Raw genomic sequence first — 72,089 nt, 5'->3', positions numbered from 1 at the left:
ACTGGTTAATTGGGTCTGACCCCTGATGCTTGAATTATTTAGGTACTTTGAAGAGAGAAACCCAACAAGCCTCCCTAATTGATACAAGCAACACACAAGCACACACACCGCTGTGAAAGGGTGTGCAGATCCCCGGCATTACAGAAGCTTTTTGGGCCCATTGCCATTCTTCTCTCAGCAAATTGGATGTTTTTAATGAGGGACCACCCTGTCTCTCCAACATTGTCTGAGCAACAGCTAACAGCTGGATTTTAGGGTCTAAAAGACTGAGAAGAACTGCAAAAACAGATTTTCATTCTGTATCAGATCAGTTCTCAATCATAGGTTTCCTCATATTTCATATATCAGTAACAATACTTTTTAAACCTGCAACAATATTTTGTCAAATTATTTTGTTTCTTTTTAATCAAAAATATTGTTTTTAATTAATGCAATTTTTGACTCTAACTCTTCTAAGTTGTCACAACCATTAAATCATTCAATGTCTTCCAATATGACACCAATGAAGAATCATTGATCAGCACGTGCAACATTTTGTCAGATGCAAATGTTAGTTCAATTTAGGACTTTTTGAATATAGTTTATTTATTTTCCCTTTGAAATTACTTATTTTATACAATCAATACAAGAAATTATGAAGGCACCTGCAAATGATGAATTAATACTAAATGTAAACTGTACTTTGTCTCATTTTAACCTCTTTCCTTATAGTTTCATTAAATTCTTCTTTTTTTCTTTTTAAAAAATAAAGTAAATGGCAGTTCTGAAAAAGGCTGTCCCCTTGTTCAAGTTGGCTCCCCTGTTGAAGCCGAAATGTGCTGAGCAAAATAATCATCTCATCAATAACATAACAATTTTGTTGGCCTCAGACATCACTCTGTAATTACATTCCATCTTTTCCCCCTCCGGGTGTGTCTTCAGAACATTTTGAAGGACTTGAAGAACTAGTGACCAGAGAGCAACAATGAGCAGAATGCCATTTGTGAGCTCCATGGTGCGTAGTTAATAACATAACAGCATAATTGCAACACTTTCTTGAAAATAATCTTTAAGTCTTTAAAGGGGCAATTGCTCACAAATATCATACCTCAGCTAAAATACAGTGTTCACATTGTTGTGTGGGTGTCGTGAGGGCTGTCATGGCTGTTGTTGTCGCAGAATGGGAGTCAAAGGGCATTTCATGGACCAGCTCTTTGTTGTCTCCATCAGAGCAGACATTTTTGGCGAGGACAATAAATACATCTTACAACATGTGCTGCTGTGGTCAATAAGAGGAGAATTTGTACCTGTCAATGTTAACCTCACTAAAAGCCTTGAGAACACTTGGGAACTTGAGAACTTCAAGTCGTATCTGTTGTTTATGAAGTTTTAGTATTTTTAACACTTAAATGTTACACATAACCATTTCTGACCAGGGCCCATTTTTCCTACTTATCTACCACCATAATCACTTTTGACCCCAAATCTCACCTACTGCTCCACAACAGCGACTTATGCCTCGCTTGCCAGTTCATGCAACTCCCCAGTACACTCCAACAAGGGCCAATCGCTCCAGCACTTCCCTGCTTACTCCTCAGCGGCCATCTGCTGCTGTCTGTTAATACGTGCCACTGTGTAAATAAGTTGAAGAATAAATAATTGTCACCCCATGCATAAACGGAAAATGTCTCATTAGAATAAGAGTCTCAGCATGCGTCGGGATGATGGACGTCAGAAAACTTCACCAAACGGCTCCATAGAAAGTCACAAAGTACAAGAGCTCACCTGTGATGAATGGTTTGTATAATGCTAAAAGCTGTATGTATTCTAACATTTACTACCAAGTCAAACCTTACCGCATGTAGAAAACACAGCTGAACAACTCGGCACTAAGAGGCCCGAGACTTCACTCAAAGATGCTGTTAATTAATTGTTATCATTGGTGATGGTCGTGTTTATCTTACAGACAATTAATGTTAATTTCTTTTAAATGGAAACTTGCCCGTCGATACACGCACCGAGAAGTGAAGGAGGTCTGCAGCTGTCTGTTTGTCAAGCAAGGTAATGGTGATTTTATGCTCCCTCCATATGCCTAATCATGTAAAACACACAAACATGGTAGTGATTTGTTGGCTGCCAGTTTTCCCCACAACCAGGGTGAGTCAGTGGATAGATCAAGCCAGCTGGATGCTTCATGTCCACTTTCACTTTAAAGCCATTTCAAATCAAGAGAGACTTCATTTAGAGAGGACAAATAAATGTCATAGAGCACAATAAAGTTAATTGTGTTGTGAGTCTTTGGCGATTAAAGGCCGTGGTGATATATAGGGGGGGGGGTGATGCCTCGGTTAGTACAGGAATATTCCCCCAACGATATGATTGATCGTGAACTGATCGTGAACTCATGGAGTGAGTCAAAGTCAGCTGACAGAGGAGAAGCCAGAGAGCAAGAGACAGTGAGATTTGTGAATGAATGAGCGCAAAAAGTCCTTCTGACTGAGCATCTGCTAAACTTAATTAATCCAGGTCTGTCTTTGTGTTTTTGCTTTGCTGTTATTTGACGGAAATTAAACAACAACACTTACTTGAAATTGAAAGTTATCGGGAAAATGCGATCTGCAAAATTCTGGAAAATTACTATCTTAATTACCATGGATGTCATCTTTGACAGGAAAGGTGTAGCTATAAAAAAATGTGCATGTTTATGTTCGTAATAAAAAAAGCTTCCAGTGCTATACATATTATACTGGCAGCCGTAAACTAATCTCTCAAAAATCTACATCTAAAATGTACATCTTTATGGCACAATCAGTTATCGACACCTATGTTAATTTTGACTGGAAGGGGAGTATTTATGGATGTTTAATCCGAGATTTGAAAAGGTTAAACTTTGCTGGGGTTTGAGTCGAACAAATATCAAACAAATGAAATGTCAAAGTTGGTACCCATGAACAAATGAAATGTCAGGGACAATACCTTGGCCCAAGCCCTCCCTCACCTGGCTCATCATCTCCAGGCAGTCATATTTGTAGTCAGACATAAGAGGGCAGACCAAATAGGCTTTCTTTCACTGAGCTGACCTATTAGCACCCTATTATTTGAACTGCTGAATGAAAAGTGCCAGGGTCCCTTCTTCAACCCACCGCAGACAGTTAAGGTCACAAAGTAAAATCCTCTGGTACTTTTCTCCGACCTTTGGCTCCTGACTCCGCGTTCTCCTATTTCCTCTGCCTGGCACAGAGCCTCGATTCCTCCCAGTGTGGACATTCTCCCATGCACCAACTCTCACTATCAAAACAACAGTCATTAGGCAAATTTGCCTTGGTGCAGGATTACGTTAATTATCATGAAATTATCACTTCATTAAAGCAGGCAGAGATAAATTATCTCTGATGAAACGAATGCAAAATGAGGAAATAATGATCAGTCCACACAACACAAAAAAAAAAAAAATGAAAAAAAAATGAAGAGACTGCTAGTTGAAGTCATTGTGTTCTAGAGAGTTGGTTCCTGCAGAGACATTGCAACATGACAGAGCAAGTGGGTTTCCTCAGAGGGGATTGAGGACCACCCACTCCTTTACTCAATGCAGTGAAATTTCCCTCCCCAAGCCTCAACAGAGCCTGTACTTTCCCAGCAAATTGCAAGCATCATTAATCATGCCAAATACCATTTTTAATGAATGTCTACATCAGCCCAGTAACGCTCTTTGTTTCCAGGCAAAAGGCTGTGGCGCTGCTGCAGCAGTGTGATTCCATAACTGTGCTGACGATTGTTCTTATTTCATGACCTCACTACGACCACGATGACTCTATCCAACCAGATTCATATTGTTCATTTGCTTAAAACCAAAAAAAAAATGATTCAAATCTTAAAAGATATAATCTTTGCTTATTTGTGAGGGCAGTGGCAAAAAGAAATCTGGCAACTGATAGTTATTCGTCAGACAGTGTGCTCCGTTTAAACATTAAATGAATCAGTGAGACAACCTTGTTTTTCACACTGCAAGAGAGGACTATGGGAAACATACTACATTTAAAAAAAAAAAAAAAATGGTGTCACATCATTAGTTCTTTTCCAATGATCTCTTTAAGGTGCGACAGAAGATAATAAATCCCACGGGGTGCTCAGATATTCTTTTGTTTTTGATGATCTAAATGACTGCAGCACAAGGACTCTGGTGTCTGCTTGATTTATAATCATTAAAACAACCCTATCGTAACATAACACAGTAGCCAACCTTCCATTGCTTAGCATTGCTGATGTGCAGTATGTGGCCTCAGAAATAAAGTGTTCCTATTAAGCTTCATTCACTGGTTGAGAGAGAATATTGTGAGAGAATCATGGGGAAAATATTGCCTCAAACCACGCTTGACCTTTTATCTCCTTCATAATTTATTCATGCACTCATTCGTTGTTTTGTAGCTAACACAACTGTGTTTTTTCCTTCCTGATACAGCAGGTTTGATTATCTATTTGGTGCTTATTCTTGAAGCCTAAAACTGTAATCTGATGTTATCTTGTCTGACAGTTTGTTGCCCTACAAACTGAGAAAAAAAAAAAAAAAAATTTTGTCTGAATGGAGCCTAACATTTTGGTGATACGAGGGGGGCAAGAACAATTCTCGTCTCTTGTTGCCTCCATTACTGTTTCCGAATGCGTTGAAGAAAAAAATGTATTTACTAGCAGCTCCCTGTCGTGCAAAAAGCAGCGAGCCTGTCTCTGACAAAGGTTGTAGGACCGTGTGAGTTCAAGTACAAACCAGTGTTAAATGCCTAATTATTTATAAAAAAACAACATGGCAGCTAAAGGGGTTGTTTGCAGTTGTCCTACTATGGCCTAAACCTGGGGGGTATGTAACTGAAGAAAGATCATTGACTATAAAATCTCGGTCTATCCTCATTGCCGTTTCCAATAACCTTCCCTCTTCCACTGCGATAGCCTGTGCTGGTCTAGGGACTTGATGAACTGCACCACTGAAGCTGTAATGCAGACTCCACCGAATCCCTTAAGGACCTTCTCCTAATGGTGGCACACTGTTCCATGAAAAAAATGCTAGTTTGCTTTGGAAATTGAGGTGCAGGTTCATTAGAAGCCATTGTGTTGAATTTGAGAATAAGTTCCCAAGTGATTCAGGGAGAGAGGCCAAAGGAATCACCAGAGACGGGGGGGGGGGGGGAGTTTCTAATACACACAGTGAGTATTTCTGGATCTATAGTAGGTTTTACCCTCTCCCCCTCTCCTGCAGCGTTGGTGGTATCACTCAGGCCTTCCATTGTTTGAGTGTTTCAGGGTGAAAACCTCACACCAGGTTACTTATTCTTCATGAGGTCACATTAATCAAAGACTCTCTCCTGGGATTTATGAGTTCTAGGAGCTCCGCGTCGCTAGAATGAGCTGCATCGGCAAAATGAGTCAGAACACAACTTTCTAAAGGGCACATAATACTTTGTACACATCAATTTGAATTCAATCCCCAGAACTGAAGATTTCACAGTTTAAAAAAAAAAAAAAAATCGATTGGAAATAGTAAGAATGGAATTTGACAACACAAATATAATCAGCACAAAATTGCGGCAGAGATGACTTGCATGCATGGTAAATCAAAACATGTGTGGCCACGCGTCTTGGTAATTCTTCAGCCATTGTATGCTGAACTGAAGGATTTTAGCGATACAATTCTCACAGCATGGTGATATACACACCGCTGTGCTGAGCATCCCGGTGTCGAGTAACAAATTACATAAACCACCCACAAGAAATCTGTGAAGATGTATTTTGTGATGATGCAGCTACTCGCCACCGTGGCCGGAGCGCACTCTTTCTATCCTGACGCTTCATTCCAAGACAACTTCATGATCTGCTTTTGTGCCGTGGACGAATCTGTCTGCAACAATTTCTACAACTTAGGCTCAGCAAAAACCGTGTCTAATGTTCTTCCAACCAGCTGCTCTAGAAGCTGCACACACACACACACACACACACACACACACACACACCTGTAGTCAAAAGCTCCAGGCGATCCATTCACTTTTGTTCAGAGACTTAAATAACATAGAGAACAATAAGTAGCATGCGCTCTACACAATGTTCCAATTTCAGCTATTTCAGTAATCTCTCATTCTTCACTGCAGAATGGTGAGATCCACTGAACCCTTCTCGTCACCGCCTCTTATAAGAAGTGCAAAAGCATTTGTTTGCTGCAGTCATGTGTAATTAAATGTGCAAATGTAAATGTGTTAACATTTACATTTGCATACATTGTCGATCTCGAATAGTTTGATCATATGGAGTATACTGTATGTACATTAGGCATGCACCTTTTTTAAACTAAGACTCAATTGGCTACAAACTGGCTGTAACATATGAGGAACCGGCTTTAGAATAAACCCTGAAATAAAGTGGTAAAACTTTTTTAATCTCTTTGAAAAATAAAGTTTTAATGATCCCTCACGCTGTTCTCTAGAAATTACATTTATTTACTATAATCTGCAAAAAGAAAATTTGTTTTGAAAGAAACATTTTTTTTTTATCAACATAATCAGGAAATGTTCTTCATGGGCGCTAATGGCAAAATGTTGATATTGAACGTATTTGCAAAATGCATACAATCTCGCCGTACAATTATAGCAACTGCTGCATGATAAACACATTTGGCTGGGCTGTGTCAACAAAGCAAGGAGAAGCTCGGATAAGAGCACACACAGAGCGACTTCATTCTCTGCTCGGGGAGACGTTACTTCACTCTATCTTTACATAGCAAATAGTTGTTTGCTGCTATATTAATGAACAGAATGTTAAATACAGCTCCTTCAAGATTTCTTCAACATAAACATCATATTTTGAATCTTTAGAGTTATTTGAAATGCTGCGGTAGGATAGTTTAGCATAAATGTCACAGGAATGTAGCTGAATCAAAAAAGGCCGATATCACTTTCTCAAAGCAACATTTCAAGTGAACATTAAACACAACACACAATCATTTAGAATTGTTAATAACCAATATTTTTTGGATCAGATTTCTCTCCTGCAGCTCAGTGAAAACAGCCTTGTTCTGTCACAATGGCACATCACAGGGAAATTAATTAAGTGACATGCAGAACTAAACAAGTGTGTTTTTTTGTTATGTCCCAGCTGCCAGCCTTTTATCTTTCCACTTTTTAAATGACTTTGTTTGCTCTGTCAGCAGTAAAATACATCTTTCTTTTAGCGTGGCTTGTATACGAATGTCTCGGAGCCACAATAGGTAACTGGTCATATGCAGGGCTGCAGGGCAAAGGGAAATCAACACTGTTATTGTCAGTAGTATATATCAGCAGAAATGAAGCAGTAGTACCGAAGTTGAAAAGAAAAACAATCTTTTTTTAACAGGTAAACAAGGTCACATGAGAGAAATCAATAATTTTGTTTAGACATATATTTTGTGACACTTTTGTTTTTTTTATTACTGACAGCAGTGGAAGTTGTTTTGGGAAAGGAACAAAAGCTGTGAAAAGTTGCCATATCTTGTACGAGTATTTGTTCATTTAAGTCATTTTTGCAGTCGAGCTGACGGCCACAATAGTAGAAATTGATCTTCAGACGGTTTGTGTCTCAACCTCCAAGTTCCAAGTTGCTTAAACGTGACATAAAGTTACTTAACTAGGACCCGACGCACCTGACAGCCGACCTCAAAGAGCTCATTTTCGGGCGGAGGCAGGCTCTCCATCGCTTCATGGTCAACTCAGCTGGAATTTATCAATCCTCAGTGAACAAATAGACGACCCCCACCTGCCAACTAACATGCACACAGGTTCTGCTCCCGGGTGAGAGGAAACGCTGCGATTGCTCAGTACTTTATTTATAATTTGAAACCCATCACTTTGATTATGTTTAATCTGTATGTGCTAGAAGCCATCGTCAGCTAAATCATGAGCGTAATAGTCACAAATGGCGTTGCCAGCCAGTGGTCTTTTGCTCGTAGGGGAAGAAAAGAAAAGGCAGACGCAATAATAAGGAGAAGGAGCACTGAATGGAGAAAATCACTGGTTTACTAGCCAGTCAGACAGCTCTCTCTCTCACTGACTGCCTCCACTGACAGTTCAATTCAACATGTTGAATCGGCCGAACGACTGCTGATGAGGGCCAACTACAGCCAACAGTGTCGCACACATTGCAAAAGCTGTTGTGCGATGGCGCTAAAGCGGTCATCTTCATTCACCATTACCTCGGTGCTTGCAGAGTATTTAGTGTTACAGGCCTCTCAATGCCAAGAAGCGTATTTTCACCGTTGCATCGCTCTTCACGTGAACACAATGGAAGCATTATTTCCCCCGGCACTCCATATGAAAACAGAGGTCCAAGAAACAAGCGCTGAACCGTGTAAACTGTACGGCCTGCTTGAAAACAGTATGTTGTATAGTAGCAGAACAACAAAGGTTAAAATCAATATGTCATCAAATGCATTGTAGATGATGAAGAAAGCAGGTTAAATTCAGTGACAGCAGGAATCACGTTGACGCTATGACAAAAAAATAGAAGTTGCAGTGTTTGGAAAACGCAATTTATATTTCGTCCGTAAAATGTATTATGTACTTACTGTAAGTGTTTAGTGTCTAAACATCACAAGAAACAGAACAGCGAAAAAAAACAAAACACTTCAGAGAAACAAAGACTTCTCACTGCTGCTAAAGGGTTTTGCATATTCTAGAAAACTAGTCTCCTGTCTGCGAGCATACCTCAGTAACCATGAGAACTGACACCTGAAGTGACGTGCTCTTTCGGTTTTAGCTTTTCACAGCACATTTTGGTCTCGCTGTGGACTGCAGTCCATCTTTCTGAATTGCTTTAGCAGCGGAACAATTGATCAAATCTTTTTAGTGCGCTGTATATTCCTATAAAAAGCTTCATTCAACGGACAGAAATTAAAATAAACACATATATTTTTTTGTTTACTGTCACTCTGTTGCCATCCAAAGAGGGGTCAAGCAGCATACCCTTGCCTGGGTGAAATAAATCATTGACAAGCAGAGGGTTTAGGTCAAATAATCACCCCGTCCGATAATGCATGTCCATGGAGAAGGGCTGGTGAGATTCATTGCTGTGCTACGGCTGACAATAATGGAGGCTTTCAAAGGCCACAGTCTTTAATTTCTTGTCCCTGCTATCAGCGTTATATCCTCTAGAGAGGGGGAGGTCAACTGGCCCTGTCCCACAGCCCCAGAGCCTGCATCCTGGGCATTAAGGGCTGAGAGAGGTGGCTGAGGTCAGGCTGGGATTGCTGCCGGAGATGGCAGGCTGAGGGGTCCTGGGGCTCGTCGGACCCTTCTCAGACAAAGGGGCTTTACAGAGCAGCGCCCAGGTCAGTCTTATCAGGGCATCGCTAATGGTTATGATATGATCTGTCTAGCATCACTTCCAATTAAAGCTTGCCGGGGGAATGTGGCCGCTCCCCATCTCACTGAGGGCACGGCGGTGTTCAGTGAATGTAGGCTATTGTTTGAGCCGCTCATTTCAGTGGCGATCAAAGTTCCATTGTGACTACCACAAAGGGAAATGGCCACTGGCCAGGCCTATTAGATATTTCGTTGCGGTGGGGAGATGGAGAGAGTAGGCTAATCAGTCTTCTTACTGATAGCAATGACCAGCCCACTCATTGTGACAGAGACTAACCTCTTCAATACAATATAAAGCGCGAACAATAAAGGTCCACCTTCCTTTCGGCCAGGAAAAATACGTCCCAGAGAGTCTTTATCATTTCTCAGAACTTTTCCTGGCTTCACACAATAGTCTCTGAGCGAAAACCTCGATTCTTAGAACTTGCCACCTTCAAAAAGACCGTGACTGCGGTAAAGTCGTAAACAGCAGAAGAGTCTGACCTTGTCAACCACAGTGCAGTGCAAAGCCAGCGTCCACCAAGGATCTGAAATCTCCGTCCAGTGCCCAGACTGGAGCTGTGCAGATTTGGTGTGAGGACACATACCGGGCGAGGGGAGCCCAGCTCTGTGCCGATTTCATTTATCTCCAGCAGTGATGATAATCGTCTCGCTTAAAGGTGTGGATCTGTGGAACAAACCATTATCTGTTTAGAAACTCATCCAGGGAGAAGGGGAAAGTACATGATCAATGAAATTGCACAAAAGCCTTTATAGCATTTCTCTTTGAAGATATTTGGTAGTTTTAAATTTGCGAGTTACAACGAATTGCTGTGAGAGTAAAAACTTTTTTTTTTTCTCGAGCTTTGCTGCCTTGCGACTCTGAAGTCTTGAACACTTCACCTGATTTTTCAGTGGAAGAACATTATAAAATAAAGTGCTCAGAGTCAGTGTCTCATTTGCATGCTCGGAATAAAAAAAAAAAAAGAACGCGACAAACTGCAGTGGACCAGGGAGAGAGAATCATTATTTGTAGATACTTGAGGATGCAGTCATTGAATTAAACATCTCATATGGTGCATTCAAGATACATCAGATAAAACAGAATCAGCCCATTTTATGTAGCTACAGATTGCATTATTTTATCATCCGTTAAGGGTTTAACTGCTGATGTTCAAAGATTGCAACAAAACAGCAAGAAAGCAGGACATTTATGTTACTTGACTATATCAAACGTGTTGTTGCCTGCCATCTACTCCCGTAGTGAACCCCCTACCAGAGGTTAGTGAAAAGGAGTTGGTCATAATGAGGCAGGAGCAGCTGCAAGCCTTTTGATAGAATGAGGTCACTAGAGCGACAGAGATCAGTGGTTCTGATTGGGGGTTGGTCTCACTCTAAAGAACTGGCGACAAACTATTTTGCATTGAAGGAATGCAAGGCTGCAGGCCCTCCTCCTGCTCTTTTTTCAATGCATGTCTGTGTCAGAAATAAATCATTTTAATTGTTCTCTGATTCCCCCGCTCACCATTCTGCAAAATTATAATTGAAACATTAATAGGATGTTAATAGGATGTGTGTCCTGGTAACCTTTGATATAAATCTCGCCTGTAAAAGAGAATATTCTCCATGACCACCATGAATCAGAAGTAATTAAATATGTGTGGATAAGCACCATTTTAGGGATTTACAAATATGGTTTCTGCATTGCAAATAAGGTTTGACCCTGGGGGATACTGTTGATATGGAAGACAAAGTTTTTTAATAATAGGTTTGAAAGAATATTGTGCTACGAAGTTAGTTTTTAAGGTTAATGATTATGAGCCGGGCTTCTTTAAAATGCAGTTTTTTTCCCTCCTTCGGTCGGAGCCAGTACCTTCAGCTCAGGCGAGTTTGTTACGGAGACCCAGGGGTCTAAACTCTACTGAATGGGCATGTGTAACTCATATGAGTGGGGCAAAATAGTGGTATTGCCCATGAGATGAGAACTTAGCTGGAAGAAACAAGATCCTCCTTATAGACTAATGGATGTGTTAGCGAATGCGCTTTCAGACCAGCTTTCATGTTGGCTCCACCAGAGGGTATAGAGGGAATGGCAAATTAATTATAGAAATGAAGCCAACCTCTTTTTCTTATCATAGGGGGCAGCTGTGTGTCCCCCCCCCCCCCCCCCCCCTCCACTCGTTTCCCTTTTTTCTCTGTCTACAGTGCTGGAATGTGTCCTGCTCGACATCTACTCTCTGCTTCTCCTCATCAATCCATACAAACTTACTCAAGAGAAAGATGTGTTCATGGGGGAGGTGAAAAGTGGAGCCTTTATTGAGTGGAAATGTCACAGAAATTGTTGCAGACTAGCAGAGGAAGAATCAGGCTCTGTCTTGCCTCTCAACTTACTTCATAGCTTTGAGACCCTTCCACTCAAAGTCGACTAATAGATCAATAGTTCAAGTGGGATCTGGTGCTGTAATGACATCATTCTGTTGACTGTGAAAGCGCATTAACAACCAGCCGAATGTGAGTCCCAATGACAGGCTACATGGTCCCGATCAGCGTCTGTGTTGTAGTGTTTCGAGAGACATTTGGAGACGTGAAATGTCTCAAAAATGACATGTGTGACCCCCATCCAGCAAATGAAAAGAGCACCACCATCAGAAACAGACACTAGCGCACACTCACCTCACTTGTTGGACCGTTCCCAAAGGTCTGCTTCGGGAATAATGGGAAAGAGCAACAGCGAATGCATGGAATATTAATGCAGAGTTGCAGCCAGCCTCCACTCAAACTGTTAATTTCCATTTTATCATGACAAATAGAATAGACATCACTCCACGTGTTATCATGCTGTTTTCGATAACTGTTCTTAGGCTTTCACATCCATCATATTACAGATTGTAAATGTATTATGGCAGACCTAAATCTAGTTCAAAATGGAAGATGATGCATTCTGTTATAGCACACACACACACACACACACACACACACACACACATTTCTGGTTTGCAGATTATTCGAGTTAATCAACGGTAATTTTAGTGCGCATTAAATGCAGACGTTAAGTCAAATGAATTTCAAATTAGTTTTATAAATGTCCTTGGTTTTTGTTTTTGGCTCAAAAAGTTTAAATGAAAGTATGATTCCTTTCTCTGCTGCAACAGCGCACCCTTATTCAATGTTAGTACAGGCAGTTTGATTGGTGCAATATCTGTGTGGACAGGCACTAAAAATAGTGAAGTCAAAAGACTTATTTTCAAACAGTCACTCTTTATATATATCGATGAGCCACACAGACAGCTGGCCAGCTGTGCGGCAGACATTGTTAGCTGTCGCTTGTTTGACAATGTACTTTCTTTTGACTCCGTGAATGTGTTACTCAGCATCTTGATTCAAACCATGCGGCGTACGGAGTCGATCTTTGTAGGCAGATTGCTGCCAAAGGAAACGCCCATCCAGAGGAATGACGCCTGGAAACCGTTTCCACAAATGAGCCCCAAAAAAAATGAAAAATAGCTCCAGTATAATTGAATACTTCTTTACACAAAAAAAACTTTAAACTTGTATTGAGTAACGACAATGAAACAAAGCAGAGGACATTTAATAGTTTAATTATAAGCTGCTGTATACATTCAGTGATTATTCCGATTTTCATGTTGCCAGAAGCCATGGGTGAGACCAGCAAAACATTCAGCTACAAGATCTAGTTTGTTGTATGCAATTTGTCAATTTTCATTCATATTTTTCCACATTGTACATAGTTTACTGCAAAGCAACATAAAACCACATTGCTGATGTGCAACACGGTTCTTCCAAGACCTTAGTTTGTTCAAACATGATTCCATCCAGTCTGTTGTGTGGCGCTCGTAGGAGGGGAAAGCCCTGTTTATACCGCTCTGGTCTGAACCTTATCTTTGAGATCAGCTGAACACAGATGGCGCAGGGTTGACAGCAGTGCTGAGCAAAGCTAGTCTTCGCGTACGAATGCCCTCGACTGAGGCTGAAAAAGTCTCGTTTAAACTGGGTTTGGCCCAAGAGGAAAGGCGACTCGATTAGACTGATAAAAATCGGTGGAACCCTGTGACCAGCATGGCGAACACTGGGAGCCGTTCTTTCTCCTCCTTAGATTCTAAAATTAAGCAACATCTTGCAATTGTTAAGGTTTTGTTTGCATCTTTTTTGGTTTCTTTTGCTATCTCACTCTAAGCTCGTTGAACTGACACACTAATGTTGGTGCTGATATCGCTTTTTTTGTTGTTGGTTTTTTTTTTTTTGTCTTTTTACATTTTCTAGTAGCCCACACAGAAACTTGATGGCACAAGAACTGACCAATAAGAAACTCTTTACAACAAGGTAGACTGCAACAGTTGCCAGGGGTCACACAGTAAACAAAAAAAGAATCCAAGTTCATTTTGAAAATAAAAAAACAAATCAGATTCAATATAAAAGCAAAAGACAAATGAACAGAAGCAAGTTAATTTCAAGTATAACTTACTCATAAAATAACTACACAGCATTAAATATTCTCATTATACATTTTTAAATTATTTATAAAATATATTTTGGCATATATGTTTTTTTTTTATTTTTGTGTTTGTGTAACAAACGCTACTGTAGCTTCAGTTGAACACCAATGTTTATTTGTTTTTTTCTCTTGAAACAAAACATTAAAGGGATTGTCACATAACAACAGGTTATTAAAAATGATAATAGTAAACCCTATAGAGAGTTTCACATAGCAAGACATGAGTGACGATCCCTTCTATCCTAGCCCCATAGTCAAAAGTCAAAAAAAGTACAAGACCAGAGCACAATGTTCTAATTTGTGCTCCACTGGCTACAATCAAGGTTGGGCACAGGAGATTTCAAAAAGTCTTTTTTTTTTTCATACAACTCAATTTAAAACACAAGGATCCGTCTGTCCCACTTCCAGTGTTCAGAACGGCTGGGCAGATAGCGAGAGTTCGTTTAGCTCCGTCCTCGATAAAATATAAATACTGTAAAGACCTCACAGTCTGATGACACTGGGATGTCCTCAGGGATACGCAGAGAAAGTTTGTCTTATTAGTCAGGGAAAGAGGCAAATGAGACCTTCCCCTGAACGCACTGCAACCTGTTGAAGGAGTAAATTGGGAATATTTTTAGATGAATCCTGTGTATGTCGTTTATTACATTGATGGAGCTCACTATACAAAGGAACAAAGAGCGATTTTGGCAGCTAGAACAAACTGCAAAACCAAAGAAGGCAAATATCAGTTTGTGATATAAAAAGTAGTTCAAAAGGCATAACTGTACTCATGAATTGGCCTCTCAGGTGTCCAAACACGCAGTGTCCCGCTTTGGCGCAAGTGCTGTAGAGGTCCACTGGGCATGTCCATGCAGTCAACAGTGACCTGCCTGTCCACTCATTGCAGACTGATAGAAAGAAACTGAACAAAAAGCAAACAAGGAAAAAGTACTGCGACTACAACAAAGCCACATCCACTACCTCGGCTCGAGCACACGACTAGCCGCAGCATATTACAGTTCATCATCCTCAGCACGCGCTGGTTCTTGAATAGTGTGTACTGCAAATGGGTGTGTCTCTCTACTTCCACAGCCTGACTTTCTTCTTTGTACACACAGCTGTTGCGGGGTACATATATGTGAGTTTACACGGCGTGTGTGTGTGTGTGTGTTGTATGAATGTTGGTTTGTGTCACAGAGGAGCTCGCTAGAGCACAATGTCCTTCAGGCGCTTGCTGCTGGGGGATTCCTTGTCTCGGCCATCGTGGAGAAGCGTGTTGATCTCCCTGACAGCTGGCTCACTGTCCTTCCCCTCAGGCTGCCGCAGCAGGCTGTGGTTGGCGATTCGCTCCGCGTCGCGGCATTTCAGCGTGTTGTAGGCAGATGACGGCTTGGACAGCGGGCTCTTCAGGTGCACGGGGGAAGTGATGGGGCTGGCCGCCTCGCGCCCGTTGCCAGCTTCGCGGACGGCCCCTCCGTTGGCCTTGGGGCTACACACCTGAGACTCCTGAGTCCGCTTCCCCTTTAACTCTCCCCGTTCCACGTCCTCGGGCCCATCCTTGCCGAAGGTGGCAAAAGTCCTCTTGGTGGTGCCGTCCTCGTAGTGGGGCACGTCCACTGTGGTGGCCTCGATAGACAGAGCGATGACATTGCGGCCGTGCTCGGGCGACTTGGCACGCGCCGGGATGGGGACGCGAGGCATCCAACAGCGGTCAGAGTGGCCGAGGATGCGACACTCGTCCTGGCAGTGAAAGCCTTCGCTGGGATCTGTGGCGACACAAGAGAAAGAGGAAAACAAGATTGTTACATTTGTCCGTAAAAACCAGCTTCATGTTCAACTTTTACACTCATTTGCACACAGATCTCAAACAGTTTTTCCTTCACGTGGCCTTGATTTGATTTAAGTAAGTCAAACCGGTCATGAAATAATAATAAGAATAACTAAATGAAAATAAATGCTGCATTCTGTTTCAATCAAAACAGCCCAAGTTAAACATGTCTGAATGATTTGCTTTCACTTGCAATGCATTCCTGCCTCCGCTCAAGACTGCAGCCCCGTTAACACACAGCTACCATCACACTGATAACTAGAGCTGGGGATGGTTTGGGCACTTCTAATATGCCAATTAAATTATGTATTGTTAAATCAAAAGTCCATTTGCAACTCTTGTATAATTGGGTTTTCTGTCGCAACACTAGATGAAAGGCAGGTTTAAACAGTGCAATCAGATATCTCGCGGAGAGAGACACCAGACGAGTTGCGGTGTTGTTGCCTGGTTCATCTCTCTCTTCCTCTCTGTCTCTGTCATCTGGCGCCGTGTTATAAATATGTAATGATGTTTAACGGCGGAGTGAAAAAAAAGATTCGCCTGAGTCGGTATAACTGCACTCTTTCCTACTTTGTTGTGTTGGAGGGGAAGGACTTTCAAGACAGTTTTTGCCTTGTTATGACAACAACAAAAATCTCTCTCTCTCTCTCTCTCTCTCTCTCTCTCTCTCTCACTCATACTGAGATTCTGTAATTACGTTTTTCCCGTTGGTTTAATTTCACGTACACGACAATTGCTGAAAAAGCTTGATTCTAGGAATCTGTTAAGAAAGATGCACACTTCCAAAATGATTCAGCCCTAGAAAACATAACAATTCCCACATCTCTCAATGCCACTGTGCCGTGTTTTCCACCTGCTCCGATCTCGAGAAAGAAGCTGCTGCGGAGATGCGCACTGACACATTTCTGCGCTCCCCTACCGCTTGTTTCACTCCTAGCAAGAGCCATCCTCCTTTTCAGAGGCCCAAGGTGACAAGAGGGGATTGTGAGAGGGATTGCCATCGACCCAAATGCATACGCTTACATCTGGCAATCGCAGCTTGACAGATCACCTAATTAAAATCACTAATGATCTGTTTTTCTCCCTTCTTTCCTGCACTCATGAGAGGCACCTCTGCTTAGACCCTGGGGATCGATATTTAAAGATTGGAGACGGGCTTTTCAGGGACAGATATGCCAGAGCTGTCCCTCATAAAGTATAATCTGATGAGAGCGACAGATAACGTGGCGACTAAATGACTGGATGCATGAGTACAGGGTGTGGTGGGCTGTTTGAACCCAAATACGGGAGATGGAGTTCTGGAGGAATCATCATGCTTGAAGGAAAGAAAATCAACACCATCACAACGCCAAAAAAAAAAGAAGAAGAAGAAAAGCGTGAGTGACCGATGTCCACATGAGCGCTTCGTAGAGAAACAGAGGCGGCACAGAATTAGCTTCCTTTGATCGTGTTTGTGTCTAGCTGCAGATACGCACACTGACACACACACACACACACACACACACACACAGACCTGGCTTTCTCCTCAATAAATGCAGACTGGGACCTCCTCTTCCTCACAAGGGACGACATTGTAATCGCTCAAATGTAGTCTACAATTACAAAGTTAACATCTTATAGGAATTCTTTCTGTGTAAAAACATCAGCTTTATGAAATATCATTACACACTATCGTCCCCATTATCCAGACTGCAGCATGAAACAGGCAGTTTTATAAAAAAAAAAAAAAAAAAATCTCTATACAGTTAAAATCATCTTATGAGGCCAAAAGGAAAGAATGAGCAAATTGAATACATTTTCCACTCTTGTATGTATGTAAATTTGCATGAACGCTGATTGGTCCAAGGGACTGCACCAGCGGCAATCAAGGAGACAAAAGGCATGAAGCTGGGGGTTTTGTTTAAAGAAAAGGGATCCAATCAGAATGTAATAATGTAATCAAAAGTCTTTACGAAAGTCTTTACCAGGTACCAGGAACATAATGGAGCGCGATGAATAATATAACAAAAAAAACACAACATGCCCACACACTAGATTACCTTTCAAATCCCGTGTTCTTTTTTTAAATCTATGTAGCTGCTTTATCATCAATTGTATTTTGAACTTACCCCTTTTTTTTTTGATGCCATTGTTAACAATACAGATGCCATAATAGTAATGTGAAGTATATTTGGAAATCTTAGCACTTGCTGGCATTAAAAAACTCTGTATGTAATATGCATTTGAAAGTCGTAATGTAAATTCAAACGTACACATTTCACTTCATTCCATTTAGTAATGTAAAAATGTCTCCCCAAATCATTTTTGACTTGTTTGATGAAGCAGAGTCTTTTTTTCTGCGCTGATTAAAGATTTACAAGCATCTTGCTTATGACTGCAATTTCCTCTAAATACTTTTGGCTTTTTTTTTTTCTATAGCCTGCAGCACTTTCTAAAGCATGAAAAGCCTCTAGGCACAAAGACATATAAACAAGTTGTACGCTCTCTACTTAGCAGAGCATGCATATGCAGTGAATGCCGTTTTTTTTTTCTCGCCTTTCCTTTAGGGGTCTATTGGAGAGCAACCGGGTTGTAAATGGCATTGTTATGAAAGCCAAGTGCCATTAACACTCACACATCCTGCCTCATCTCAGAGCTTCATAAAACGCAGATGTTGCTTTAAAAGACCCACAAAAAGTGGAAGAGACAAAATTTGAATAAAAAAAGTGACAGGCCATTGACCTCTAACAAAACACAATCTCTTCCTATTCCAAAAAAAATAAATGAGCAAGCACACTGCAATGGTAAGAGATGAATTAACGGCTTTGACAGTGGTGCTTAGGTTTGTAAGTCAAAACGAACAGAACAGAAGACAGTGACGCCTTCTCCTGCTGTGAGTGTGTATTCAAAGTCTTCAGGAAAATAAGCCTGCCAATCCGTTCCATGAGCAGACGTACAGTACAGTACAGAGCAGGATGTCATTGGGAACATTTCTTATCTACGGTTTAATACCTATTAATTACTGAGGGAGCTCCATCGGGAGGTGGAGGCTGCCTCTGTTTTTCCAGTGGCTCCGCATTTAAGATACAAACAGTCTATTGGAAGTCAAAAAAATAAATATCCGTGTACCAAGTAGCACAGAGCTGCTATCAAATCAGACATGATGTGATTTAATACTGAATAAAAGGTCCAAAGACTGGCAAAGGCACTGGGGAGCACTTTAAATATGTATGTACTGATGCGCATGGTTTTGGAGAATAATAAATATTGCCACTTCAAATGCAAAAGCCAAATTCTCCTGATAATGCCGGTCATGTTTTTCTGTTTGTAGTTACCTCGAATCGCATCACTTTGCATCAGCGCGGGGAGAAAACCCACACGTTCCCTGCCATTCCAACTCGCGTCTGCCGCCTACTATGCAGCCGAGTCAATCCTGTCTCCTTCCCTCAATCAGATGAAGGCGTCTTAACTTCCAGTCACAGCAGACAGAATCTTCAGCTTCGGCACGGGGATCACCGCAACCTGACAAGCTCATTGCTCAATTTACCCCTGCGTACCGCATATAATGATCCCTTCATGTCATACAGCTGGAGGTGATATTTGTTTGTTGCTAATGTAGCAAAAAAAAGAGGAATCAGCAAAAGAGTAAAATCCCCTGACACAAAAGGGGAAGGGATGTGTTCAGTGAGAGAGGCAACTCCCGAAAAAAACTCCCTGAGCTTTCGCCAGCTATTTTGCGTCCTGCTTGGCTAACACACAGAGCCCGGCTTGGAAAACACAGGCGCTTCTCCCTCCAAAATTAGTTCACACAGCCTCAAGGTTGGAAACAATGATGTAATCCTATAAAATGAGTGTAAGCGGCCACAATAAAACAGAAAGCCAGATTTGAGGGCCAGAGAACGGGGGTTGGGTTTATGTGAAACCAGATTCAGGTGACACAATCTTCATTTCCTATTTCTTAGTTTAACACGAGCCACAAGGCGATGGGGGCTTGCTGTGCGACACAATTCAGTCAGTTTGGTTTTACAGCATGATGAACCCTAAAAAGAATTTGGAACAGCAGCGTGGCACGATAAATCATTTTTACAAAGAATGTCTGCCACTTTTGGCTTAAACTACTTTTTTGTATTTCCTCTGTATACTGACATTTTTGTTGTAGCGGTAACAATGGATGTCCTGATTCTGTTTGTCATATGAAAAAAAAAAAAACGCACCCCTGAAGAGACAGCCTGGCAGTACAATGTAGTTATGAAAGCAAATCATTTAAAGCAATTTAAACCTTGATATGCTTTTTTTTTTTGTAGCCCGCATAGAATTTAATGATTTCCCTTGCTTTCCTGTTCTTTCCTCACTGTCTGTATTAAACCCTATCAATTTATTTAGTATAGCCCAAAATGATAAATCACAAATTTGCCTCAGAGGGCTTTACAATCTGTACACATACGAGACAGCCTCTGTCCCGGGACCCTCGCATCAGAACAGGAAAAACTCCCCCAAAAAAGGAAAAAATGAAGAACCCTTAGGGAGAGCAACAGAGGAGAGATCCTTCTCCCAGGATGGACAGAAGTGCAATAGATGTCATGTGTACAGAATGAACAACATAACACATTCAATACATATGACATAAATTATTCATATAACGAGAGTAGCAATCTATCAAATATTGCTTGTCTATAGTCTGAGATGACAATTATTGAGCTCTGGTGATTGAAGGAGCTCTAACATTATGCTTTAAGTCTTTTTTTTTAAATGCTGTGGGAGAGGACTGATACAAAAAAATACGAAGAAGTTCGATCTACAGAAAGTTAAATACGTGAGACCTCAGTCCCGATGACCCTTTCTGAGGACAGCCTGGCATGTCTGAGTGGTGCACAGAAGAATTTCATTTGCTGCTAAAATGCTATCCACTCTTCTGCTCTCATCTTGGTGTGTCTTTGACAGTAAGATGGCTGTTTTCTAATTGCTCTCCATATTAATTTTCCATCCTGGCAGTCACATGGCAAAGACTGATTAAATCTAAATTGTTACTACAGAGTCTTGACGGGGGCCTGTGATGCAGGAGCCGATGGAAGTATCACAGGGGAGGAGAAATTCAGAAAACCATGGCACCAGCGGAACCGAGGACGACGGTCTGCGAATGGTTGGCGCTCAAGACACCGAAGCCTGATCCTAACGCTGGGGATGGGAGCTTAACATGCAGTCAGCCCTAACTACCGCAAAGGGCAGTTCTACGGCCAGCTGAGGCTGAGACTTGGCCGAGCAGCCTCCCACACTACTCACCGGGGAGAGTCCAAGCACTGCTGTCATCCCAGCCAGCCAATTCAGTCTGTGGGCCATAAATCAGCCTGGAGGCCTGGCTCCTGCGGGAGCGGCAAGATGGAGTGTGATGGTCTTGTTTTTACAAACAGTAGAGGGGCACCCTTACTGCGCCACGCAAGCCATCATTCTCGACACAGCACCGAGTCCTCTCCTTCTCCCCACAGCATCTGGTTCAGTCGCATCAAGCTACACCCCCCCCCCCCCCCCCCCCCCCCCCACACACACACCCCTCGACACCCCCAGATTCATCCCTCGCAGCTCCCCGCACAAGCCAATCCTTTATACTTCTCCTCCTTCTATCCTCCTCTTTTTCAACTCACCAGTACTGCTGTCTCACGTACATCGCTGTAATTAAATAAATCTCTCATTTCTGCCATATCTGACCAGAATTCCATCTCCTCTTCCATTCACATATTAATCGTCGAGGAAATTACACGAACGGGAGCGGCCTTGTTAGCGCTGTCGTACGGCTGGTGGAGCCAGGGGTTCATGTGGCACTGGTTCTATTTCTGAGCATTAGTACCACTCAATTTATCAAGAGCAAATTCACTGTCTAATCCATCCAGCACCGCAGAGAGCGTCTGACACTTTGTCACTTCCACCGGGCCAGCCCGTGTCCTCCCAAAAGCCGATACAAAATGGCAAGTTAACTTAATTCTGAGCCACTCTTACGGTCGCAATTCTTTACAAACGCTTGTCAGTGTCTGTTTTAGAGGCAAGCAACAGCTCAAGCCAAATTCCGCAAATGTTTACCTCCTCTGTGTGCATCCCCTCCCTCGCTGCTGGCCCAGCAGCCCAGCCTGTGCATTCTACAGCAGGTCCTGGTATAAAGAATGAATTTCCAAACTGGTGTTGACAAACAATGCACTAGCTTCTAAATTGGTACAAACAGCATCTGTTTAACAGCTGTGTAACAGCAGCGGTAAGAAGAAGAAGAAGAAGAAGAAGAAGAAGAAGACAAAAAAAAAAAAGCAATCGCTTCGCTGTTTTATAAATCACTATGTCATCGCAAGAGTACTGTTTTGTTCAAAAGCAGGACCGCTAGCCAATGGACTGCTTGATGTAGTGGAAACGATGCGAGCTGGTTGTCATGATGACATGCATGGGTGGGCTGGCATCAGACACCCCGGCAACAAATACTATACGTAACAATGCTTGCTGAGGGGATTCTCTCACCTTACTGTGCTCACTCCTACCATCACTGGCTCCTAGGGGTTGCAGAAGCATTACCTTTGGCTTCTATCGTGACATGTGCAACGCTTGGAGGGGCAGGATTTACTGCGGTCAGACCTTCGTGTGAGCTGCATTTTTTTTTTTTTTTAGACCATAATTCATGCCCTGGTTTCATACACTAGATGGGTCAGTGACTGTTTAACCCTCTCAACAGTCAATCTGGACTGGATTTAACCCAGGCACAAAAAGGCACAGATACCTAAGCCTGGCTGCATGAGGCTGAACTTGGAATATCAGAAAGCCTGCAGGAAGACCGGTATCATGTCTGCCTGAACGGAGGGCGGCTGTTCAACCACACTGCCAATCCAGTGTCATGTTTGGTAGAGAAAAGGTTGTGCTTCCTGATCAATATGTTGAAAAAGTAGCCTCAGACCAAACTTTCTGAAATCACGGACCTTAGAGCAAACTTCTCCTGTTGTTGCCTACACATTCTTCTGCAGCACGGCCAAAAAGCTATTTCACAGTGTTAGGGATGTGGCTGTACAGTTGGATGTGGTGGGAGAATATGAAAAAAATACAGCACTTAGGATAAAACATCATCGTGTCTCTTTAGCATAGCAGCACAGTGAGATAATCGGACCACAAATCTGAAACTGAGCACTTCCCAGAGCATGTTTGAAGTGGCCTTAAATAAATGTCTGCAAAGTATTACGCCGCATATTCAATATTTTAAATGTGTAACTTTTTTATGATCAAGAGGATAAGAGCATGTTGACGTAGCTACCCTGCCGCCTGCTGTTTACATGTTGATTGCATTGTCTGCACTTGTCTTGTTGTGTGTCGTTTTATCTTGAGGTGTTTTAAGTGTTACACTAGAGGACCAGAATAGAAATAAGCCTCCAGGCTTCATTGTGTTTTCATCCTCAGTCATTCTTTAACGCATGTAATGGCTGTAGTCATATGCGTTTCATTTAACTCATCAAATAAATGTAATTGTTCTAGTTACACTTTTAATCGACAAATGCCGAACCACATGTGCAAAAATGGTGTTGGAACATAAATGTATATTTATCAATGCATTATGATGATGGGAGGAGGTTCATTAAGTGTATTTTGGTTAAATGTTTGGGATTATTTAAATACAGCTGATAACTACGAACTGTAAAATGACTTTGAATACGTCTGTGCTTTCTTCAGCAACCATAAGAAATATGAAAGAAAAGGATGAAAAATTATTTGAAAAATGTTAAACTGCTTCTTGAGCTCATCTTATTCACATAATTTGATATATTTCCATTTAAAAGAGGATATTGTGAGGCAACATCATGCAGGGAGGAATTCAAAAGCGTCCAAAAGGCAAACATGGGGTAATTCTATTTATTGGTTGCTCAGCAGGCAATTGAGCTCTTCATGGCACAATTCTTGACCCTTTCCACAATCAACACTTTGGTAAGTGATGGATAACAAACAGACATTCTTGAATACGACTTTGAAAGGATTTGTTCCATTAATATAATACCTTTGCCTCTTTCAGAGGTATTTTGCTGCTTTCATGGAGGGAAGCAGCAAAACACACATACTGTCACAATGACTTACTTTCCAGCTTTGCATTCGCTTTTTGATAAAAAGGTAGAGGAAGCATTGTGTTGTACTCTGGTGTTATGTACTTCACTATAATGACACAGTAAATGTCCCCCTTGTCAATTCTCAGCGTCCAAATTGCCCTTCTAATGATGGGTTTCAAATGAACCTGTGTTCTGGCGCCCCGGGCCCACAGCAACAATACAATGCACTCCCAGAACTCAGCACAGCAGGCCGCTGACGTCCCAGTTGCAGACCTGCCCACTCCGCCATGCCAGCCAGCAGCCAGCCAGCCAGGCCGACCGCCTGCTTGCCTGCCTGCCTGCTTGCTTGCTTTTGTCTGCTTGGCTCGATTCCTCAACAATGCATCGGCAGAGGACATCTTTAAATACACCGGCACAAATGCAGCGTTTCTGTGTTTAAGCTTGACCGAGCTAGCAAGCTAATTTGCTCCTAAACCCTTGAGTCTGGGAGAAGCAAGGGGAACAGAAACAGACTCTTAAATTACACTTGTGAATGGGGTTGGGGGGGGGGGAGCAGGGATGGACTGAGATCACGGATGCCAAAAACTGCGAGCAACAAAATGTCACTGAGGTCACTTAAATACCTAAACCAGGAGTGAAAATTAGACATTCCTTCATTGACATTTTAGGTGTGCTATCAGCAGGAATTAATCCCTCTTATATTGTATTAGGTGTGAGTTTTCAGCAATTGCAATGGGCAGCAGAGAAAATACAAACTGCATATGTCAGGGAAATGATAATGATGAGGGGGAAAACAGTGGTTTTGTGTGGCATGGAGCTTTACCTTAATAAACGACAGGTCCGTCACGATTTAAAAATGGGCCACCAACACCAAGATTTCTAAACTTTTTTTATCCCAACAGTTAAAAATCATAACTTAGCAAGTGTGGAGAAATAGATTTATGATTTAATGGTTTTGGACAATCTATAACCCATAAACATCCTAGAGTGAGAAACCATTATATTCTCACATTTGCCATGAAGAGACATTTCTCAAAGTTTTCATTTTTTATTTTTTATTTTTTTTTTCCCATTTCCATTAGCCATCTGAAATAAAGACAATACTTCAGCGCCTGTCGATGTGTCCAGCTCCAGACAACCGGGCAGCATACCAATATCTTAGGATTTCCTCTCTCTCTTTTTCTCTCTCTCTCTCTCTCTCTCTCTCTCTCTCTCTCTCTCTCTCTCTCTCTCTCTCTCTCTCCGAGCTTCAGCTTTGCCTCAAAAGAGTGGCCTTACATAATTAATATAATGTGGCTTCTCATTCAGTCATGTTCACTTTGTGTCAGCCAGGACTATGTGTTTTATATTCCATTTTATCTTGTCACAGAAGCACCAGCATGGTTCCGTCTCTCTCTCTCTCTCTCTCTCTCTCTCTCTCTCTCTCTCTCTCTCTCTCTCTCTCTCTCTCTCTCTCTCTCTCTCTCTCTCTCTCTCTCTCTCTCATTTTATCCCCCTTTCCGTCTATTTTTCCCTCTTCCTCTTTCCGACAATTTTAACAACCTCCAGAAGTAGGACACCGTAACATGGTGAGAGTGATGGTATGTAGCGTGATGGGCAGGTTGAGCCCAGCATGCAGAAACATATACAGTAAGATGGGGTAGAGGCATTGGGACACCACCGATCATGGTTTGAAAAGACAGTCTCCCCTATTTGCCAGTGAACCAGAGAGTGTCACTCAGGAAGGAGAGACATATAAAAGAAAGGAGGAAAAAAAACAGCGAGGCCATGGCTGCAAGGTGATACATTAGATCTATACCCACTGTGTTGAGGAAAAGCAACAGGGAGGCCTTTCCAACACTTTCTATTTCCCTGTCACAAAGGCCATTCAGTTTGCCATCTGGGGGGCAGGCTGACTCTCTCCCAGCTTCTCCATTATTCACCACAGTGAGGCATGCGCCACGATACCACTTAATATCAGACAGTCAGAAGCAATGTCCGTAGCATTAGCCACCCACCAGCCCGCGCTACGCTACTCTGAGGACTGTCAGCGTTGAGGCAGTCCACGAGAAGAGCTGCAGCTATCTAAGACACACAGATTGAAATGGAGGTGAAGACTGATCTGGAGGAAAAAGAGAAGGAACTAATAGGCCCATCTTTTCTGATTTGAGGAACATGACTATAGCATACATACGGATGATGGCAGGGGTCTGACACAGTGGTAGTAATTGGATTTCTCAGGCCCCGTGCCCACTCATGATAACATGCTGAGCTGTGACATGAAAAGTCCTTATGTGTGGCAAGGGAGCAAGGTGCAGCAGAGTGGAAGTGACAGGTGTCAAAGATCCAATTCCCTCGCTCCTCTCGATCCTCGAGTTCCTTTTCACTGGAGGAACAACCTGCCTTGTGGTAAAGCCAAACACCCGGCTTGACATTTAGTTGCAAATCCAAGCTAGTTAAACCTATGTAGAGTGCAGCGGAGGAGGTGGAGGAGGCGGAGACGAGGAGGGCGAGTGGGGGGGGGGCTGGAAGCACCATGGATATAAGAGGTCATGGCCTGATTGCTTGCTTTATTTATTTCCTGATGCTAATGTGAGCTGAATATAGAAGGAGCGCAGGGTTCCGACGATGTGCCGGAGAACACACAAAAGGAGCCCCACTGCAGATCTTACACTTTTGAGGGGGGGTGGCGCAGTGTCTGGACTCAGTTCCCTCCCATGTCCTCCGCATGCATTCTGGCCTCATCTTTAACGAGGACTATATGAGAGCAGGCACATCATTAAAAAGAGCCATTCTGAGACTTTCCTGTCTGCCATTAAACTTAACAGCCGACCTCTCCCATTACCTTTTATCCTCCCCTTTAAGGAGAACGGGGACGACGGGGTTTGAAAAGTCACATTTGGCTGGCAGGACGCATCCACTGAGTGAATTCTGTCCTTTAGTCAATTCTGCATAAAACAGGGAAGTTTCCTGGAATATACCACAAGTATTTTGTTCTGTAAAAAAAAAAAGAAGATATAATCATATACTGTAAACAAGCAGATTAATTAACAGTTACAGTACTTTGTACATGGTTCACTCTAACCTGATTTTCCATAATATATACTAATGTGGTATGATAATTAGCTTAATGCCCAGAAAGATGAGTGGTAGCCCGAAGGAAACATCTTAGCAGAACAATATGAAATCGGAGGTCCTTTGTGAATAATATAAATGTTGATGAATTTACTTTAATTTGATTATCCACCACCGGCAGCTACGCCACAATGTAGAAACACCACTCTGCATCCTGTTCAGCTCTTGACCTTTCTCACACATGAACAGAGTCACAACAGGCAGAGCTCTTACTGCAGTGTGTGCATAACACAGTAATTCAGATTGACTAGTTAACTCAATGCGGTCTTCGGGTTACGCACATTACAATTTTGATCTTTATTCAACTTGAACAACGCTGATACGACCCGTAACCCATGAGCGTTTCCTTTATCTGAAATGCATTAGTAATAGTGTGAATGTCAATCCGCTGAATAAGGAATAAACAGAGCACAGGGGTCTAAAAGACCCGGGGGTTCTTGGATATGAAGACGTGTTGAAAGACAAAATCCAAGCTAAGTGGAGGCCGGCGGCCCATAAAAGGCTGGGGGAGGCTACCTGGGTCCACACACACACACACACACACTCCTCAGCAGGTCCCTCCTCTCCGTTACTGTGCATTCACCCTCTCATCAATAGTTTATAATCTGGGTCACCGGCAGCCAAAACGTGCCTCTCACTGTTGGGACTCAAAATGTTGAATTACAGCATTGTGAGCTCATCCCTGCAAGGTCATCTAGGGGACAGCGGGAGATCACTGACACTAATTGGTGAATGAAAGACAGTAATGACAGACGTGGTTTGGACGACTTCCCTTTAACCTCTGTTTAACTTCCGCTGAGTACAATTCCAAAGAGCATATTCTGCCAATGCGATGTTTTACAGCGTGTGCAGGGTCTCCGAGAGAGAAATTCTGCATTTCAACGGCTGTAAAATGTTACGGAATAAATCATTCTCACTGAATATACATGAGGAGGAAAAAGTATGGAAATATTATAGAAGTACGCCTGAGGTAGTAACCTTTTGTTGCCACAACTGAGGAGGACGACATAACTTTACATATTCCCGCTACATATTCCATCTGAGTTATAATGTTGTCAGGAGAAACAAGGTGATGAGAGCTAAGATAAAAATGGGGGGGGGGAGAGATGATAAAGGCACCGGGGGAGACAATGAAATAAAAGAAAAACAGAATGTAGGAATTCTCAAATGGATTAAAGAGGATGGAGGTATAGCGTTTTTTGTTTTTTTTCCCCCACAGAAAGGAAGTAATAGGGGTTAAAAAAAGAAATGCACATTGCTGCAGCACAGGAGACCCCCCCCCCCCCCCTCTCTCTCTCTTCCGCCGTTACCCCAGCTGCAGTGATAAATGTCTCTTTGTATTCTGGACAGAAAACTGCGGGCTACAATGTACTTGTCAGAAGACAGCTGATTTTTCCCGTTAAACAGAGCAGAGTATATTCTTAATCTTCCCTTTCACAGAGGGAGAAGATAAAACAAGCAACTTGTGCCGAGACACATAATGCCCAGAACACCCCCCCCCCCCCCCCCCATTTACTACACGTTAACCGCTGCGCTCCTGTGTGTGCGCAACGTATGTGTCTGCAGCAGGTGCAGCTATGTGCTACTGCATGCTATTTGTACTTTTGCTAAATTTCACAGCATCCTTTAATCCCCCGCAGTATAGCCATGGTTCCACTATGAGGGCTCATAAATGGGAGTCAGTACTACAGGTAATGGAGCTGATTATTGCTATCTGGGCTACGGGCCAGCTGCCAGACTCTGCCCTGCCTAGAGGGAGCACAGGCCGCCTGGTGTCTGATATCCTGGGATCCCTGTAATACAAGCCTTGCTTTGGCAGTCACTCTGTGACGATCCTGCCCACGTCCAGCCACACACTGAGGCTCCTTTGAGGTAGTCTATGTGTATAGTATGTCCTCATCGGGTTGTTTACTCCACATGGTATCAGTCTATAGTCATACCATTTCAGCGACAAAGGCTGTGGTAAGACATGCTCTTCGGAAATGTGTACAGGGACTCATGAGGGGAATTCAAGTTGTTATAAAATCTGCTATTTTCTGTCCTCGGGGCAGAGTGGTTCTGGTGGTCAACTTGTACGCACGCAAATTACATTCCTGACGAGACAGACAACAATGACTTATCAGTTGGGGACACATTCCCTCTTTCTCTCAGCTGACCAGCAGCCATTGAAGTCCTCATTTCCACTAAAACCCCAATGTAATAGGGTGTCTGGACCAGTGCTGGTTAAAAGATACCATCTTAGTGGCATCAAATTAACATTCCCAGTGATGTAATTCATCATTTTCAGAGTATTACAGTTACTGGCTTGGGTTACATCACCGATCAAATTTCATCGGATATTCGACCAAACTTTGAACGATTCAGGGAAAATAATTTGCCTTGGCTTCGCTGTCACAATTTGAGTGCATGAGACAGCCTCTGCACTCGCACTGTTTGTGGGTGGGAAGGACGCAACATAAAGAACACCGTGGGGGAGGAGGCTTTGTCAACCTCTCATTATGTTGAAAAGGCATCACATAGAAGATACAGTAAGACTCTAAATGCAAATTGTGTTCAGATCATAATCCGTGGAAGCAAGCCCACATCAAAGCTGGAGGTACAAGATCCTGGTTTTCGGTACAAATGGGACTGCAGTCTTATCTTCTTGCCTCGTGTTTCAGCGGAGAAACGGTTGTACCCCTGCAGTGACCTTAAAGAATTAAAAACACAGCCGTTGCGGTTCGGGAAAATGGCCTCCGCCTCGGTCCCTCAGACACGAACTGGAATCAATCGGAGCCACAAAAGGCGAATAGACTGGAGAAAATGCTACAGCTCTGCTACTGGAATTCTTTTCCCCCTTACCGGTAGTATTTCTCTCTTGAGCCATCTCTTTATCTTCCTCCCTCACACTCTCTCTCCCCCCTCCTCCTTCTCTGATTAACCTTTAAAGACACACACCTGCAGGCACACAGACAGACAGACACACACACACACACACACACACACACACACACACACACACACTCCATATACTGTGTACACACCCTCTCAGACAAGATTTAGAATTCAGGTACTTTCTCCTCTCGCTTTAATACACACTCTGCCTCCATCAACTTCAGCACATTACCTGCTCTTAATCTCCCTCCCTCTGTCTAGGATCATCCTGATCCCCCTGTTTTCCCATCTGCTGTCGATCGGGGCCCAGCTTGGCTAGGTGCTCAACAAACAACTGTGATTCACTTGGTTTCTGCGGAGATTATTAACACACCTAGCATGCCACGGCGTCATGAATAAGCAATGGAGATCCGGAGCCCTATTTTCTCTCTGTCTCTGCGTTTCCTCTCTCTCTCTCTCTCTCTCTCTCTCTCGCTCTCTCTCTCTCTCTCGCTCTCTCTCTCGCTCTCTCTCTCGCTCTCCCTGCCGCGTTGTGAACTGAATGCCAGGATTGTCTAGAAAATGAGCTGTCAGTGGAGGGCCTGCAATGAGATACATCAGGCTCATTGTGAGCCCTAGAAAATAATGAACTATTCCCATTTCTCTCTCCGATATGTTCAATACGCTATCCGTGACAAGTGCAGAGAGATAAGCAGTCCCCTCTTGAGCTGATTAAATACACTGGGTATATTCAGGAGAGCTTTGGCAGAATGAGGGTTGAGGGGATGCCATCCTAGTATTAGAACATTACTATATGTTTTCAGTCCGGGCTGGAGGAGAAGACCCTCTGCATGCCTTTTTGCTCGTGGCTGTGTTAGTGTGTGCAGTTGAGGAAGAGCAAGCTAGAGGCAATGCTTGTAAAAAACGTAAGAGAATCAAAACATGTCAAGTTTGTTTAAGCGCTTCCTCACATCTCTTAACGTATTCCCTTGTGGATTTAACTAAAAGGATGGGCTCACATAAGATTTTTTTTTTTTTTTTTTTTAAATAATTTGTTGGTTTACTTATTTGAGTAGAGCAAACAAACACTACCAGCCAATTATTTTAATTTAGAACAGACGTAAACGCAGTGTAGCTGCCGGCCCTGTCCAATTCGGTGCCCTAGGTAAGATTTGAGCTGGTGCCCCTGGCATTCCAGCCAATTCCACCACCGATCATGGTGTTCACAATCACAAATAAACTGCATAGCTTCATGTCTTTGAGATTAAGCTATGCAGATCACACTTAAAAGAAAAACTGTATTCCTCAAATACCCGAAAAGTCTTTCCAAATTTCCCTTAAGTTGGGAGCAACTGACATTTACTCTAGCTATTTGGTAAATTAGCTAACGTTACAGTTATCGTCCAAAGACAGCCCTCTGCTTCAACGGCAACTACTAAGGAATAGATAAACTATTCATTCATCACATACGTCTTTTCTCTGTTTATCCTCCTCTTCTTCCTAACTTCTTTTACCCAGAAACCCAGAAAATACGGCCTATATTATAGGCTACCTAGTTATGTTGTGGGTTTTTTAGGCAATATTTTATCAGTATAAAATAGTATTACTAAAAAAAGTAATACATTGTGAAATTGTGTTGTTTCCTTTCTAGGAAACCTCCTGAAACCGGCTTGCTTTAATCATTGAGACAAAACAATGGATGGATAAAGGAAATCCACATCTCTCCTCTAACTGATGGAGCTTTATTTTACTGGGGGCAAATTCAATATTGGTCAGCTCTTTTTTTTATTTTTATTATATTAGGTATAATTTCAGTAAGACGGAGCCAGAGACCTCACTGAGTCACACAGCTTCATTCAGCGATGTAAGCGCGATAAAAAAGATGAGCACAGATGGACACAGCTTGAAATGACATTTTATTTCCTTAAACAGTACTTCCTCCAGTCTCTACATCTCGGAGGCAGAATCTGCATCTTGGTTGTTCATTACAGACCTCACTACACCTGCTAGCAAGCTGTCTCTAGTGTGTTTGAGCATGCAGCGCGTGTGCACTCTATCTTCCTTAATGCTTGCATTGCACCGAGCTCTTTGTCACTGTCAGCCATTTTACCTCCACCAAGGGTTACACATTAGATTAGGCAAATCCAAATCAAAATGGATGGTCCCAGTATAGAGTTTGTATGTTAATCTCATCGTAAAATATCATAACGCAACACGTGTTGTTGTCAGCCCGAATCACAAGACGACTTTTGGTGCTTAATTCAATCAAATGTTGTTTGAGAATCAGTCAAATCCTCTGACACAGTCACAAAGTTATCTTGGAGTGAGAGAACGAAAAAAGAAAATCACTTCTACCTGTCAGAGAGATTGTTTCCTCCTTGCCTCTTTTTATTTTCCCTCGCTAAGACTGCTTACTAGACTCTCAGCTCATCTCTCCATCTCTGTCTCCCTCACACACCGACTCTCTCTCCCCCTCTCGTGTTGTCAGCACAGCCCTGTTCCTGTTGCCTTCCTGATTCTGACACCTGTCAGCATTTTCGTTAGTAGATCAGAGAACTGCAAACTGGAAATGTTCCCGTGTTGAATTTAGGGCAAGTTTGCAGCAGAAACATGTGACGTGCCTTTACTCTTTCTTTAATTCAACAGGGGAAGGGAACTGCCTGACTGGCACAAAGTTGGGAGATGTGGGTTGGAGATGTTTTCAGTCAGTAGATGGAAACAGACGAGGGAGACAGAACGACATATGGAGCGTGAGGGGAGAGAGAAAGGGGTGGGGGGGGGGGGGGGGTGGGGGGGAGGGGCTGAAATCAATTAGGAACAGTGAAACCCTGTGGATCTGCTGATGGAAGAAGGGAATATGGAGAAGTCTGCGGCCCACGTAGGGGGCTTCCATTCCTGGGCTCCAGCTTCAGGCACACACCCAAAGGGAGCTCACAGATAGATGAGAGATATTCTCCAGAGGTGGAGGCTGAGGAATATGTCAGAAATAAAAGAGGCCTGTTCCCTAATTGAGCAGTCTTGGATCCTTGTGAGTCTAATAAGCCAAGAGGAAGGTCTTGAACGTTTAAAACATTGACCTGGAAATAATTCCAAAACCAAGACCAGAACCCTCTAAACTGCTAAATCGGACGGCGTGAAGCGGCATCACACCCTCCTTTTCCGTCCCGCGGAGATAACTCGAGCGATTTAACAATACATGAATCTTAATCCTTAAAAACCATGGCTCATCCATATCCGGGAGGAATTAAAGTGTGAGCTATGACAATCAAAGGAAGTTGGAGAAAAAAAAAAAAAAATAGATTTAGCTCTCTTTGTCACCAGCCCCCTCGGAGTCTGTTCCCTCGCTTCTCCCTTGACACTAATGGTTCTACAGAGCCAAAGCTAGCATGTCGCACATTTCAACCAAATCCTCCTAACTTCACAGACATGCCTATAAAGATAAAGACAAATTCATTTTATATAGCTCTTCTCCTCAGTTTACAAGCGACAGCGATATCGTCCATCACTATTCTATTGGCAGATATGATGGAGCCATTACATGTTAAAGATAGCCCCTCCTTTATAGATTCAAAGAGATTTAATGTAATTTGTTCTTCAGATACGTCCTAATCTAATCCACTGGGCGAGGATATTTCAGGTCAGGGCTGCAAAAAGAGCACACACGCCTCTTTAGACTCTTGGCAGGGATTCAACAAAGAGGCATTCGCCCAGATTTAAGTCTAAAATTTCTTCACAAGCACTTCGCTGAAAGTTACCTTGGTGGTGGCTGGCGCGGGAATAATGAAAAGCTGTTGCTGAAACATCATCAGCGGAAGGGAAAGCAGCATAACTCTGATGGACAAAAGCCAAATAGACTGCTAAATTGAGACAAGGAGGGGGAAACAAAAAAGTGCCCACTGTGATTCAGAGCAGGGTTAGTTAGCTGCTGAATCCCGTCGTACAATTGGATTCCCACATGAAAGCGCACAAACATGACGGGGACGCAGGGTCTTTGTGTAAAGGTAACGGCTTGTCTCCTGGGCAAACAACACCTTTACATGGCACTGGGAACGGTAAACATTTGCACAGTAAAAGCCCGAGAGTTCAACCCTTCCTCCATCCCTCTTCAAGCTTCCTTTTGTTCTCAGCACTTAACACAAGAAAACAGAACAATAAAAACACACAAAACACAAGGCACTTCTATCCTCGGCTTGTGTGTGTTGTTGTCCTTTGGCAATTGCAGTCTCTCAACTTGTTTTCTGCTTTAGCTGGCAGAAGAGGCGCACTACACAACAGAGTTGGTCCCACAAGACATCTAAGCAGCGGGGTGTTTAGTGAACATGCCTATTTGTTTTCTGGCAATTCCCTGCATACATCCAATAGCACCAGCAGATAGTGTCCGTTCTTTGTCAATTAAGACAGACGAGCTCAAAGTGAAACCACATGGCGTCACGTGACTGTAACCGCTGCGGCTCTCGTACTATAAAAACCTCAACCGTTCTATTTCTGCCTTGGTCCTCAAGCGAGTATGCACAGAATAAAATGAAGGAGGGAAAAGAGCTAGTGTTCTCCTGAGGAGCGCCACAAAAAGAAAAATCTGATGATGTAAAATCCTCACACAACAGCGGAGACAGATTCAACTGTGCGTCATGCTGAATCTGCCCATCTCTGTCAGCCCACCATGCCCTTTAACTGTGTAATTGCACCGTTGAGATGGTAATAGGGACGATTTCATTTGCAACGTCATTACATTTCTGCACGTGTAAGGATCTTTGGTCAAGTCGTTTAATAATTATGAACAGCAGCTCATTACTCTCTGGTGTGACCACTGCTGCTGACTGACGTTCTAAACAAAGGGATGGGAAGCTTCCAGTGAAGCCATTTTGTTGAGGCCTTGCTGAGGGAAAATTGCTAGACAAAAGCGAGTCTTTAGCTGAGTGCAATAAAGAAAGAAATAAAAAAATAAAAAAAAGCCAATAACAATCCATCTAATTGTAATTCCAAACAGATACTTTGTTATCATCTATTTGTTCTGGTCAAATGAATGGACGGCACTGTGAAATAGCCACTTGTTCTGTTTACCAGCAATGTGGCGATGCATTATACATTCAGGAGGCACGCGTCCATTTTTGCTGAAACAGATACAGTCATTGGTGGTGTTAATGAAAAAAAGAACTGCCTCAGAGAGCTCTCCTCACTTGTAATATTCCTCATGTACATCATTTGTAATTGTCTCCAATAATGAGATCCCACCACTAGAAGACCTGTTAGCATGCACTTTTTCTTTTTTTTTTTTTAAAGGCACAGGATTTTTTGGGGGGAGTTGGGAAGTAATTGCAGCTGGCAACCAAGTAGTCAGCAAGTTCACTTTTCATTGTTCATTACCGTCTGAAGTGCAAGTTTGATTTTAACGGTCACCACACTTCCTGGACCCGATATATACACGTCTATCTGTGTATCGGGCCGCGAAGGCAGGTCCATTTGTGTGACTGTACTGGAGGTGAAACGAAGTGAAGGTTGCCTAATCTTATTATTCCCCAGTCAAACAGCATCAACAGCCAAATTGCTCCAAGTGAAGCATCTGGTTAGTTAAACGTGCCAAGGACCAGACAAGGAAGAGCCTTCCAGTCTTTTTAGTGCTTCTCCAACCACACCCACACAATTCACAATCCGCCGATAAAAATAGATAAATAAATACAAAACAAATCCCATAATCTTCAATCCTTTATGCATTTCCACAAACTAGGATTCCTTTTTTCGTCATCTCTTACTCATTCAAAGGTCTTCCCTATATGAGCTGAGTGGAATAGTGAGAGACTGGAAAGCCTTACTGGGGCAGTAGTGTAAAAAAAAAAAAAAAAAAAAAAAAGGAACCAAACTGACGTCGATGTTTAACTGATGGTAGAAAAACTAAATTTGGCACAGGTTCCCAAATTGTAGCACAGTGCAAAAGTACAGTTCAGATACTAAGAGGGATTTCTGTGAGTGCTGTCCTCAAGAGTGTACTTTTAAAATAAAATGTCCGGTATTGCCACCTCACTCAGAATAAAATTGCTAATGCGAGCCTTTCTAAAATGTCTGCAATTTTTCACACACAGAGACCGACTCTCGCAGTTCTGCTGAGCTGTTACACCTGTGCATGCGGTGCTACCTTTGAGCCCGGTAAATACCCTCAGGTGCATATAGTAACATCCCGGTGTCCTCCAGACAGCTCCCTCCGCTCTCTCTCCCTCCTACTGACCCGCTCTCTTCCCCAGTCTGACTGGCAGTAGTTAAGAACGAACATGACCCTTACACTGACTTCTGCCAACCAAGTGGATGTCTTTTTAAACGGTGAGTCAAAAATGAAACATCAACATTAATTCCCTGCTAAATGGTCCCGGCTGAATAATGGATGAGGGCACGTGGAGATATGTAGATTTCCACCTTTCTACCTTTGTGAGCCTAATTGCTGCCATTCAAGCACGTCTGAAGTTGGCAGACATGGCTACTATCAGTCAATAATGTTGCCTAAGCCTGTATCAAAGGGTAGCCTTAGCTGTCAGAGATCCCTTACATTAGCTGCTCGAGCAGGACATCAAAGACGAAAAAGAAAACTGTGATGTTATTCAAACTTGCACATCTGAAGCTCGCAATGGGCATAATGCACCTTAAAAGATGCTCCTGTGGCATAAAAAACACACTGCGGTGCGCGCACACACACACACACACACACACACACACACACACACACACACACACACACACACACACACACACACACACACACACACACACACACACACACACACACACACACAGCGGTCTTATCTCGAAACTGAACACACTCCAAAGGACGTTGCGATCCTCCTCGCGTACAGCGCGCGCACACTCATGTACAAGCAACAGATTTTCTTACCTTGGTCTGGCAGCTGGCAAACATTGGGGGGGACAGTCATGTTCAGCACGTCATTGACAGCCGTGTCAACATAGTGTCCTCTCTGGACGTCGTGTTCACTGTCGGTCTGGTCGCTCTCCTCGTGGCCGCTGTCCTTCAGACTGTTCCCCTCCAGGTCTTTGAATGTCGATGTGCTACATGGGGGCCAGAAGGGAGGAGAGGGATATGTTGATTAACTGTCACATCACCTTCTTTCACATGCTCTCCTTGGTCCCCGTGTCTCTGATGGTTTGTGACGAGCTGTCCGTCTTTCTCTCCCTGTCCTTTTTTTCACGTCCTTTCTGTTTGCCCTTTTACGTGGTCTGTGTCTGTGAATTCCAAACAGACGAATAGTGATTTTGGGGTTGTTGTTGTCTTAGTTAAATTGTACGCTTTTGACAAAGAACAAAGCCTCGCCCCAGCTTCTACGTTGGCAGGGACCATGAAATAAGAAGGAAGTTTTTTTTTTTTTTAAATCTGTTGAAAGCCTTTTTGGATTAGGTGCACTTTTTTTTTTTTTTTTTTTTAACTTCACAGATAGCATGGCAGCTATGGGGTGTCTCACACAAGGACATTTTGGATGGATGCTCTGACTTCAAGGACATAGCATTGAACAAACAGGAGGCGCTCGCTCACTACAATCAAACAAATACTGCAGTAATCAGGAATTCCTGGAAGGAAGATGGATGGAGGAAACGCTGGAAGCATACAAACTGAGCATCTGTCTTGTTTGGGGCTCACAGTCAATAAAGACGGTGGGGTGGGGGGGGGGCACAATCAACAGCTGCACAGTAACAGCATGATTTCCCTTCATTTGATTTCCATCCCACTGGAACAAATTCCGCTTTACAAACAACACTAAATAGGGGTGAATATATGAACATGTGTTCTTGTAGGAGAGGAAACACGTATGGATGAGTTCATGGGGGAGAAAGGAGGTTAGGAAGGAGAGAAAGGAATGGACGGAGGAGAACATTAGTGTAAATAAATGTGTGCAAACAAGGAGAAAGGTAGCAGAAGTGAAGGACAGTACAAGGTAGCTGCATTCCCGGACCCGAGCCTCACATTCTCCAGCCTAGGGGAGAGGACTGCAGGTAATGCCTGCTCTCTGATGTTATCACTGTAATTGCACCTGTCCCAGACCATAGGCTCACTGGCTCCTGAGGGATTTCTTTGTAGTGTGCTGCAGAGGCCCACACTTGAATGCGCTTCGTTTACATTAATGCCGGGAATCTTTTTTTTTTTTTTTTTTTTTTTTTTTTTTTTTGGAGGGGGAGGGAAATTGCCATAATAGGTTTTTAAAAAGGCCGGGAGGGCCCTTAGACAAAAGAAAGACTGGAATGTTACATAGCTGCAGGTAGAAAGGAAGAATTGTAGTTTTCTAAACGAGCCCGGTTACAAAAACGCTGGCTGGAGGGAATTATTAGACGACCCCCCCCATCCCAACCTCCAGCCCTGCATTCCCACAGCCTTATCCGATATCCTAGTTCTGGTTGAAGGGAACAATAAACACATTGAAAACATTTATTCTTAACTTCTTCACCCAAGAAACAAACAACATCGTTATTGTCTATTTATGAAGCCATTCAAGTTTGGTAAAGCCGATGAAGAAATGCACTTGAGAAATCTCCTGAATGTCATTAAATCATCAAGGGGTTGTTTCAAGCCTTAAACTGATGCAGTTTAAGCCAGATGTTTTTGCAAATGAAGCGAATTACAGGAAAGTAATAAGGTTATCTGTAAATATGAAAATCATTACTTGCTTATTCTGCTGCCGTGTGTTATCTAATAACTTTGTGGCTCGTTTCAACAAATGTCTACTAAACGCACTACGGAGTAATGCTATTTATCCCAAAATCGTATCATCTCACTGCAATTATACTGAACGGAAAACATACAGGAGCACATGCAAACTGCTGCAACGCTAGCTGCGCACTCATTAGATAAAACAATTACAGATAACGACGGTAACGAGGTGCTGGTAACAATTCCTAATCAACACATACCTTTTAATGAGGTGGGCTCTGCTGTTCACGTAACTGGAGTCAATGGAATAATTCTCCGTCTGCAACACAAGGATGTAGGGGGTGGGGGGGTGGGGGGGGGGGGGTGAGTGGGTGGGGTGGGGGTTGTGGTTGAGGGATGATGGGGGGCAACAGAGAGAGGTACTTTTAATAATGGAAGCAACCAAAATAATGTTAGCAGTAATTGGCTTTCAGTTGAAATGTTATTTTCCACAAAGGCCCCGGTGAGCTGCCTCGACTTTCAAAGGGCTGAGTCCTATTCTCTTTCAAAGCACACACACACAGAGAGGCTGACTGCGAGTTGAGAGCTGAGGAGAGTGCTGCAGCGAGCGCAGCCTCTCGTCTCCTCTTCACCCTCCCCGCTCTCCATCCCTTGCTCCATCCCTCCGCCGCCGGTCAGCCCGCCGTCTTTAAAATGGAGTCATTAGGACGGACGGGCGATCATGCAGACAGAGGGAGAAGAAAAGTTTCCCCTTCCTTTTTCCTTTTCTTTTTCCTTCTCTGAACTCTTCACTTTTACCATGTTTGAGAAGACATGAATGTGGAAATATTAAATAAATAACTGCAAGAGAAGTAGATGAAATTAAGAGTGTACCAGGGGAATCTTAACTCCGCAATTGCAGATGAAAAGGCTTTTAGAATATGCATGCGATAGATCTCTGACCCACATTAGAGAACACAGTTCAAAGGCACCCTACATTCATTTTTTTTTTTTTTTTCCCTCCAACATTTATTTAGCAAGGAGAATGTCGAGTAAGAGCACATGGACAGAGGAGTTAGTGTACACTGAGCAGGTAGCCCCTCCTGCGTCTGCCAAGCTTCTACTCACACTTGTTAAGATGTCAGGGGGCCAAAGGGTATCAAAGCCTCTCAAAGGACTTCCCCAGTCCTGCGAAAAGCCAGGATACGACCCTTTCGACAAACTTTGATAAGATGCAGGTGTTTTCTGCAGAAAGAAAGCAGAGCCTTCACTTAAAATTCCACGGCGCAGATACTGTATCCTGATAAAAAAAAAAGCTGAGAGTCAATGGTAGACTTCCGAGGGAAGTCTACAGAACCGATATCAAAGCCCTGTTGAAAAAAAAAAAAAAAAAAAGTCACCCCTATGATAAGGAAGGTTAATGCAGGCACTGGAGCACAGTTGCTGATTATCAAGTGAGCTACACATTTGACACAGGCCTGCTGTTGAGGTAGCAGCGGCCCGGCACAGCTGTCATACATGGCGACCAAACAGATTTGGATTTAAACTCAATATGCGACTGTGCGCGCACGCTCCTTATTAGACGTTAATGGGGTTGAACATTTTGAACTTTTTCGGCGTCGGCGTGGAAGTGAATCCACAATGCCGAGGAGATGGAGCAGCGAGGACGGGGGGGGGGGGGGGAAGCGGCGGAAATGTCAAACATTAGTCCCCGTCTTCTTGGATCTCTTCTCCACAAAAAAAAAAATACATAAATAAATAAAAGTGGTGCCGGCAGATCACAGCAGCCAATGTGTTTACCTCTGGCAAATAGCTCCCATGACCTGTTTGCAGTCTATGAAAAATGGAAGAGCTTGTTAATGCAACCAAATACATGTCCTTGTTTGCTTAGATTCGTGGTATTGATGCCATTTACTCAGGGCTTCAAAGACAACATATATGCTGTGCGGCCTTATTATCTGACTGATGCCGACGCTGTTCTTCCCTCTTTAGTTGCTCTAAACTTTAAGGAACTTGTATGTATTTCAGAGATGTAGTAATCTTTCAGTATCCTCAAAGGTGCATAGGTCTACCTTCAATCATTATGAGATAAGCTGTTGTTTGCCTTCTCACCTCCTTCACTCCTAATTATTTTTTGCAGGAGGTCTGTATAATGATAGGCAACAATGCAAGGGCAGGCCTCTGATTGGGGCTTGCTAAGTTATGATGCAATGTGTTTGCGCTGAAGGTTAGCATCATTCTGTCTCCCTTTACCATTTACCCCTAATTAAACTTTAACTCATTAATACAGAGAGGATAATTCATAAAAAGGAATTTAATTAACATTTTATTATTAGCTCTTAATTTGGAGCACACCATGTTTGTTCTCTTGTATTACCCCTGACTCCTTTTGTTCCCGTTCAGCTTGACTCCATTAAATATCAAAGGTAACTGCAGTGGCAACACACTGCAACTCAGATTGGTTATTAATTAATGATTAACACATACTACTTCATGAATTATTAAATCATGCCATATACACGTTTTATCAAAGAATAATATTCTTCTCTTAAAAGATTTTTATATATATATATACACAACGCTTCTACCATAGATCATGTGTTGATGTTGATCAATATCTACTTCAAAATCGACTGTACATGCACGTCTTTTGTGTTCTCCTGTGCTCCACTTAGGTCCCAGTGAACGTGCATTAAACGGCCTCCTCTCCTACAGTGGCTGCGCATCCAGTGAGAGACTAATGAAAATGCAAGGCATGAGTAACAAGGGGAAAACTTCATTTAAAAGACAAGATAGAAAATTTCTTGTGAATGTCACTCTGGCTGCAGCCTGTAATTGGTTTGGATGGCAGGTTCTGTGTAAGCACGGCCTGGAGAGGAAGGCAGTATGCCCCGGCCAGCGCTCAAGCTGTTCCAGTCCAGAAATGGAACTGTACTCTGCGTAATGCAATTCCCTCTCAGGGTTTTTACATGGAGCACTCTTAAGTGTGTAGTAGGTAAAACCAAAGGAGACTCCTCATAGTATTTCAATGCTTTTGCTTCACTACTTCTTCCTCTATAGCTCATGTTCAACACAGCAGCTACTGATTCATCAAAAGGTGGAGGTATCCACATTCCCTCTATTTATCCAATTGTCAGAGGAGATAAACAAACACTCAACATGTGAGGGCATAACCTTGGGCATTGGCGAGTCACTCGAGTGCCTATTCTGAGGGAGAATCGGATGCATTAGCCCGGGCTTCCTGTAAAGAAATGTAATGTCTTCCCCCACATTTCTGACCGACCTCAAATTGGAGGATATGTCAATACGTCTTGCTGGGAGGTCAAGTTTCAGGCAAGAGGATGAGGACTGCTTAACTACAGCGAGGACGCCACAAATGGCTATTTAATCAGGTTGGACAATGTGTTGTTGTGATCTGAGCGGCCCCAGTTTGGCGGCTAGAGCCACTCTATCCCCGTAATTATTGTTCCGTTTCATCTGGAGGACTGGAGGGAGGATTGTAGTCCCCGCTGTCGCTGGGTGACTGATAGGTAGTGTCGGGATGAGTGGGGAGGGAAGTGGAAAGAGAGTGGAGAGAGCGAGAGAGAAGGTGAAGGGGAGGAAATGGGTGAGACTTGACCTGCGGGAGCCTTGCGGTCCGGCTGCCGCAGCCCAGTAGCTTTCCCCTTTTCACCCTTTGCACCTTTCTCTCCAGTAAAGCCCGAGTCACAGGGACGATGGGCTCGCCTCTCTGCCGCTGAGAGGAAAAGCAATCTCCTCGCCTAGTTGCTGCCGTAAGATTTGATTTGCCTTCCTCCCAGCGTGACAATTGGTTCTGTAGTCTGGATGCAAGTGTATTCATTGCGTGGGGGCATGGGGAGCACCAGAGAGAAGAGGAGGGGTGGGGAGTGAAGACACCAGTTGTTACACCAGTAAACACCCGACAAGTTCAGCAGATGTCACACAGATAGGAGAGGGGGAAAAAAAAAAAAGAAAGTCACACAGCTGCCCTACTGTATGTATTACTGAGGCTGATGCAGCACAGAATAACATTTAAACAGGGAAGCAAGCTAGAAAAATATGGACAGATGCAGCGACATGCACCGATAACATACTGTTTTGAAAAAGATAAGCAGTCTTTGCCAGGCTGTATCTTTGTCTGGAATAATTGCCTTTTACTAAATTACAAGATTAAACCTTGCTTAACCACAGACGAATACAATCATATCTTTTGAGTTAACATTTGAGATAAAGTTTATGCATCAGATGCGAGTTAAACCGCTAAAAAACAGAAAGGTATTTAAAGCAGGGCGGGGCAGGTTGTACAAGACGGTGTCTAAAATAATTGAGCATCTAAAAAGAAGAAAAATCGATTGCGGGAGAGAGCGTTTCATGTCTGTCATGGATGCGACTCTTTAATGTCACCAATTTAGCTGACGAAAAACATCAAGCCACGTTTGTTTGCGGAAAACAAAATGCTCTTTCTGCCGCACTAAAATGCACAGTTTAAACATACAGAACGAGACTAGACAGAATCAATTAAAACTGTCAGATCGAATTTTTGCTGCTTCATTCTGCGCTCGAGCAGTCTTGAGGTTGCGCCTCAAGTCTTCGTTCAGCGTTGCTGCGGCTCGCTCGCGGAAGGAAACGTTACACATAATGCGCCTTGTTATTGATATCCCATTGCTAAAGGGAGAGATTCAGGGGCTTTAGAGGCCAGCAGCAATTAGAAAATAAAAAGGCTTCATTACCTTGGTTTGGTTGTGATAAAGTAAAAGAGACGTAAGGAAGAGGAGGAAATTATTAAAAAATAAAAAAAATACACCAGATGAAGGATGGCTAGTGTCTGAAACTGCCTGTTTACAGATGCATGTATTCACCTCATGTAATTTTGCAGTGAGGATGCAGAGGAGTGTGTGTGTGTGTGTGTGTGTGTGTGTGTGTGTGTGTGTGTGTGTGTGTGTGTGTGTGTGTGTGTGTGTCTGCAACTGTGACTTTCTCATCCTGTACGCTGTGACTATGAAAAGAAATGCTTCACTTTGAGCCTCCTGCACATTCACATTCTTGCACACACAGACTCTCTCTCTTTCTGCTTCCCTACAAAAGCACGGCTCCGACACTCCCTGACTCGCAGGGCTGAGCTGGCGCCCAACCACCTCGCCGCTGGGTCCGCACCTCGAAGCAGCTCACATTCGGTCCGTATGACACCCCCATGACGAAGACACGGACCACCAAGGCACCTGCTGTTTATATTTAGTTTATTTATGGGAGACAGCAGAGACGCTCTTTGGCCTGTGAGCTGGCCGTAACCCTCCACCCCTCTGCCCTCTACCCCCGAAGACCATCATCACCACCTTCTTCCCGATTATAGAATTTCCCATAGATCCTCTGCCATCTGCTAGATTATAGATTTCCCTCTTCCTTTATAGAGGGCAGGGCCCCTAAGGGAGGATCAGCGGTAAAAAGGGTGAAAGAGTGCCTGAGGCACAGCCATGGTTGTGGATGAGATTACATTTTCTATTTCTGCCTGCTAAAGGGGGGCCTGCCGTGATGAATACAGAGAGTTGTTACCATTTAATATCAACTGGCTCCCCTGCAAACTGAAATTATACACAATCAATTGTGACAGAAGGGCACATGTGTGACAAATAACCTGTCACATTCTCTGCATCATTTCACTTCATCACCCATCAGTTCACCCCAAACCCAGAAGCCCATTTGGGAATCAATCATGTTATGAAAGTGAGTGATTCTGTGGTGAAAAGGTTTTTAAAAGCTCCCTTGCGCCGCTGTAGCTTGTACATCCCTGCAGTCTTTGTGACTGGTCAAAAAAAAACAACCAACAACTGGGTGAATTGAGGGTTATTATGAGGTCAATTGTGTCCTTGACCAGATGTGTTAAGTGTCGAGTATTGTTTGAGCAAACTAAATAACAGCTTCTCTGAAACACAATGAAACAGATTCGTAAACACAACACCACTTCCTGCTTGCACTTCCTCCTCATTTCTCTTGCCTTTCCGTGTGAAATTGAACAAATATTTGCTCATTCCGACGAAAACAATCGCCCCCTGCTCTCATAAAGTGAGGAAAAGGGGACCAAAGTACCACAGCTATTGCTTGTTCCACCTGTGCATCAACCCCCACAGAGGAAGCTGCAGAAGACAATGCGGCTGCCTTTTATTCTGAAACAGAGACAACAGTCCAGACCAGTCTCCATGTCACTCAGGCCTACAGGCTCCACAGAAGTCCAGTTAGTAGAGATGTGATTAATTATACATACATTGATAGAAACAACATTCATTATTCATGAACTTCTCAACGTCAAAGCTATTTCCCTCCCTTTCAGCATGATGAAAAGATTTTAAATAATAGGCCCCCTCTGCAGACGTCTGCATTCCAGCGGAGTCGGCTGACGCTAAAGAGGCTTAAGTCAGAGCTGTTGTCTTACCAGAGAATCACCGCTCAGGACCAACATGTTTCAAACTGTTGGTGGCTGTGCGGGTTCCGGGGTCTGTGTTTTTGTTTTGTCTTTGTCTTTAGAGACAAGGGTGGTGCTTTTAAGCCTTTCAGACGGGAATTATAGTGTCCACTTAGAAGGAATAGGCGTCTACTGCTTCACCAGGCACATAAGGCTGGTTGGAGCTTCATTTAACACCTGTTCAGCGTTCAGGTCTGCATGTTTTTCCAGACTTATTCTATCTCCAAGTCAGAAAGAAAACCAGAGTGTCTCTATGAGATTACGACTCACGGTTTTGCATAGTAAAAAGGGAGGAGGGAGGAAAAAGACTCGACTATCTCGGCTGTTTCCTTAAAGAAATCGGCTTACTTTCCTTAAAGCCTGTAGAGCAAAATCAAACTCAAAAAGCAGGCACTTCCCCTTTAGGCAAGTCTTGAGGGATTTTCTTTAATTTGGATGTCAGACCGAAAAGTTTTCACACTCGCTCTCATCCCAAAATCCATTAATGTTTGTATGGCGCCACATGAGAGAGGTAGGTAGTGGAATTTTTTTTTTTTTTTTTTTTTTTTTAACAGACTCCGGAAATGTTGAGTGTAACATCTAATCCAGGTAGTTTAATTGTTTCCAGGAACCACTGGGAATAAGCACTACAAACATATGTTTTTAACAGCCATTACATTTGTAGAAGAAAATTACTAGATAGCGTCTTCTGTTTCTCAGTTGTGCCCTATATCAGCCAGTGTTGAGGGGGAGCACGCTAAATTAGTGCACAAGGAATCCCCAAAGGTTTCTCCCACCTCCCCTGGGCAGCGCCTTAAAAATAAACATCGAGAGACACCGCAGATTATGTAAACACATTTCCCCCCTAAATGCTTACACGAGAGCAGCGACTGAATAAACAGCATAACTTTGAGTCACTTTTGAAATCAGTAAATTTTTGATTAACTCAAAACACATGAGGACGACAGAAAAGAGGAATCTTGGGGCAGAGCTGATCAGCTTGCGCTCCACAACATGGTGGAGCACGACGCCTGCTGCGGTTTTTTTCCTCTTAGCAGCTTAAAAAAAAAGGTGGCTGCCAGTCACATCACATCGGTGCTGCTGTGGTCTCTCCGTCTCCCTCCCTCTCTCTTTTTCTCTCACTCACTGTGACAAGGCATCTTTCCAGACATTTTAGTTGGATGGAGATTTGCAGCAGCTCATTACAGACTGGGAGGCTCCGCGAGCGGATGCAGTCACTCGGAGATGGATTGAGTGGGTCTGTTTATTGACATGCCTTAATCTGACACTGGGTAAAGGGAATGAGTCACCGCCTCCAGACACGCTACCACATCGCAGCCACTCCAGCAAATAGGGAGGCAGCACCCAGGACACAAGTGGAACTTCATCAGCGCTCATTAATCCAACTACCCCAGGCCACTCGCTCAAACAAACCGTGTTTACACTGCGTGTTGGCTGGATGGAGGGGTGACGGAGCTTTTCAAAAGGGCATGTGTGCAGGTGTTCAGATCTGCAGCGCACACACACACACACACACACACACACACACACACACACACACACACAAACAAATGCGCAAACTGTCGCCACACACACACACACACACACACACACACACACACACACACACACACACACACACACACACACACACACACACACATATAAACATGTACTCGAGCTCATCAAAAAGCAACCCTCCTTCCTAACCCACAACCCCCTAAACACAATATCGGTTTACACCAGCTGCTAAAACTCAGTCGGTGCACTTTGTCTCGCAAATCAGAGCTGGTGCACAAATCAGGGGTGGACGATTGGGCTCGCTGCCAGAGTACGTATCACAGAAAGGGGCTTTTTATTGAACAGATGGGCATACGAGATCTTTCAGCTCGCGTCACACAAGGCTACTCCTATCAGTGATCCAGCTATGGAAGCCTAGTTAGCTTTTTGATCCTGTTTGCTGGTGCTTCAATGTGCATCACATCTGGTGCTAATATTTGGGATGGTCTTTCTAGGCAGCTGTCGGCACCGACCGGATTGACAGCAGAGTATTAGGTGCTTGCACATCATCACTTAAATCCGGCTTGTTAACAGGACTGTGACAGGCTGCCATAAGGGCACAGGGAGAACAAAACAACATCCAACACTAAGTGGTCCGACGCTACTGTTTGTTTTCCATTACACTGCTGTTTAGTACTTTGTCTGAGTGATGTGGACGTGCGACTCCTCTTTATTTTACATTTAACAGTATAATATACGACTCAAATACTCTAAACCCCCGGCAAAAAGTGAGAAATATATGTGAACTGTGTAAGACAGTCACAGACAGAAATAAATCTTTCTTGAAGAAATGCTTACATGCAGGCACACAGGCGCAGAGGCAAAACAAGCAAAAGGGAATAAACACTGTCACAAACGGAATAACGCAACACAAATTTACAGCGAAACACACATGTTCATACACAAAACACACACACACACACACACACACACACACACACACACACACACACACACACACACGCGGTACAGTGGCAGTGGGGCAGAAAGTCGGAGCGGGGCCTGCTGTCGTCTCCGTCAGGGACCGGGAGCCGAGCAGCTTGAGAGCAGGGCCAGTGGAGAGGGGGCCAGATGCAGCGGGCTTGACCCACACTCACTCGTGAGGGAGGGGGTGTGTTTCAGCTGCTGAAACACACAGGGATTAGCCGCACTGACTTCATTTAATTTAATTTGTATTAGGGCCGTCTTTGGGGGCAAACATCGTTTTTCGCTGCGGGGGGATATACAGGGTCGTGGAAAACAGCAACAGACGGTGGATCTCTGCCTCCTACCCCTGCAGTGGATTCACAGGGGAAGGCAAGGCACTGTATTCCCAGACCACAGGCGCACACACACACACACACACACACACACACACACACACACACACACACACACACAAGCACATATCTTGTTTCCCTCCTAATTATGTCGTTGTTATGAAGTCAAATCTATCCAATTGAAATGCATCTTTCAACCCTGCATCCACCTTTCCACAGCTTGATTTCTTGAAATTGAAGACCTTAAATCCTTTTGTTCTGCAACCATAAACAACATGTAGTAATTTTCGTGCTCATCAAAGCTCTGCTTTGTGCGCTTGTGTGTCTCTTGTTTGTGAGTGTTGCAAACACACACACACGCGCTAAGCTGTTATCTACCAAGAACATATCTTAGGGGTGGATGTTTATCTGTGCTGATGCAGATTGGAGTTCTCTTTGTCTCAGTGCAGTGGTACATAATATTATTTGTCTTTTGTTTATTTCTCCTAGGCTGATACAGTTTGATATCCTATAGCGAAGAAATCCTTTTAGTTCCCGCCAGGCCTCTAATGTGCTTTTACTTGTAATCTGGGAATTTAATAAATGAAAGGGAGAGGACAAAATCTGCACACAATCGAATAATTTAACTCCCCAATGTATCGTGTGGAACATGCCTTACACTGTTAAGCAGAAGGAAATAACTGCAGTGAGTGAGTAAGTACCCAACATGGCTCCTCACAATTTACAATAGCTCTGTGGAAAAATATGGCAGCGATCAGCCATCAAGTCTGCAGTAGCCAAAAGCCTGCGGTCATACGAAAGCTCCCTTTCTGTCTTGTGCAGGTGACATGGTCTGAGAGAAAGCTAATGTACCATGCACTGGGAAAAAGTAGTTTTATTACGAAAAAAAACTTCCCAAAAATAAAGAAAATAATGTGTGAGCAGCAAAAAAGCACAGCTTTGTCTCTGCTAGACAGGAAGGACTGTCCTGCTGGAGCCTGTTCAAGACTATCAGGCGCTCACTAGCAATCTCTTTTCTTTTTTTTCTCCTCTCTCTCCCCCAGCCCCTATCAAAAGATGTTACTGTGTAAAATGTCAAAGAAAAAAAAGCAAGAGAAGTAATCTCCTTCTCCTTTTTGATCGCAAGTGGAATAATTGGAACCCTCTTAGGCTCATTACACGAGTTGCCCGCCAGCCAAAAGACGGCTCCAACTGCCCCTCTTCATTCATGTTGGAGCTTTGAAAAATATCGCTTTCTCTAGTAACAACTCTTTGTGAGATGCAGTGACTAGAGGTCCTGGTACCTACACTAACGGGTAATCCCACAATGCTTTTGAAAACACATCTTTCAACTACCACTGTCAAGCATCGATTCAGAGGGAAACAGCAACAATCTGGCTCTGTAATAATGTCATTATGCATATTGCACTGCACTTCTCAACCTCTCTCTCTTTTTCTGGCAATGCCGTTCTTCTCAATTACATAAGGTATTGCATATGTGTAGCGAGTTAATTTGGACCCCTATTACCAATAACCTCGTCTTCATTGTTATTACAACCATGCTTGTAATTATTGTGACTCTAATTACTATTACTGTATTACCCAAATTAACCTTATTCTGGGTTTAGATCACCTGCCCTGACGGTAGCCAAGACATGCCTGTAAGAATGGCACCAATGTCCCTTCAGATAAATCCAGTATAATTAGCTGTGTGCCTTACAGGGCCAGTGTGATGGTAATAATTAGAGCTACAGTAGCAAAGGTCATGCAAAACAATTTAGACAGGATGCTGGCTGCATGGGTAATAGCAAGAGAGGAGGAGCGAAAAGAGGAGGGGGGGGGGGGGGCTCGGATGAAAGTGACGTGATGATCTACTCCTTTTCCATATTTCAGAGGCGGAAGACGTATGGTTGTGACCTTACCTCTGCACTCGGTTCATTTTTTTTTTTGAACCAATGCTCTCAAAATAATAGGAATTGAAAACCCATTTTAATGGCAAGTAGACTCCCAGCTAACGTAGTTTAAATGGATCCATGATTAGATTTGAGGAGAGTGCTACAGGGTGTATCTGTGAACTGGTATCAGATGAAATCGATCGGCTGCCTTTGAGGTGTGAGAGCTGCCCCGTCACCCTGTTGTTGCATCTGTTCATTAGCTCGACTTTAACGTGTTCATGCTCACCCTCAGTTATTGTTATTAGTTGAGGGAAAGAGAGAGAAAGAGAGAGAGAGAGAGAGAGAGAGAGAGAGAGAGAGAGAGAGAGAGAGAGAGAGAGAGAGAGACAGAGATGCGTTGCTTCGCCCAGGCACACAAGTTAATGAGCCAAAAATGTTGACACTGACGTAAACAAGTACTCACACTAAGGTACTTCTATTTCTGTGCTCCCCCCCCCCCCCCCATGTGACTCGGCTCTCTCTGTAACTCCCGAGAGGAGAGCTCAGGGTTCATGGTCTGGGTCCGCCAGGAATTCACTCGGCTCCCTCACCTCACCACCGCCACACCCCAATGAGACAGACACTCAAATATAGCATCTCAAACAACACATATGCCGATGTGTGCTAGATTGGTCTCTATTCCCCTGATGCAACACCCCCCCCCCCCCCCCCCCCCCCCCCCTCACCCACTCCCAACAACACTTCATTAGCAGTGAGTGACACAAACAGTTTGAACTGTTAGTATCAACCTTATATATACACACATAGCTCCTGTTGTTGTCAATATCACATGAACCGTGCAACAGCTGCTTAACAAATCAGTGATTTGCATGTTTTTAGCTCATTTATTACAGATGGAGTACTTTACATTAGTCAAAATATTACTGTTTTTGTTTTAGATGTTTGCATGTGTTTCTCTGGCCTCTAGGTAGCTCATGTTTTGCATTCATTTCAGTGCAGCATTAAAAAGACAGTTTGACATTTGGGGAAATAAGATAATTCACTTTCTTGCAGAGACTTAGATGAGAAGATTGGTACCACTCGTATCTGAGCCAGGAGACAGTTAGCTTGGCTTTGCATGAAGACCTGAAACAGCTAGCCTCTGTGCAAGGGGATCAAATCCAACTACCACCACCTCTAAAGCTCATTAATAACCTAAAGCCTCAACTCCACTTTCTTTTTTCGGGGGTTTTCTATAAAGTTGTGGAGAGTACCTGGTACTTTCTTTCCAAGCGAGCTGAGCAGATACCAGAAAGTGGAATTAAAACACTTCAGATCACTGATTGGTCAGAGAGAATCGTCCCTAGCACGTCACGGGACATCCTGCACAAACTCCACATTTTTTTTAAATTGATCAGCTCACAATCAGCTGAGAATCCGACTCTACACCGACAGGGTACTGTCCGCAGTGGAAAACTAAATTGAGAAAAGGACACGGTATCATAAGTCAGTCGAGTCGAGCCATGCAGTGGAAGTGAGACATAACTTTATGTCTCACTTTATGTCTATCTTTGGTTAAAACCTCAAAACCTGAGGAGTAAAAGTTGTAGTTATATAGTATATATAATAGTCAAACTATTTCTTGATCTTGTTGATTCTTGTCTCCGCTGAGTGCCTTGCAAACACAACTAAATGTCAAACTATTCATTGGTGGGAAAAAACATGCAAAAACAGTAGTATGATACTTTAATGGTAATGTTATTTCAGTGATTATCAGCACCACTGAGATAGTCCATTTGCTGTCTACTATTCTTAATTTCTGAAAATTGATAAAGATCGACAAAATGTTAAAATTAGGCAAATTACAATTTTCTGTTGTTGTAGCTTTGATCAGTTTATCGTTGACAGGGGATTCATGGTATTCATGTGGTCTCAGATCCATATTTTCTCTGCAACAAAGGCTGGAGCCATTTTGTGTCAAACAGTTCATAAATGTCTGTGTGAAAATGATTAGAGGCAACAAGCACAAAGTGCTGCAGGACATCTGATTTAGCCGCTTCATTCGGTTGGACTCAACTTACTGATGAAAATCATCGGGGTGGGAGCGGAGGCATGTGCTCAGATCCATATTCCTTTGTGACTGCGGGGGTTTAAAAACCATAAATTGTGATTATCATTGATCTCAGTCGTCCAATGCCTAATCCCCGACTCGTATCCGCACCGGCCACGTTGGGTGACGATGAACCGTCCTCCCCCACATCTGAAGACCCAAACAAGTGTTGAGGGAAGCAGTGATAAGCAGGTCCTTATCCTTTTAAAGACACTCCCGTAATCCAACAGTGAGGGAGGGAGGGGACTTCAGCTTTAAGGGATTTAGTCTGGATTATAGCTAGTCCTCCAAATTAAACCAAAAGTCAGCTTTCTGGAGTTGCTCATGCAAGCTGGCGACTGGCTTGTTACCAGCATTACTAACAAGGCAAACGATGAAGGGCTATAATTAGAAAATGCTCTCATTCAGCCACCAGGCGAACACACGTACGTAATTCAGAAGCAAATCTCGACCCGTCCTCACCTAAACCGAATGTTCTGCCTTTTTCTCCCCCTTTCACTTCCCGGCTGACCTCCTGTGACTGCACTCAAAATGTCTTCCGTGTCGTGTACCTGACTCTCGTTGCCAACCAGCTTAGCCACAGACAAGCTTCTCAGCCAGGGCAAGGCTGCTCTGTCCCCATTGATGCTGCTTCCCATAGCAAAACAAGGCCAAATCTGGGGCTTAGAGGCTAAAATAATCATTACTGGGTAGCAAACAAATGAAAAGTCAGAACACCAACTCCCATGTCAGTCCTCCCCCACCACCCTTGGTATTTTGTCTGCTGTCCTATTGCACACAAGCAACAAACAAAAAATGGAGCAGCCACACATTAACATTTACAATGGACATTTTGGCCAAAGACTGTATCCTATTTTTTCCTACAATATAAAATTCAAACAAGGAAAACATGCATTGACCCAACAACATTAAAGGAATAATTCATCATTTTTCACATCATTGACTTTCTTGCCTGAAAGTCAGATGTGAAGATTGATACCACTCTCATATATGCAAGTTAAATATGAAGCTGGAGCCAAGAGACAGCTTAGCTTAGCTTAGCATAAACACTGAAAACAAGGGGAAACAGCTAGCCTTGTTCTGTCAAAAGGAGAGAAATCTGCATACCAGCATCGCTAACGCTCAATACTGAAATAATCAAAAAATATGTAAGAGGCTTTCCAGAAATATTGAAATACAAACAATTTCACCATTTGGGGAATCTAACTGTTTCCTACTGCTTGCATTGTTTATGCTAAGCTAGGCTAAACACATCACGGAGCAACCTTATCTAGCTGTCATTAAAAAACGTAATAAGTTAATTTCCATAATGTCCAATTTTTTATGATTAATATTCCCTTAATGGTTCACAGAAAAGGTTCTAGAGGAGTGTTTTAAGCTTGTTCATGGTCCCGCGAGCGACTATATTTGTCGACACATTAACAGTCCTCACAGACTGCTTTGATGTAACAATCCCTGAGCGAGATAAGGGCGCTAAAACTCAGCTCCAGTGACCCTCCTGCCGTGCTCCCCGACAGAGCTGTCAACCTCTCTTATTAAAGCGCAAAGATTGTACGCAATCTTCCCTTTAACAAGTATACAGATGCTGCCCTCCCTTCTCACCGGCTCCCCATAAGAATGAACTGGGAACGGCTCTCAAATAGAGAGCAGGTACAAGAGAGTAATCTTGAACAACGGCGGTTACTGGGACAAGAACTGCACTCTGAGCAGTCAGACACTGCAGGCCGAGAGCTTTTCATTCATTAACTGGGCTGTCTATGCTGTGGTACGTCAAACGGTGGACGTGAGGGGAAAGTGAAAACTGACGTCCCATTGTGCTCCACGGCCAGACACTGACTGAACCCCGAATATTGTTTTCTGATGCCATAAGAGAGCACAAAGAGGCGGGTGAAGTCGTTATCAATTCCCTTGCAAGGCAATCATAACTATTATCATTAGTTGTGTTTTCATCCTCCCGAGCTCAGCCCAGAGTGGATTTCTAATCTATTCCCTGGCACACATTCTTGTCTTTCCAACTTGACCTGGTATCACTCGAGCAAAGACATGGTTTCCCGCCTCCCTAGAAACTAGATATGAGTGTAAATAATAGGCCAGGGCCATTTTCTGAAAAGCCCTAATCCCAGGAAAACAAACCCGAGCAAAACAGGCCCACCTGGATTGCTTTCAGGAACACTAGATAATCAAAATGCAAAACAGCCTTTGATAGAAAAATAAGCAGACTTCCAACAACAAATCCCCTACACCTAACATCAGCAAATTCTACCGCTGAACTTTTATTTGTGTTCTGTGTTCGGGTTTTTAATGTAATCACATTGCACACGGCGTTCCATCAACGAGCTATTCTGATTTATGTCAGCCTGAATCAGACTGACTGCTTAGAGCTTTACAGACATCATGAATGAGAAAAGGAGCCACACATAGAACACATTAGGGGTCCCACCATCTCCTCAGACAGGGGCACAATGGGTCGGGGAGCGGAGATAAAGGAGGGGGGGTAACAGGGGTGAAGGAATGGTTGACGCTGATCGGCCAGAGAAAAAGGAGGAGAATGGGAGAAAAAGAAAAGAAGAGGCCCAAGACACTGGCCACACAGGGCAGAGGGAACACGAGGGCTCGGAGAGGCCTACACTCGGTCATAGCCCATTAGGCTGGCTGGGTGAAAATGCTACAGCTCATTACATGCTCTGCCTCTGTTCTGTGGATGAACAATGCACAATTACGCTACCCTGCTGCTCCTCTAGCCATGCTGCTGCATGGCTCCGAGGCGGCCCGATATTGCCGCTATAGTGGCTCGCCTGCCAACAGCCTCTGTGCTCATCAAACATCCCATACATGCGCTCCCTAATGCGCATCCAGGTTTATGTCTAGAAAACCCAAGCGCTGTATGAATTTACTGAAATGAAAGGAGGGGAGAAACGGGAAAGACTGCTCAACCACTGGAGCAAACACAACAAAGGTTTAATGCAGCATTTGTGTGTGTGTGTGTGTGTGTGTGTGTGTGTGTGTGTGTGTGTGTGTGTGTGTGTGTGTGTGTGTGTGTGTGTGACACAATGACGTTTGGTCCCTTTTGTCTGCTCCGTCTTGAAATTCTTTAAAAAGGTAGACATGTGAGAAAGTCTTTTGTGTCCCGCTGAATTAAGTTTCACTCGATGTTGCAATTACTGTAAAGCCATGTGCCAACATACAGATCCCAAAATAAAGACAGTACAGCGCGAGCAGGCGACACAAAGTATGGTGACAATATCTGCAATGCAGTGAATAACTAAGCTCAGGATTCATCTATCTACCAGTAAATTGGTCCTCTAGAAGTCTTCCTCCTTTCCATTCTGCAATTATGCATGCAGAAGTTGACATTTAATGTGATGGGGGGAAATGCTAACTAACATCCTCCTGCTCCCTCTTTGTTTTAGGCACAAAAAAACAGGACACTTGGAAAGGTCATTCTTCCCTGGTGTCAGAGCTGGCTGCATGGAAAAGTTTCCTTTCACAGCGAGTATTGTTATGTTCCACAGAACCCAAACCCCCCACTATTTCCCTGTCACTCAAAAAGCGTTGCATCAGCACTCAGGAGAAAGCCCTGGGAACTCTGTTAACAATGTGGCAACATGTTCGGTAACCTCAGGGTAAGCCAAGACAGTACATACAAAAAAAAAACCAAGCCTGATAACCACGCATTTTAATCAATACCTTTTCTCCTATCTGAGCTTTTCGGATGAAATCATATTGGTCATTACTAGAGAATTGCTATTACTTTTTCCTCGCTTCGTTTACTTGGTGAAAAACATTCTGGAATTTGTTGTTCCATAACAGATCAGAACAGAAAAAAGGAAAACCCCACAGAGGAGGCTGATTGGACACATTCATTGAAGAGTTGATGTTTTTGTACACGGCATGCCAATACACATCGTACAAATGATTCCGTTTTAATATTTCTGAGCCAGAGGGACGGAGCCGAGCACACTCGTCTTGACATACACCGGATACGACAGAGCCAATGCTATTGTGAGCTTCCACGGAAAAAAAAAGAAAAAGATTCCACTTCTGGCCATAACAAGTCTTAGGATTTGTGTTTTTAAACTTGACCTTTTCTATCCTAAATTAATGTAACATTGTCAACCACAGGCAGCAAAATCTGCATTAATGAGAGATGGGGTTATTATTTTATTATTCAGCTGGAGCCTTTCCTTGTCCTTTCCTTTCCCTTAGACTTGTTTTGCTTTACATTAAAAACTGCAGTGGGTTTCCAAACTTTGCAAAAAAACAAAAGGCTGCATATGATCGCTTTAAAATGTCTTGTTATTGATGGTCAACCTCCACTTGTTGACTTCCTGTGTGTTGGGATCTGGATTTCAGTGACAGAAAACAGAATGCTGCGTATTTTTGTCAGAGTTTAATTTGAGAAATAAAAAAACAACTCAGCGGGAAACTCATTTAAATGGGTAATTACGTCCACGCAGCATTGCTTGCAGGGCTTAACAAGGTGCGTAATGATGTCCCCTTCCCCAGCGATAAACATCATCACTATGTCCATTTCCTTCACTCCATTTAGCCTTCTCTCATTTACGTGTGGACCCATCAACCTACAACGCCCAATGCCATTATCCTCCTTTTTGCATTTAGGTACCTCTCCAGTAAAAAAATCTTTAAACATAAATTGTTGGACGACTAATGCCATTATGTGCTTGTCTCTCGTTCCACAAAAAGAAATAAAAAAAAAATCCCCTTCCTTTGATGTTTAATAGGTTTACAAGAAAGTTAATTCTTTCCACATGACAGAGCTTTTAAAGTCGTTTAAAATATATTTTCTTGTTCAGTGCTGTCGTCTTGAAGCGAGTGAAGTCATCTCAAAAGATGGATGAATAATCAAGTTGATTAGCACCATATGATTTTGCTTTATTTTGATGCGACTGTGTGCTTGGGCGTCTCTTGTGTATAACGCGGCCGGAAAACGTCTGTTGTAGCATATATATAGTCTGCCGATGTTCTCAAGATGTTCAACCATTTGATGATTCTATCCTGTATGGTAGAGACTTAAAGGTATGCTGGAATAACACCACCTTCTACATTTGCAGGTACAGTCAAATAATAATATTTGGGGTTTTTTTCAGGGGAGGAAAAACATTGTGTACCAATAATAGAAATGTGACTTTATTGCTTTCTGTAGAGGTTGATATGGTTTGTGCAATAAAAATCGCCTCATCCCAACATCACATTTTACAGAGAAAAATACCATGTTTCAGGCAGCAGCAATACAGGTTGACGAAAATCATTGGCATTCTATAAATAGACCTCTCTCCCCTTCTTCTTTTCCGTCTCTCCTCTCTTTTCTAGGCCCTGCCGTTTCTCTAGTCTACAGTACAGCTATTACTCGCCCTGCACGCTCCTCACCAGTCACATGCGGTTAAGGACGCATACAGTGACATGTGTACGTCAGACGCCGTCACTCATGTGTTTTGACTCTTAAGCTCTTTGGCTGGATGCTCTGATCCCGACGAGAGGGTGGCAACCCGGCGGGCCCGGCTGCTTCCGACTGGCTGCCCGGGGTCGTTATGTCATTTCCTTGTACCTCTGCAACATCGAGAATGACGTGCAGTGATGGGGTGTGGCGGGTTGGGGTCAAGGCTATAAAAACCCAACCGAGTGTAAAACTAGCACTGGTTGTGCATGAAGTGAAAACCATCTTGTTGAGTAATGTCAGAAAATCAGCCTACAGCTTCACCGGCTCTGTGTCTTAAACACAATGGGAGGAGCCAGCTGAGAAGTGCAATAAAGAGGGCACTGAGTACATCACTGTCACACTGTTAATTTATTTCTGACAGACAGGGCTTTATTTCACCTTATAAACACTGACACTTGAAAAGCCGAGCATTTCTGAAGTCTCTGCCTTACAAATAACCTCTCTAAATAATTAAGAGGTTCATCTGCCACTCAATCAGTGCGCATCTGAAGCTTTTGGAGATGAAAAGATTCATTCTCAAATCCTTTGAAAGGAGGAGACTTTAAAGAATGCAACATACACCTCCCACTCTTCAAATGCATCAAAAATAAATTCCACCACGATTAGTCTTTCTATCTCTTTGACAAACTGTTCAGAGTTTTGGAGTGAGTTTTTTTTTTGTCATTTGAGAATCTGTCTGAACTGATTTAGACTGATTAAAGGGATCACTCAATCATGAAATTTACAAAAATATATACTAAATTGATTGATCTCGTTCCCTAGGAGATAAGGATTAATATGTGCTACTATGGTAAACATAGTTGTAAAGGACAGGAGGGTTCTTTCATTTATGCACGTCTAACGCTCTTCCTGTTTTAATTCCGTGGACCATATCTGAGGACATTTTTCAATTAGTTTTTGCTGAAAATGTCAGAATCACTCATTCACTTTTATTCACTATAAAATGGCATTGGAAATTGTGAATACAAAGCTGACAGTCAGACAGTGCAAAAATAAAATCAGGCAATTAACTTTTACATTTTGAAAAGAAGCCCCAGCCAGCACCTCCTGTTGCAGTAATGCACGCATTCAGCAACAACGTGAAAGCTGAGACTTCCACTTTGTGCTCCTCTGCTTTCCATGTTGTCATTTCCCAATTACACTTTCAACCAATTGTTGATGTGCTTTGCTTTCTGTCAATCACGGCGTGTTTAAGTCAACAAAAGCTAAAAGATTCTTCCAGATCCAGCCTGTCGAGATACATTTTAAGGACTGAATTTGCACTCTGAATCTGCACCATCGTCTTGACAAAAAAAAAAAAAAAATCTGTTGCATTGAAAAGCTGCTAAAATGAGGGAAATATAAATAATTTTGTATACTGTAAAAATGTCTACACTGAGGAAAATCAGGTAGCAACTGCAGCAAATATGTACATTTTCATTAACACTAGAGCTGCCCTATGAAATCTAACACTACAATGACAGAAACTATGAAAAGGACTCTCATATACAACATTCAAAGTTAAGCCCATCTTCAACACCAGGCCAAAATCAAAACAACATTAAAAGAGTACTTTAAATGCAGAATCACAACAATGTTTGATTATCCAAACGTGTTACATTATGCCTCTCGTTTCTCCTTCTGAGATTTGGGAGTCGCTCATAATGATGTAAATGATAACGTCACAGCCCATATTTCATATAAATGTGACACTCCATAAGAAATGTTGTGTGTGTATTCATGAGTACGTGTGTTGGGGGGGGGGGAGATTGGCAGTTTCAACAGATGTGTAGTCTGCGCTGACAGCATGACATCTACTTTGCATGCTCAATATGACACGTTTGAATGCTCCCATGCATATTGTCCTGATGTGAAGTGATAGCGAGGGACGTGCAGACGCGCTGGAACCACTCCCTGTTGTCTCTCCTACGTCAACATCCAAATGCCTACCTTACTAACAGGGAAAAAAACCCCAGCAAGACCGCTGCACCTGAGATACCTGTCCGTCGTTTCTTTTGTCAATTTTCATTTTCTCAGTTCGGTTCATTTGGTTGACGGTGACAACTGAACAATCGCACACAAAATGTCCATCCATATCTCTTTTGTCAGTGTCTGACCCTGACACGGTGTACACTACGATACAGTATTACTGAGACGTATGTAGCGACAGTGTATTTAAGAAAACACTCTCATTTCTGCCAATCCATCCCACGCACATTCTAGCATTTGTACAGTTGTTGTTATTGTCATAGTTGCTGTCCATCTCTCTCCTCGCTCAGGTGGAAAATGGTTTCTTACCATTCGAGGGGGAGTTTTTCTTTACCACCGTCACCTATGGGGAATGTTGGGTCTCTGTAAAATGAAGCGTACGGTCTAGACCGGCTCTATTTAAAAAGTGTCACGGGATGATTCGGAGCTGTGGAAATAAAACCGTTCGACATGATTTCTGATTCATTTATCACCTGTGCCAAAGAAAAATATCTTGAATTAGGCTAATCAATGAAATAAGATATCTTATATTGCAATGCTCATTATCCGCAATCACAGGTGTGAGAAGCCTTAGTGCACATTACAAATTAAAAAAAACTATTCTAGCCAAAGGCCATTCCTTTACTGCATAATTGTCTCCCCTACCAAGTGATTCACTATAATTAAGCCATGGAAGACAGCTCTATTCTCCTGTGAGCGTTCATATTAGTGCTACCACAGGCAGGTCTAACAAACATCTCACAGCTGACGCTTTTCAAAACAATGGACAGCAACAACGTTCAGGGAGTTATATACTGGTACACATTCTCACAAGGGAGAATATAATGTACACAATGCAATCGCAGGTATGAGGCCTTCGGGGAGACCTGTCACTGTTATCTGGGCCCAGTCTGCCGTGTTTGTGTGTGTGTGTGTGTGTGTGTGTGTGTGTATACGCGTGTGTGCCAGCGTGTTTTGTCTGAAGCAGGAAAAGCTTGACTTCAGCTGCTCTGACATAAGCAGGATGTATTCTGGCCCACATAAACTAACAATGTAGGAGAACTGTGCACTGATCAAAAACACAATTTACGAATAGAAACCAGCCCATTTCCTCTTTAGCTTCACTAGAAAACCTAATCTGATCTCGTCTCCACACTCTGATGGCTGTGATCATTTCATAATCTACGCCATTGTAAAAATAAAACAAACCCAGACTTATCATCGTGCCCTGGTGAAAAACAAAAAAATCTCTTCTGCCCAGCATCAATGAATCATGGATAATTATGAGGTTGCCCTCAGGATGAAAGCTATTTTTTGTTGACAAAGCAGCCTTAGTAACCACAACAGTGCGGCCACTTGTGTGTCCTAGCCTGTCAATGGGATGTCTATTGGATATGGGTTGAGGACTTGTGGAGTCAAGTGGTTTCAAGCCCAAGCTTGCTCATTGTAACAAGGCAATTATCAGCCATTTCACTGCTGTTTATTTGTGCTATAAATGGCATTGTAATTATACCAAAAATGTTTTTTAATTTAAGAGCAATATTTGAACATACTGTAGAGCTGCTGTCTCTTGCAAATGTCGCAATGGGGCGGAAAGAAAACAATGACAACTGTTGTTGCGCTGGGATTACTCCGTTGGAGGTTATATGGCATGCTCTCGCTATACTGCTGTTTCTAGCGCACCCTCTCAATTACACACACACACACACACACACACACACACACACACACACACATTCTCTTTTCTCAGTCCAGGGAAAATGTGCAAAGGCCGGGTCAAAGAGATGTTTGTCAACATCATGTGCAAGGCCGAGAGCAATGGAAGCTGCATGCTAAACAGGGCCGGGCCTCTATCAAGCCAATCAACTGCCTCTAAGCAAATGAGAAAACGTGGTTGGGCTCAGACACCTGGCACTAAGACTCAATCACCCTCGCTCACTTCTTCCCTTCCTATCTCTCTATCTGCCCTCGCACATTTCTATCAAGACTCGCCCAAGCTTTGCGTATGGAATCATCTAAATCAATCTTCAACCCTATTTGTCTCCCTCTCCACTTTTTCATTAGCCGAAACAAATAAAGGCTCCCCTAATCCTGCGGCAAATGTGCTTTTATTGGATGGTTAAGCCACGGAGACAGGAAGCTTGCTGGAGCTTTTAACAACGACGGTTGATTCCTCTGTGCAGCCAGACCCACATTTTTCTTGGCTGAAGAAAGGCTGGTGGTGACCTGCATAGCACTACCTACAAGCGAATACAATCACAGCATACGGGTCACTGCGTGTGCCTGCTGAATCCCCCCCCCCCCACCTCTGCCTCCACTGACCAGATAACGCCACAGGACAACCCCCGACAACATTTCTCATTCCTTCCACCTGCGTTACTCACACACAAACTCAGTCAGAAGCAGCTCAGACAGGCCCAGTAAATCAGCATGCCTGTAAGTAGGTCTCATTGACCCCTCAGGATCCACCGGTGCCTGGATCTCTCTGGATCATCCAGTCAATACATCAATATCCATCTTGTGTTTCTTGTTTTAAGACACACGCTCCCAAACCCCCACAGCTTCTTCTTCTCACTGAATGTCAAACAGAAATTGGAGTCATCAATTACAAGTAGTGTGCATGGAGCTGGAGCTTATTTTCTGCTGTCTGTATAGGAGTGAGCATGATACACATTCTTATACAAACACACACACACACACACATATACACACACACACACACTGATGCACCCTTTCCCTATCTCACACACACATGCACATCCCATGGGATCAAGGACGAGTGGGTCATGAAGAAAAAGGTTTCCAAAAGAATCCAATAGACCAGCTCATACGTACGAAAATCTATAAACTACAGATTAGCTAGTCTGCATACACTCTGTCAGCCTGAATGGTCTTTCAAGTGAGACCTCCCCTGCTCTGCTGGAGCCATGCACGGTACGTCAGGGTGATTCAATGGCTGCCCGTGCGGAGCGGCCATGCGGCAACACTGCAGCCAAATGGACAACGCACAGATAAAGCGCTTAAGCAATGCTTATTCTTTCTGCTAGCACCTGAAATGATGTGTAGTGGCGCTGATTAGCGGGGTCAATACATCGGGCAGGTTCTAACAAAGAGAAGGAAAACAAGCGGAGTAGGAGAGGCCAAACAATCCACTTTGTCAGGCCTCCAAATTCTGCTTGGCAAAGCGCTCTCAGTCACAGGTCAGCCTCAATGTCTCGGCCCCTTGAAATGCCTTGAAGGATTCCACTCAGATCGACTGACAGAGCGTCACTCGTGCCATTTCAAAAGAGCTCAGCTTTCCATCAATAACAGGGAGACATTTCACTGACATTATAATCTGTGGCACGATGGTAATGCAAAATATAGGTGTTAAAAAGGTGGTGCATACAGCTCAGTCTGAAGATTCTGCACAATCCAGGAGCCATATTAAAAAAAGAATGAATGAAACGTTCAGTCATGAGAATCAATTTTAAAACCACACCTCCCATTTTCCTCTACCCCCAACACCCAAAGCAGCCCAGCCAAGGATTTAGGACAGAGCACAGCGGATTGTATCTCACCTCTGGCAGTGGCATGCCGTTGATGATGAGGTCTGGCTGCTGGTGGGCCTGCCCAGTGAACGGGTGCTGATAGCCATGGTTGGGAGCCGCATTGCGGGAGTTCTGGTTCTCCACGTTGAGGAAGGTGCTCTCGGAGCGCCTGCAGCCCAGCGGCAAGCTCTGCTGGTGGTAGTCGAAGTAGTTGAGCGAGGAGGTGAGAGACGAGCAACTCACCACATTCATCTTGTCTGTCTCCTCGACGTCACGTGGCACCAGGCGGATGTCGTTCTTGCTCAGCTTCTTCTTCTTGCTGGACTTCTTCTGGTTGCCATATGAGTACTCCGCCACCCTGCGCAAGTAGAAGAAACTGAACAGACTCAATAAAGCAGTGTTCTGCCTTCCCCTCCCCCGTCCACACAGTCAAAAAGCACGCCCGCCATGCCAGCTCGGGCGCCGCTCGACCATGGGTGCCAGACAAACGCTTGTTGCCCGGATCCAGGGGTGGAACAGCACACTTAAATGACTCCCCAACTCCCGTCTTGCAATAGAGCTGTTATCCCTCGTTTGTTTGCATTTGCATGCTCAACAATCAACATGTCACAAACAGGCAGACAATATGCAAACATGCCAAAAACCACAGAAGCAAAGCAAAAGAACACACTGGTGCTAAGCAGCACTACCGGTATATGCAATCATATTCAAAGCACACAACCCACACTAATTCAATTTTTTTTTCTTTCATAATCAAGCGAGCCCACGAGCAGCACGGAGTGCATGAGAACTGCAGATTCAAATTCATTTAGCTGTTTTCAGTGGCTGGCGCAAACTTGAACTGAGTATTTTGACTTTAATAAGAGCAAATGAGCAACACAGCCACGTTTTATCAAAGCATCCTCAGATTGGGGGAATTATCCATTCTTCCCACAGACTTGCAGTTTTCCACAAGAGAACAGATGCTGAGTTCTCTATGGTGATGACTACAAACCTCACTAAACATATTCCATATAATTTGTGATGTTTTTCACCATCTGCATAACTTCAAACTCTGGAGGAAGCCATTTTTAACCTGTCAGCGTGGAGCATATGGTTTATTTTCTGTTAAAGCCAAAAACAGAACTATAGTTACCCATGAAATCGCAATATCTGGAATGTCTCTGTTCCTGCTTCTTGAACGCCTCTGCCCCCGCCGGCCTTTGCTCCTCACTAAGACGCATCTCTAATCCTCTGTCGCTTGTAAAAATCACACTGGCCAAGACGCACCACTGTAGTTTGTCTTTTTCATTTTTCTTTTAGATTGCATCTTCAAAACAGCTCCCTCCCCCATTCTGCACCCCTTTGATTCGGAAGGAAAGGGAAAAAAAGCAGCTGCAAGAGTAGAAAATACTCCATTTCTTTTTCATTTATCATCCTAACATGTTGTCTCTCTACTTTGTGCCCAAATTGAAATCTGGGAGGGGAAATCTTTCGAGTCAGAGAGACTGACAGAGGACAAGCAATAAATTGGAGATAACTGCTCCTCATATTCGAGGTGGCGACTGAGAAGCAGAACACATCAGTGCTGATTAAAGCTCCCAGCAGGGAGAGTGGCTCACACTAGAAGAGTGAAGTACTGAAAGCAGTTCTGAATTTGGAATTTGTAGTATTCTATTCATTGTTTCTTCTCTCAACAATATAACCCTGACGTGGAAAATGTTTTATTGCATGAAGTAGATGTGATCGAGATATAGCAACACACAGGTATCCTTCTGTATCGAGTCGAGTTTGAATAAAAGATGTTGGTTTTTGGTATTCTTATGATGAAAAGAGATGTGGATTCTTCCTTTTAACAACATAAAGGTAAGTGGAGCAGTCACACTTTTTCTAAGAGCTACAGAGAGAACGAGAATTGATTTTAAAATTGAAGCTCTGCAATTCACAAAATGTCGAAAAGCACTTAAAACTGGTAACAACCAAACAGTACATGCGAATAAAAATACACAATTCATAATCTATATTGAGAGATATTGAGAGAAAGAAAAAAAAAAACAGAGCAATACTGGGGAAGAATATTTTTTCATGACTACATGCTTGAAAAATGCCCAAAGTTAACTTTGAATTAAGAAAATTATGTTTGGAGCAAAATATGATTATAGCTTCAGGTTAAACTCTCAAATCCAATCTATATGTAAATTTATAGTGGTAATGTGGCACAGGGAAATCAAAGCCAGAGCTGATGTTCAGATTGATGAACAAAACAGAATGTTCAATATGCAAGGTCCGGAAAATAATAATCTGCTCCTTTCCAGGGAAACTGGGTAAATAGTTAATGATGATGTGATTTACGTGACTTTGTACTATCTATATTTTAAATTTTGGGAGGGGTGGGGGAGGCTTATCTCATTTTATTGCTCCAGATATTCCTTGGTGCAGAAGAAAGCAGAGGCAAATCTGAGTGATCCTAGAGGACTGTCCATAATCACACCGGATTAAAGCTGATAACAGCCAATCAGCCACGGTGGACGTTAAATAATAAATGTCTGGGACTGCTATTGAACCAGTGGGACGTTAATTGTCCGGCAACACAGCCGCAAATTGAACATGACAGTTGAACCGTCGTATTTATGAGTCAATTGGTTACAATGGGAGGATTAAAATCAATCAATCACGTCTCCCTAACACGGAACACTGGGCTTCTGCACAATGTGTCTGATTTAAAGCAGTCGGGTGATTCGTCTACCTCAGTTTCAGCTGTGTGGAGTGGGGGGGGGGAATCTGCAGTCCTCACATTCGGGCCTACGTGCTGCATGACAAAAGCGATGCACTCACAACTCGCAGTTTCAGGCACGGTCGCGGACACACGCACAGGCACGGGCGCACGCTCGCTCCCCCTCTTACCCATACGCGCGCACACACAACACACACACATATATAGACACAAACACACACACACACACACACACACACACACACACACACACACACACACACACACACACACACACAATATTTAGTCAGTACCTGCAGTTGTACGTCCGGATCTCCTTGTTATCCCTCTTGCACTTCACCGCCACAAAAATCATGGTGACAAACAGGATGGCTGCGATGGAGCCCAGAGCGATGATGAAGATGAGGGACAGGTTGACAGGTCCGATAGGCTCCTGCGCGCTCAGGTCTGGCGACAGGTACACCACGATGTAGGCCGAGGCGGACAGGGAGGGCTTGCCGTGGTCCCTCGCCACCACCGTGATCTCGTAGGTGGATTTGGCGTTTTCCCCAAACATCCGGGTCGAGCGCACCTCTCCGTTTACCTGGTCGATCTCAAAGAAAGCCCTGTCCCCCTCTGAGATGGTGTAGGTCAGCCGCCCGTTCTCCCCCTCATCGTAGTCGTCTGCTTTAACCTGGGTCACCATGTAACCCACCCCAGCGTTTCTGGGGATGGAAACCTCCGCCGTGCCATTAACGAGCGGAGGGTTTGTCATCACAGGTGTGTTGTCGTTGACATCCAGGACGACAATACGCACCGTGGCGTTACTTGATAACGAGGGGTTACCATTGTCTCTGGCCAACACTTTGAAATCAAAAGTCCTGGTGTATTCATGGTCGAATGATCTCATGGAGTAAATGCGGCCCGAGGGGTTTATGCTGACATATGTGTTTACATCCATGTGCTTAATCTCACCGGGGACTATGGAGTAGGAAACGGTGCCATTCATCCCCAGGTCCGGGTCTTCTGCCGACACCGCTAGCAGACACGAACCAGGGAGGTTGTTTTCCATCACCATCTCTTGATAGTGTGGTTTGAGGAAGTGGGGAGGGTTGTCATTTTCATCTGTGACTTTGACTACTAAAGACTTTGTCGCGCGTAGAGGAGGCGTGCCACTGTCTTCCGCTTGGATAGTCAAGTTGTATGTGTCCTTTTGCTCTCTGTCCAGCCTGCCATCAACAAGTATAGTGGAGAAGCTCTCGTATTCTTGAAGTCTGAACGGAACATTGCCCTGCAGCCTGCACTGCACTTTGCCGTTCGCCCCAGAATCCTTATCAGACACCCTCACGAGCGCAATGACATATCCACGCTGCGCGTTTTCACTAACTTCCACCACCTCTGTGTTCAGTGAGAGTAAGCTGATGACAGGTGGGTTATCATTCGTGTCCATCACATTCACTGTGACTTTGCAGTGAGCTGGGATAGAGTTGGGACCTAAATCTTTGGCCTGGACGTCGATCTCGTATATTTTCGCCGTTTCATAATCCAAAATACCGTTAACGGTGATGATCCCGGTTCCGGGGTCAATTTTGAACGCATCCCTCGTTTTCTCGGTGACGTAACTGTTGAACGAGTACACAACCTCTCCATTAGTGCCCTCGTCGGGATCCGTTGCATTCAAGTCGATGACTAATGTATTGATGGGGGAATTCTCCATCACGTTAACAGTATACACTGGCTCGTCAAAGACAGGGTTGTTGTCATTAGAATCAATTACCTTGATATTTAACTGGACCGCGCCTATTTTAGGGGGGTCTCCTCCATCTTCTGCGCTAATTTCATACGTATAGTGGGACTGGGTCTCCCTGTCCAGCGATTTTTGCACAACAAGCTCAGCAATTTTAGACCCATCCCCTCTGGTCTTTATTTCTAGTCCGAAAAGCTCATTTGGAGTGATGGAATATGATTGCACTCCAAAGATCCCCGAGTCCGGATCGCTTGCCCCCTCTAGGGGAAACCTGGTACCAGGGGAGGCGTTCTCAGAAATTTCAATGTCAATGTGGCTCGTCGGGAATCTGGGTGCGTTATCGTTCAAATCCTCAATCTCAACCTTGATGACACAGATCGCCATAGAGTTTGACATCACTTCTAGGGAAATAATGCACTTTGGGTTCTGTCGACAAACTACATCCCGATCTATTTTCATTTGGGTTGTAAGGATTCCTGCTGGACTGAGTTCCACCCATCGTGGTTCTGAATTGGAAATTACCCTCAAGTACGGGGGCTGCGGAGCAATCTGAAATCCTTGCTTTAGCGCGTCCTTTGTCACGTTTCCAATTACTGACCCGGGCTTCATCTCCTCGTTTATTCCATACTTTAGATTGATTACAGCCTCGGCCGCGACCCAATACAAGAGGAACACAGCAATTAATTGTATTAATTCCATCTCCTTGGTTTGCATTGTACCTGTTGAGTTTTTTTTCTTTCTTTCTCTCAGCCTGATAAAGACCTCGCTAATTACGCACGAGAATGCGCGTCAGAGAAAAACTGGGGAAAAAAAATGTTCCAAATGAATCATCTCATTCAAATGTCCAGAAAAGTGTTTGGGTGACGAAAAGCTCTTGTGTATGCAAATTATATCATGGCGTGAAAGCTATAATTATAACAAGTGCCTTAGCCTATTTTACTCTTCTCAGGCAGAGCACATCCTCCGGTCTACTGCAGCGGGCGAAACATTGGGGACGACAGATCTGTGAAAACATGCTGAATCTTCTCACAACAGTGATTTAGCCGTGTAAATCCGCGCAGCTCTTCTCAAGCGGCAAACTGGTCTTACACATGACTCATATGATGAACTGTCCATTTCCAAGTGGGCTGAAAGGAGAGGAAATGGTCGGACTGCATAAATGAGAATTCCAGTGAGCAAGTCCACAAAATGTTGAATCGTCCGTGCAGATAGATGAATGACTGGGGTTCAAAAAGTCCGTGTTAAATTCTCCGCCTTGATGCCAGCAGATACTTAAGTCGCATTTTGGATGAACATCTTGCTCTGTGTGAGATATTACAAGCAGTGATAAAAACGTCCTCTTCGGCTGTGTGCTTTCAAACTGCACATCGGATGACAAAAAAAAAAAGCTAAAGAAGCTAAAAAGGATCTGCAGTCACAAAATTATTCAACAACTCAAGTCCGGATATCTTTGTCTAAAGAACATGGGTGCGATTGAGGGAATGTCTCATCACATAACTGAAGTCCCGATTACCTTCTTTTTTTTTTATTTCCAGCAGATTTTGGCTTTCATCCCCTCCGCAAGTCTTGAAGCTTTTTACTTAATTTCCTCGCATCTCACTTGGAAAAAAAGGCTGCACATATCCGGATAATTAGTCCATGAAAAAAAAAAAAAATCCGTTGAGCCAAAAGCCAGTGGGGAGGAAACGATGCAAGAGCCTACAGTATGTACAAAACGCATTTCATGTTGGGCTGCAGCAAAGTAGAAGCACAGGAGCCTATATCCAGCCTGGTTGGGGCAGAAAAACAGAAAGAAATCACCACTCGTTGCCAGTAGGCTGCCTAGGTTGACTCCAACAAGCGCTCCTCTCGCTTCACTGGTGCACACTGGCGGACGCGCAGCTCCGAGCCGAGCGCTCAGTCTCAGGACCTGCAATCCCCTCAGCCAATCAGGGGTTACACAGGAGGGCTGGGAGCTGCTGGTGGGTGGGGCAAAGTACAGCAATGAAACACGGCCAACTACCTGTTCTCTTGCAGATGGACGACTCGACGGGCAATTACGGCGTACAAGTTGAAACACGAAGCTGTGTATTAGATGATCGCGAGAGCAGCGGTTCCAAAAGCGAGGTCTGGGGACCCGTGGGGGTCTTTGAGACAGTGTCATCGGTGCTCCAGGAACAAAACAAAAAAAAAGAGTCACAGACTAATTTCTCCCAGTGGAGGCACAGAAGAGATGCTAAGGATAACTTTTCACAGATGTGTCCTTGTGTTCTCTTACAGTAGCCAATGGGCAATTATTTGACACGAGTCATCTTTTACAACACAGATCTTCTCAATGGGGACCCTGGAGGATATTGTGGACTTAAATGGATCTGCGTCTGACCCGCAGTGGCAAGTCACTGCATGGTAAACTCCGCACCAGAGCAGACCTTATCACTTCAGAACCAGATAGCATTTCCTGCTTCCTTCTGCTGCATATATTCAAGTTTTAAGTTGCAACTGTGCGCATTATGTTACATCATTTACACCCTAACCTGGCTCCCTTGTGCAATACTATGAACCCATGCGACACCGTGCGTGGAATCAATCATGAATATTCATTATAGAGTATGGATTCCATAAAGCAGCGTGCTGGGAGGAAATCCTGCCATCGGTGAGATCATTACACAGAGACACGTTTGTTATAAAAACACGGTTTTCTGACTTAACATTAATCTTGAGCCTCCTTATCGATTACACGAACTCCACTGGGACATACAAAGTTAAATATCATACATCATATTCTTTAATTGTCTGCTTACACAATACTTGTGGATGAACACCAGTAGACACAAGCCTACAATGGAGCTAGTTTAGTAATACAGAGCATAGTTTCATCCAATGAAAAATATTAAATTGCCTTCACTGTAATTAAATCGTTCCTGTGTGTGTCAGCTGCAAAGTCCACATGTAGAAAGGTTAATAACGAGGTGGGTGGACTGTGGCCTCTCTGGCCTGACGCTAATCATCAGAAGAAAAGAAACAACAAATCAATTATTAGCTACAGCGCGTCACTTCCCAATTATCTCCATGTAACTCAGGTCGCCATTATATCGAGGCTCCTTATGACGTGACAAATTCACTGACGTCACGTGTCAGCCAACAAAAAAAATACTCTGCCAAGGAATAAAAAGAGAGGGAGGGGGGGGGGGGGGGGGGTATAAAGTTCCTCTTGTTGCTCTGCACATATTCTCTCATCACCCTCCCTGGAATCTTCTCATTCAGATGGAAGCGACACTCGGTCGCAGCCGGTCCTTCACACACACACACACACACACGCGAGCACACACACACACACACACACACACACACACACACACACACACACACACACACTCCTCCCATGCAGCCAGCCTGCTCGCCTCTCGCGCGCGCTCAGCCGCCATCACACATCCTGTCGAGGGCAGGCCGATTTCAAAGTCACAAGGGTGACACCTAGCGTCCGCAGCCGCCGCTCGATTCTGTTATTCCAGCTTGTCCATTTTTACCCCCAGACTGTTTCACCCCAATGAAAAACAACCGCGGTGCCACAAGAATAACAATGAAGCACACTGGCAAATCAATTTCCTCTTTATATCGGAATAGAAGTCGGCAGTTTGACCACAATTAATATGCTGTCCAAGAGGTGAATTAGTTCTGAGCCATATCCAATCATTGTTAATCAATAAAGAGTGATTGAACTGTGTATGGGAAGCAGAATAAGGTCATTGTTGTGCAATATGGACGAATAATTTACCTTCTTTATTTACGTTTTTATTTATGACACATACTTAAAGTGTGTCAGTAAATTAAAGACTGGAGGATGAACAGTAGCAGCTTCACTGGGCCTATTGCAGGGTACTAGACGGACATAAAACCGTTTATAAAATTCAGAATATATGACCGTCTCTGTTTCTATATTACAGGTTACACAAGAGTAAAGGAAAGTCCAGAATTACTCGCCACCATCATGAATAATACTGTTGTAAAATAAAAAATAAAAATGTTGAGGCCATGCGATATCCTAAAAGAATCACCGTTAAACGCCTCGGATTGGGATATCCTTTAGGTGGAAATATTTTTCTCTTCTCTTGCATAACGCAATCCCATCTTGACAAACAAGCAAGTATCAACAAAGCAACTTTGTTTGCTCTTCCATAACACTTTTCAAGACGTGTTGCAATCGCATAAGGAGAGCGCCTGAAGAATCTTTAAGCTCATAAATTCTTAATGTCAGAGAGTTAAACAACCGTAGGCGCTGGCAGGGGACTTTCTTTTCCTCGGGGCTTTCTGGTGGCTGTACGTACAACTTAGTGCATGGAACGTTTTGTATTTCTATCAGTCTGCGACGGTGTTACAGAGGCTTGCATTGGCTGCCTTATTCTGAGCCAAACAGGTGCTCCCTGGTAACGGCACAAAAACACAATCAAAATGTGCTTTTATTGTAACAAGATGTCTGCGAATGATCAGGAGACTAGCCTGCTTATATGAGCAGGGCTTTTCTGTTATTGGACCTTTTGTTTTTATTGTATTCATGTGATTAATATTCTCTTCGCAGTGAGTTGGTTCATGTCTGAAGAGTTGAGACTTCTGCCGCTTACCCTACAATGTACAGGTTTGACATCCTTGGCCTTCGTGTTTTGGTCCGGTTCGGAGTGCTACAGCGGCTGATGACGGATGCGAGGTTTAAAAATATCGCAGATTTTTTTTCTTACCGCTGCAGTTTAGTGCAGTGTGCAGCGCCTCGAGCAACAGGGTTGGTCATAAACTATAGCGCCGTAATTTAGCCACAATGTGTTTCTTTCTCTCGGAGAGTGGTGGCATATATCATTTATGAGTTACAATCTACCTCAACAGCCCTCCTGCTGTCAACGTTCTTTTGTCTTTTATTGATTTTGCCGCTATGTTAAAATCCTTATATTTTCTGTTGTGAGTGGTGGTGCATTGACTGCTTGGCATCAGTGTTTGCTTCCATTGCCATCGTTTTGGTCGGTGAAAGAAAGAGGGAAAGTGATTGTGAGAATGTGTTTACTTTTCTACTGATTCAATAAACTGTCATGTTATTAAGGTTCAGACGTTGATTTATATTTGTTACTTTCCTACAGTACATTGACAGATATAGCTGCCCCCCCCCCCCCCCCCCCCAAAAGAAGAAGGTGGCACAATGCTGAGTATTTACCTCAGAAATATCAATACATAATGCATCACACTGTTCATTACAT

The 72,089-nt window shown here is 43.5% G+C and overlaps 1 protein-coding gene across 4 annotated transcripts; it reads right to left on the bottom strand.

Moving 5' to 3' along the window:
• Positions 1-12,915: 12,915 nt before the first annotated feature.
• pcdh19 (protocadherin 19) lies at positions 12,916-68,715 on the bottom strand. Of its 4 annotated transcripts, none has more exons than XM_068715124.1 (5): positions 65,438-68,715; positions 62,462-62,807; positions 38,560-38,618; positions 36,536-36,708; positions 12,916-15,593 (listed from the first exon to the last, which is right to left on the bottom strand). In XM_068715124.1, the coding sequence occupies exons 1-5, from the start codon at positions 67,582-67,584 to the stop codon at positions 15,034-15,036; spliced, it is 3,285 nt and encodes a 1,094-aa protein (XP_068571225.1). In that variant the 5' UTR covers positions 67,585-68,715; the 3' UTR covers positions 12,916-15,033. The 4 variants fall into 4 exon arrangements, with proteins under 4 accessions (XP_068571225.1, XP_068571227.1, XP_068571226.1 ...); XM_068715126.1 differs by having other exon boundaries at positions 62,675-62,807; XM_068715125.1 differs by having other exon boundaries at positions 62,462-62,789.
• Between the last annotated feature and the right edge of the window lie 3,374 nt (positions 68,716-72,089).

This window comes from Cebidichthys violaceus, unplaced genomic scaffold (assembly GCF_023349555.1).
Source record: "Cebidichthys violaceus isolate CVI_PGR_0920_01 unplaced genomic scaffold, fCebVio1.0.p SCAF_2, whole genome shotgun sequence".
Classification (NCBI taxonomy): Eukaryota; Metazoa; Chordata; class Actinopteri; order Perciformes; family Stichaeidae; genus Cebidichthys; species Cebidichthys violaceus.
This window is presented reverse-complemented; position numbering and strand designations above follow the sequence as displayed.

Bases quoted from the DNA above. Each gene is read 5' to 3' on its own strand.
- pcdh19 (XM_068715124.1), bottom strand. From the start codon at position 67,584: ATGCAAACCAAGGAGATGGAATTAATACAATTAATTGCTGTGTTCCTC. The intron at 36,709-38,559 runs GTATGTGTTGAT...GCCCCCATGTAG, and splicing joins AGAGCCCACCTCATTAAAAG to CACATCGACATTCAAAGACC. The intron at 15,594-36,535 runs GTAAGAAAATCT...GTGTCGCCACAG, and splicing joins TTGCCAGCTGCCAGACCAAG to ATCCCAGCGAAGGCTTTCAC.